Source organism: Heterodontus francisci, chromosome 7 (genome assembly GCF_036365525.1).
Source record: "Heterodontus francisci isolate sHetFra1 chromosome 7, sHetFra1.hap1, whole genome shotgun sequence".
Classification (NCBI taxonomy): domain Eukaryota; kingdom Metazoa; phylum Chordata; class Chondrichthyes; order Heterodontiformes; family Heterodontidae; genus Heterodontus; species Heterodontus francisci.
The window spans coordinates 101622245-101694333 of NC_090377.1; the positions used below are offsets into that span (position 1 = coordinate 101622245).

At 42.2% G+C, this 72089-nt stretch overlaps 2 protein-coding genes across 5 annotated transcripts in view; one reads left to right on the forward strand and one right to left on the reverse strand.

The window, feature by feature from the left end:
* LOC137372397 (gamma-crystallin S-like) overlaps window positions 1-5912 on the forward strand; it is a 6451-nt gene extending 539 nt beyond the window's left edge. Inside the window, exons 2-3 of the mRNA XM_068036285.1 lie at window positions 4082-4324; window positions 5640-5912. Coding sequence (XP_067892386.1) covers window positions 4082-4324; window positions 5640-5912 — 516 coding nt within the window. The remainder of the gene's footprint in view (window positions 1-4081; window positions 4325-5639) is intronic.
* A 2829-nt stretch (window positions 5913-8741) lies between these two features.
* Window positions 8742-52379, reverse strand: lcmt2 (leucine carboxyl methyltransferase 2). 4 transcript variants are annotated; one of them, XM_068035756.1, is made up of 14 exons: window positions 52260-52371; window positions 49885-50009; window positions 44700-44781; window positions 43807-43996; window positions 43192-43354; window positions 42038-42227; window positions 39775-39882; window positions 39174-39261; window positions 38548-38808; window positions 36653-36877; window positions 35569-35666; window positions 22990-23177; window positions 19304-19439; window positions 8742-10446 (listed from the first exon to the last, which is right to left on the reverse strand). In XM_068035756.1, the coding sequence occupies exons 1-14, from the start codon at window positions 52350-52352 to the stop codon at window positions 10288-10290; spliced, it is 2106 nt and encodes a 701-aa protein (XP_067891857.1). In that variant the 5' UTR covers window positions 52353-52371; the 3' UTR covers window positions 8742-10287. The 4 variants fall into 4 exon arrangements, with proteins under 4 accessions (XP_067891857.1, XP_067891860.1, XP_067891859.1 ...); XM_068035758.1 differs by having other exon boundaries at window positions 8743-10446; window positions 52297-52379; XM_068035757.1 differs by having other exon boundaries at window positions 8743-10446; window positions 43192-43348.
* Window positions 52380-72089: the final 19710 nt, after the last annotated feature.

The window sequence follows — 72089 nt, forward strand, 5'->3', positions numbered from 1 at the left end:
GGATTCAATGTCCCAAATACTGCGTAAGGATTGGGTTTGGTAGGTATGATTACAGTATTATTCGTACATCTGTCTCTCACTGTCTCACTCTTAATGATTTATAAGTTTATTGTTTAATTGCCAGGCGGCAGTGCAGTATGCCCTATAATATCAGGCCAGGGCAATCTCACAAGTATCTAAACCAGTTACTCCAAAAATGCCTTTTTTATTTCTAAAACCTGAGATGTATATGGGTAGTTCTTTCTCTCACTTACCGGCGGGAATCAGATTTACAAACTTTGAAATCTCCAACTTGCTCCCATTCACACCCATGCAGCCACATAAGATTGAGCGCCTGCACAGGAAAAGCAAAAATAAAGTTGAAATTTGTAGAAATACAGGCTATGTATTGTTACGACTGATTGCTCAAGTAAAAGCTCCCAATCAAAATATACAATTCTGATTGTGTTGGGAGAAATGCACTGTTGATTCAGTCCGGTCCCTCCACAGATCGCCTAACATATCATTTTAAACTTTCCAAATTAAATTCAGACCCAGCCAAATTGTACCATTAACCCCCAAATGAGGTTAACCAAACCAGGTGTCTTCAGATCAACAAATTAACTGTTTAATGAGAAAAACTAATTTCTTAAACATTACTAAGATATAAACAACATTTAAAATAGAAAAAAATAGTGTCCTTGCATATTTATGCTCCTGCCGAAGTGAAATCTTCCAATGTGGACCAGTCCAAGGTTGCTTGAAGTCCTCACAGCCATCTGATGGGGGAAAAAAGGTTCTTCAACGGTAGAACAGTCCGTAGTCTAATTCAGCAGTTGAATTGATGCTCTTCTTTTCCAGCGATGAATTTCAACAATTACAGTTCAGTAAAAGAATTGGTTATTTTCTTTTAAGAAATTAATCTGGCTTGACGCCAGAATTCTGAGAGTATAATAAATAGGGTTAAATAAACTGAGAGCTCTCATTTCCTTCAGTATATGCTAGTCCAGCTGTTGTCTGTGTCTGTCAATAACCAGTTTTTCAGCTAGTTTCAAAAGTCAATCGGCAACAATGTATCTTGTGTATCAAAAACAAGAAATGCTGGAAATGCTCAGCAGGTCTAGCAGCATCTGTGGTGAGAGAAGCAGAATTAACGTTTCAGGTCAGTGACCCTTCTTCAGACCTGCTGAGTATTTCCAGCATTTCTTGTTTTTATTTCAGATTTCCAGCATCTGCAGTATTTAGCTTTTATTTTAATGTATCTTCTGTCTTTGGTCCTAAGTGTATGTATCCTATGACAATGAAAATGCACTCTTTGACTCAGTCTCGAAATGGCTGTATCCCGGGGCAACAAGAATGCATTCTTTGATTCAGTCTCTGGAGCTTGTTGCCTAAAGCAGCACTGCTCCTTTTCCAGCCTTAAAGACACTCTGCATTCTTCCCAGAAAAGAAAACAAAAACTACAGGATCATAACAGTATATATTTCCTTTGTTGAACATTTTGCTGAATCATGATATGTATTTGACGAATATTGTTTACAGATAGAATTTTGTCTTTCGAATGACACATCTGCCCTTTCAATTGGATGTAAAAGATCCCATGACACTATTTCAGGGAAGTTCTGCCCGATATCCTGGCCAATATTTATCTCTCAACCATAGTAACTAAAACAGGCAATCTAGTCATTAACACATTGCTGTTTGTGGGAGCTTGCTGCGCGTAACTTGTCTGCTGTGTTTCCTATATCATAACAATGACTACACTGCAAGAGTACTTAATTTGGCTGTAAAGTGCTTTTGGGTAGCCTGAGGTTGTGAAAGACGATATATACATGCAAGTCTTCCTTGTTCTAAAAGAAAAAAAGTGACCTACACACAGACACAAATATTTGAAAATCATTGGACAAGTTGATAAAGATGGGAGAGGAGGGGAGGGAGCGAGCGGGCCGGGGAGGGGAGGGAGCGAGTGGGCCGGGGAGGGGAGCCAGCAGCCGTGAGTGTGGCAAGCGGCCAGTGAGCGAGTGGTCGGGTGGGGGGGGGGGGGGCGCGGTGAGCAGGCCGGGTGCTGTGAGCGAGCAGGCGGGGGTCGGGAGCGGACAGTCGGGGTAAGGAGCAGAGCCCACCTGCCACCAGCAAGGTCTTCGGCTGCGCTCTCCCCGCTCCCCAGACCCCCTCTCCCCCCATCCCTGCTCTCTCTGGCCTGGATCCTCCCACCATCTGCCCACATTACGCGATGACCTATCTGCACATGTGCCAACCCCATCTGCCCGCATTACGATGACGTCATCTGCACATACGCCAACCAGTCCTGGCACTGTGGAATGCAGCGCATTCGCAGAGGGCAGGAAACTGTGGGCTGTGTTGTCAGTAATCATTTTGTTTCGGAAATGGTAAAAGAGGGTTGTGTGAATCATGTTGTGTATGTGGAATTACAAAAGGCCTTTGACAAATTACCACGACAGACTTGTTAGAAAATTGAAGCCCATGGGATTAATGGGGCAGCGCCTGAATGGATACAAATTTGCCTGAGGGAAAGGAAGAAGATTGCAGCAGTGAATGAATGTTTTTATGACGGCAAGAAAGTGTGCAGGGATCTGTGTTGGAGCACTGCACTTTCATTTTGTGGACTTGGGTATAGACATAATTTAAAAGTTTGCAGATGGCAGCTAACTCAGAAATGTAGTAAATTGTGAGTATAGTAACAGACTTCAGAAAGACATAGACAGACTGGTGAAATGGGCAGGCACATGGCAGTTGCAGTTTAATGCAGAGAAGTGATTCATTTTGGCAGGAAGAATGAGGTGGAGGCAATATAAAGTAAATGGTACAATTTTCAAGGGGATGCAGAAATGAGAGACCTGGGGATGTGCGTCCACAAGTCTTTTGAAGTGACAGGACAAGTTGAGAAAGCTGTTAAAAAGAAATACGGGACCCATGGCGTTATAAGTAGGGGCAGAGAATACAAAAGCTAGGAAGTTATGTGAAACCTTCCTGAAACACTAGTTTGGCCCCAACTTGAGTATTGTGACCAATTTTGGGCACCACACTTTAGGAAGAATGCCTTAGAGATGGTGCAGAGGAAATTTACTAGAATTGTACCAGGAATGAGGGACTTCAGTTATGTTGTTCTCCTTAAAGCAAAGAAGGTTAAGGGGAAATTTGATAGAAGTGCTCCAAAGTTTTGAAGGGTTATGAAAGAGTAAATAAGGAGAAACTGTTTCTAGTGACAGAAAAGTCAGTAACCAGAAGATGTAGATTTAAGATAATTGGCAAAAGAGCGAGAGGCAACATGAGGAAAAATATTTTTACACTGCAAGTTGTTATGATCTGAAATGCACCCCCTGAAAGGGTGGTGGAAGCAGATTTAACAATAACTTTCAAATGGGAATTGGCTGAGTACCTGAAAAGGAAAAAAAAAAATCGGGCTATGATGAAAGAGCAGGGAGGGGGTACTAATCACAGGTATCATTCTATGATTCGGAATGCTGTGCCTGAAAGGGTGACGGAAGCCTATTCAATAGTAACTTTCAAAAGGGAATTGGATCAATATTTAAAAAGGAAAAATTTGTAGGGCTACAGAGGGTGGGACTAATTAAATAGCTCTTTTAAAGAGCCAGTACAGGCAGGATGGACTGAATGGCCTCCTTCTGTGCTGTATGATTCTATAATCTAACATCCTTGTTGATCTTTCAGTGCTACAACTGCAGTGATATATGAAGCACTTTTGTAGCATTGTCTCAGGTAAAGCAATCAATTTTTAATATACAGCTCAGAATAAAAATTAATAAAGCAAATCTCAAATTCTAAGATTGTAAACAATCTTAGGCCAGCAATTAAATTGAATTTAACAAACTTATTCAGAAACATGAAGACTTTGGCTGCCAAACACCTACATATTTTTATATTTATAAAATTATATGTTGGTAGAAATTATAAAAGGCTAACCAATATTATTTTTTGAGTAACTGTTGCTAAACATGGAAATGAAAGAAAAAGGTATATTTGTTTAATATAATATTAAATACAAATATTAATATTTGTTATCTTAAATTTCCAAAATATATCAAATAACACAAATTTTCCCCTTAATATTCAACTGTAGATCACTTTCTTTGAAGAGAAGAATTTTCTGGGCCGTCACTTTGAATGTGACAGCGATTGCTCAGATTTTCACACCTCCCTATCCCGTTGTAACTCGATCAAAGTTGCGAATGGGGCTTGGGCAGTATACGAACAACCAAACTTTACAGGATACTTGTATGTTCTAACCAAGAATGAATATCCTGATTATAAGAGCTGGATGGGATTCAATGATCGTATTGCTTCATGTCACGAGATCCAACAAGTAAGTTTTTTTTGTATGCAACTTCTAAACATTTGAATTTATGTTTATGGCAGCAGGCTGGTTAAAATTTGTCATAAATGCAAACATTCTAATGACTGTGCTTTAGCTGGTTTAAAAAATGAATGACACTTACAAATATATAATTAAACTGAGTATTACAGTACTGTGATGGCAGTGATATTTGCCTCTTCTCTTATAACACAATTTTAGGATTAACTATTAGTAACACCCAACAGTTTTTAATATTTGTATACATAGATTGCACATATTTACTTGCAAATAGACAAAATACTATTTTAGAAATTTGAATGAACACTACTTATAGTTATATAAAAGCAAAATACTGCGGATGCTGGAAATCTGAAACAAAAACAAGAAATGCTGGATTCACTCAGCAGGTCTGGCAGCATCTGTGGAAAGAGAAGCAGAGTTAACGTTTCGGGTCAGTGACCCTTCTTCGGAATTCAGCAGAGTTAACATTTCGGGTCAGTGACCCTTCTTCGGAACTACTTATAGTTAAATGGTGCAATAGCATATAATCCAATGTAAAATGTTTCCAGATTTAATCAACTATTACGTTGTGTTATGGGTTTGAGAGCTGATCAAAGTACAAGGAAAATTGGTTTGGTTTAATCCAGTTTGGAGTCCCCTATTTTTGCATAAAACATTATAATTAGTAGACAAGCAAAGCACTGTTGGTGCTGGAAATCTGAAATTAAAACAGAAATGCTGGAAATACTCAGCAGGGCTGGCAGCATCTGTGGAAAGAGAAACAGAGTTAATGTTTCAGGTCAGTGACCTTTCATCAGAACCCAGATAGTAGATAATGGTTTTGGAAATGCAGGCTTGCTATCCCAAAAGTATTGCTGGTCCAGGTGGTGAATTGATAGACAACATGGACCAGCAAGGATCAAGGCACAATCCCAATCTGTATTAAGATCACTGATCTGATTTAGCCAGGGCAACATTAGTGGTACTCCTGTTCTCTTCAGTGCTCCTGGATGAGTAAGGATGAAGTCGACAACATTTCTGCCCCTGATTGCTATACAATAATCCCTGCTAGAAATGTGTGGATGCTGGATGAGGACAAGATTAGTTGGTACTATAATGCCCTCTATGTTTAAACAGCCAGTTGATAATCTAGATTTACAAAATAATGGCACTTGGACAAGCACCGAAGGGCTATAATCTGGCAAGGAATCATTGCCTTGGAGAGAAGGGAAGCAAATTAGCAGAACAAGAACAAAAACAAGGAATTTCGGGCTTTTATGAGTCAATTAATGCCATTGTCTTCATGGCACTTTGTGTTTTACAGATAAGCACAGGCAAGTACAAGATCAGAATCTGCAATAAGGGTGATTATGAAAGTCAAACAATAGAGTATACAGACGACTGCCCATCTGTCTTGGAACAATTCCACATTCAAGATATCGACTCCTGCAGTGTCCTGGATGGTGCATGGGTTTTCTATGAACTTCCGAATTATCGTGGAAGGCAGTACCTCCTCGAGAAAGGTGTATACCAGAAAGCTGCAGACTGGGGAGCAACCACCTCAACAGTGCAGTCCTTCCATCGCATCATTGTGTAATTAAGCAAGCATTGTATTTTTTGCAGGTTTCAATTTACTGATTTAATTCTAAAGAACATTTAAATAGCATTAATAAATTACATTACTATGGCTACCTTACAGGAAAATTTGCTGAACATAGATGGGTCGAGTTTCGCTTTGCGCTTGTAATTGCACTGGTTCGGTTACACTTCAAATTTCTGATTTCATTCATTCATATAACCGCAAACGTAAAATCTGCGACGAACCAGCGTAATATGTTTCATTTTTCCCATTAGAAAGTATTCCTTGATGTATTTAAGAGTGATATCCTGGTGTAGTTTTATACAAAATGGGTTTATCACAAAAAATAAGCAATTTTGATAAGGGTGTCCAATCCTCCATCTGAGTAACCTGATTTAAAAATCATTGAAAATGACTTTAAAAAACTATACCGAATTATTTAGGTTTTATTGCTGTACACGTCATCGGTTTATTAGTAAATATTTTTTGATATGAAAAAAACTTTTAAAACATGCCTACTGTCAGCGTGCCTAAGAAAATGAATGCAATGAAGAGCCTTCCGAACCAATGCAGTTGGTCGAATCTCTCAATTTTGACCTGAGGGCGTGCCCAGTTTTGATGGGCGGGCCTGATTCAGGCAAATTAAATCTTGAACCAGCATAAAAGATTGCAGAAAACACGAGTGTTAAGTGGTCTTGAGCGCAATAAATATTTAAAATTGTGATTGTACCAATATTACTAGCGGATACAAACAGGAACTCTACCCATAGGTGTTCATTCCTTGGAGCATAACTGTGCTAAACCAATATATTAACTTATTTTATGACTCTTAAAATACATGCCATGATAGCTGCTAAGTAAGTGCCTATTTAAGCAGTACTAGGATCAACAGGCTGCAGTAGTGATGATGGGGTTTACTGAAATTAAAAGGCAAATTATGGAACTACTATATTGTCTCAAATTAAAAAAGGTTTTCTCTGAATTAAAGTTCCGTGCCTTTTTGTTAAGAATTAAATAAATTATCAGGTAATCCGATTTCGATCATCCCAAAATCTGCACAAAGCTTCATACAACTTTTTTTCTGCCAGTGCCACTACTTCACTTGCAAATAGAAATTGAAATTCTTCTGAAATAAAAGGATGCACTAAACTCTGGCTGTAACTTGCACTCTGTAGAATCTTACTAAGTCTTCCTGTGCTCCCAGTAATGATAACGGCAACTTCACTAGACATTTAACCTTGGTCTACTTATGCCTAGCTGCATGAAATTTTGTTCTCCAATTCATTTCATTTAATCTTCATTTTAAACTTATGATAGCAGGAATAAAACGGCGGCAAAGTTTTAGATTAATTTCTTTTTTGCATGCTTTGAATGACATTTATCCTGACATCCATATCACTAACATTTTGGGAGCACAAAATGACAAGGACACAGCAATTCAAGCAGGCCCGCCCTACCTTTTCTGGAATGCTGGAGTAGGAAGGTAAGATAACCGAGGACTTGCCAGCGTCATGTATAGCCCACGGACAATTAAAAACATATTAAAATGGGGCATTATAAAATGAGAATACGGTGCAGCATGAGCGTACTGTCCCTTTAGAACTTCGTTTTGTTAATTTTACAGTAGGTACATTGATCTCACACTGTACTTAAAGGCGAGAATTCTCCCACTGAGGCACAGCTGACACTGCTACTCAAGCAACTAGCGTCTGGCTAGTTTGCAGATACTCTCCAATTATGAAACTTTCTCCCCGTCCCAATTATAACCTGGAAGACCCATTATCACCAGGTCCAGGCAAATGGGACTATAGTTAATTACACCCAGTCTTACACTGCTGCATCAATCCGATGCAAAAATAATTGATCAGGAGTGAATAGCAATCCTTCTCTTTCTTTCATGTGTGCCCCTTCAAATATCAGTAGATCCCTCTGATTTACATTATCCTTGCAGAACTCTCAACATGCTGTAGCAGCCTTTACAAGAAACAGGCAGCCTCTTGTTCTCTTAGTAATGTTGACAATTAAGATTTTCCACACTTATAATCCAAGCTATATAAAAAAAAAGCCAAATAAAAACATGGTTGTTGGAGTTGGGTGGAAACACAGACACCAGCCATGGCAGTACAACCCATGAAAATGACATTCCTATTGTTTGGATCTGTAGGAAAGGGAATCTCCAATAGATCAATTGGGCATTTCACATATTTGAGCACTCTAGTTGGAAAGGAAACAGGACTGACTGGATGGCTTTACAGACAGCCGGCATGGACTTGATGGCTGAATGGCCTCCTTCTGTGCCATAAGGACTCTGACTTTAAATGCCAATCTATCCTCTCCAAACTCAATTGGTATGAATCCTGGGAGTCAGGTGGATCTCCTTAACAAAACTGCTCTCCCTTTTGGAAAAACATGGTGATTAGTGTCTGAGCAGGACAAAATGAAACAGTAATTTCAGGTGCTTCTGGAAAAAAAAACTCAGTATTTCACATTGATACCCCTCAGAAATTAAAATATATACATCACTGCAGTAACTCTGATTGGTCTGATTTTTTTTTTTAAAGATAACACTCCTACTATAGGAGGAATTGAATTGATTCAACCAGCTGGCGAGCTGATCATCGAACAGGATCATCAGCTCCAATGTAGTTTTATTAACTTCCTGAGCAAATTCAACTTCAACATATCCACTCTTATGGAGATATTTTCAAGTCAATTGATATACAGAAGTTGTTTTTAAGAGCTTTGTAAATCTCATTAAACATATCAAAACTTACCTTTTAAAATGTGGGTTTGCTTGTAATATGGTACATTATCAGAATTCATGTAATTATTAATCAGATATCCAAGAAAATGTTGATGACTATGAATCTAATATTTTACTGTGATGTAAGATAGCCTCAATTATACTTGCACCTAGATATTTACAAATTGGACACAATTTTTACATAAAGTAGGAATCAACAATTATCTGTACAAATATTACGGTAGAGTACAAGTTAATATAATTTCCAAGGATAAGGACGTATTTGGCTTTTAAAAGGTGCCCCTTCCAGAAATCAGTGTGCTCTAGTCAGGTTTTTTTTTTCAGCTGTAGGCATTTGGCTTGAAGAGCACCATAGTTCATTTATTAAATTCTATAGCTCATTTCCACCAGCTCAATCTGCTACATATTCTGCCTGTGCATGTGACCAAGCCTTGAGACCATCAAGTAAGGATGCAAAATGCTCACTTTAGCTTAGAAAATACTTAAAATATCATAAAACACCATCAATGTGAAAGCAGTTCAAAGACTAACTTGTCACTTAAATGGCTATACAAACATACATTTCTGTCATGCAATTAATCAAGCCTTGGTATCAAGCCTGCTGGAACTTGATAACTATACTGTACTGTTGGTGTATAAAGTTATGAAGAAAACTTACACTGCATGCTAACTTTCAATTAAAGAGGGCACTTAAAATAGAAGGGATGTCTGAAATGTAAGATTAGCAAGACACCATAGCTTATTGAGGGCAAATCTCCATAAATCTCAAATATCAAAGTGCGGTTGAATTTCCCAAAATTTTTCAAGTTCATGTATTTGTAAATTAACCAGTGAGCTCCACCTCACTTTGAAGTACAGGATAGAAAGATAAAATATATAGTGTGATTATTTTCCAAAACTATACTTATCATTTTGTGAAGCAGGGCAAAGTATTAGTAATCCTGTTTTCAGCTGTATGGTCTCCAAAACCAAAACTGTTTTCGAAAGTAACACTGATTTCTTTAACATATGAAATTGAGCGATATCTTGGTTCACCTTGGCCAATTGTGCAACGAGATACAAAATGTGTTGGGTGCATTGGAGTCATTCATCTATTATACTAAGATGAAACAGAAATCTCCATCTCCATTACAATACAAAATGGTTCCAATTTTTATCTCCTGCCTTTTCATCGCTCCTAGGTTCAAAGTTGGTAGGCAAACTACCTGGAAACTTACCTAATGATAGATTAATTTATTCTTTAATAATCCTTGCGGGTATAGGGTGAGTGTTCAGAATACAGTTCTCTTGGTAGCAATTTTGAAATTATTACGAGGAAATTAATTTCCTAATACTCAGTGCAACTCCAAATTGTATTTTCATTGAGCTAACCCAAAAATAGCTTTTACATTTGAAATCTACATTGATCCCTAAAATTGAATAAATATATAAAAACAATGATAGAAGTGTAACAATGTACATTCTGATGGTAATGATCACTGACACTTAAGTTCACAATATTTCTCTTGAAGCTTTCATCAAATTCAACAGAACAGATGTTGGGTTCATGACGTCAAAGATTGCCAAGACAGGTAATATTTCACTAATGAAGCTTCTGATTGTACTCTGGTTGCCTCTAGGTGTGCTTGTTTATCCGATCTCAGGTAGCTGCAGCAGAACTGGTTGATGATTCAGGTGCGTTCCAAATGAGAAGCAGTTCCCTCCTCCTCCGATAACCAGCAGTTGGCGCTCCTTCACTAACAACACACTACTGTGATTGTGCAACATTAGAGGCCACTTCACAAGATTCTGCAAGCAAGGCGGAAATAATTAACAGTCCATCTGAACATCTATATTATATTGAAAGTCTTGCAAATGATGCAGTTTCTCTCCACTTTACTCTAACATCTTGTGTCATAAGTAATATCTTATGTCAAATCTGTGGTCAACATTTATAATGGAAAATCCAATGTCAACATTTGGCTGTCAAAGTGTGGCTGCAAGCCTGTGGCAAGAATTGCCGACGTGTGACTGCCATTTTGCTAAATTTCATTTGATTAAAAAGCAATCTTTTGGACATTCTGGACTCCTGTACTGACTCAGCTCTTTTCAGACACTAGATTCCAGGCCTTGGACTTGGACCTATCTACCCACTAGTGGTTGAGCCGATCACCTGTCTTACGCTCCCACATTAGCTTTAACCCCTGACCTCTTCCCCATTTCCTGACTCCCTAACCCACTCCCCAACTTTTATATAGATACTCTCACCATTCCTTTCCCCCGGGGCTTCCAATCTTCTTACTGGACAAACCAACACTCAAGTATTAAAAGCACTCAAAGTGATTATACTTTCCAAATATATATTACCTTGTTAAATGTCTTATCAAATGAACTGCCTCTTTTAACCTCTAATTTTAAAGAGATTTGAATTGTTTATTCACTTACCTTTCATGCCACTGCAAGGGCACAGCAACTTCTGTTTATGTAGTCACGGGAATGACAAAACAGTGTACATCTAACTTACCATAAGCAATAACACAGAAGATTGGTTAGCATTTAATAGTAAGTCAAAATGCTATTATGCTATTCATAGTCCTCAAAATCATTTTGAAGATCATGTTAATCATAATTAGTACTTATTTTTTTAAAAAATCCGTTGATCTGTATTATGCTTATTGAAAAACACATCAAACTTTTAGACAAATCTCAATGCATAATTCTTGCTTTTTTCTACTGATAATATATTTTGAAGTGGCCATATATTCAAAAGTGATACATCCTAGAGAATATAGCCAGTCCTCTTTGCTTACAATTGTTAACTAGTATCACTGATGCAAAGTGTGATAGGCCTTTGGTAACATACTGCTTTCCCATCTTACTTTGCCAAACCTCTTCAATCTCTTAAAGAAAAGTTCTCTTCTGACCTTGATGAAGTCCTCACTGCCATCCCAAAAGAAGAAAAGATTATAATTCTGGGGGACTTTAATGCCAGGTTTGGCCATGATTCAGATTCTGGAGAGGAACCAGTGGGAAAAATGGGGTGGGAAAAGCCAATGGAAATGGAGTCCTCCTGCTGACAAAGTGTACTCAGCATGGCCTCATAATGACAAACACCCTCTTCCACCAGAAGGACATATACAAAACCACATGGAGGCACCCTAGATCAATGCACTGGCACCTCCTGAATTGTCATTGTTCGAGTCAAAGATCTAAGTGATGTCTGCATCATTCGATCCATGCAGGGGACTGCTGCCTGCTGGACAGATCATTGACTTGCTTGATCGGTGATGAACATCCACCTAGCTCCATGACATCACAAGATCCAAAAGTCCAAGAGGAAGAAGATCAATGTCTCAGCCCTAAAGCAGCCTGACTGAAGAAAGGAATTCCAAGTGCAGCTCACAACCAATCTGGAAAAGCATCACACATCCAACTCAATTTCAGAACAGTGGGAACAAATAAAGTCAGCTGTACTAGACTCCTGTGTCCAGACTATTGAGTTCGAGCATCGCCGTCATCGGGACTGGCTTGACGAAAACAATGCTGAAATATGTGACCTCCTGGAACAAAAACGAGTAGCCTCCATTGCCTGGCAGAACAACCCAAGGTCGCAAGTCAAGAAGCCAGCATACCAACAGCTCAAGGCTGGCACCCAAAGACAAATCCAGAAGACAAAGGACAAGTGGTGCGAAGAGAAAGCCCGAGAGATCCAACAATATGCCGTCCATCATGACATGCAAAGCTTTTTTGAAGCCACCAGAGCCATCGTAGACCAAGGTCAAACGGACAAAATCCCCTTTGCTCACAGGATGGTGTCTTTCTTAAGGATGACAATGCCATCGTCAATGCTGGAAAGAACATTTTCAACAACCCCTTAACCATGAATCCACAGTGGCAGCTGATACTCTCCAGGCTATCCCCCAGTAACCTGTAGTAGAATCCATGGGTGAACCACCATCGATGGGAGAACTGCAACAAACAATCAAATGGATGAAAAATAACAAAGCCTGCAGCGCCCATGCTATTCCAACTGAGGTCTTCAAAGCTGGTGGGCTTTTTCTTACATCAAGACTCCATGAAAATCCTATAGATTTGGGAGGACAAAGAACTTCCCCTGCACCCCCATCTCCCACTTGTAATTGTAATTACAATTGTAATTATCTTCAAGAAAGGAGATAGATCATGCTGTGGAAACCATTGATGTATTTCACTCTTGTCCATAGCAGGGAAAAATCCTGACACGCATTCTCCTGAATCGTTTACTTCCTGTGGCTGAGGAAATCCTTCCTGAGATATAGTGTGGCTTTAGACCTTCCAGAGGAACCTTTGACATGATCTTTGATGCCAGACAAATCCAAGAAAAATGTCGAGAACACCACCAGGAACTCTTCATTGCATTCATTGACCTGACCAAAGCATTTGACTCAGTAAATTGCGAGGCTCTGTGGCTTGTGCTCCAAAGATTTGGATGTCCAAGAATCTTCATCACAATCCTGCAATTGCTCCATGATATGACTGCAACTATCTGCAGTGGGAGATCTGAAAGAGATGCCTTCAAAATCCAGACTGGGGTCAAGCAAGGCTGTGTGATAGCCTCCATACTATTTACAATCTACCTGACAGTGGCTATTCACCTCATCAAAGATCAACTGCCCTATGTTGCAAGTATTAAATACCGTCTAGATGGAAAATTCTTTAACCTCAGTCGGCTCTATGCCAAAACTAAACTGACCACCATAGACATACATGATCGACAGTTTGTGGATGACTGCAGTATCGTTGTGCACATTGCATCAGATTTGCACACTGTATCAGATTTGCACACCACTCTAAGTCTCTTCAATTCTGCATACAACAGACTTGGCTTGTCCTTGAATGTTGCCACAACAAAACTCATATCAACCCACACCCAGTTCCCATACCTTGGCAGCCAACTCTCTCAAAAGGCCACCATTGATGAGGAGATCCAACACCGGATCATCTGCGGTGGCTCAGCCTTTTACAAACTACGGCAGCGAATGTTTGACAACCGAGACCTCTGCAAGTCACCAAAAGTCCTAGTGTACAGAGCAGTTGTAGTCACCACACTCCTGTACTATGGTGAGATCTAGACTGTGTATCAGCGACACATAAGAGCACCAGAGAAATTCCATCAGCAATATCTCCGCCGCTTTCTCCAGATTCAATGGGAGGACACCTGAAAAATCGCTAGCTCCACGAGCTTTCAGGCAAAATTCCTGCAAAATCAACTTCGATGGACTGGACACTGTCCGGAAGGCAAAAAAACCGTCTCCTCTGTTTTCTCAACTCTCAAATGGCCAGCGTTCCAGGGGAAAACAAAGAAAACACTTCAACGACACTCTGAAGCTCTCTGAAGCACGGCAGCATTGACATTGATGACTGGGAGGAGCTTTCTACCAATCTTTCAAAATGGAGACAACTTGTCCACTAAGCTGCATCATACTTTGAGTCCAAACGCCTTAATGATGAGGCAGAGCAGCGGCAGAGAAGGAAAGAAAAGGAAGCAATTCCTATCTTCCAGATCCCGCTATCTTGTGGGACGTCCTGCCCCCATGTGCCCAAAGATCTGCGGGTCAAGGATCAGCCTGTTCAGTTACATGAAGACCGATGGCAGAAACTCATGACCCTGAGCAGACGTCATAGGAACATAGGAAATAGGAGGAGTAGGCCATTCGGCCCTTGAGCCTGCTCTGCCATTCAATTAAATCATGGCTGATCTTCTACCTCACTGCTGTTTACCTGCACTATTCCCAAATTCCTTGATATCTTTAATATCTAGAAATCTATTGATCTCTGTCTTGAATATACTCAATGACTGAGCCTCCACAGCTCTCTGGGGTAGAGAATTCCAAAGATTCACCACCCTCTGTGTAAAGAAATTCCTCCTCATTTCAGTACTAATTGGCCTACCTCTTATTCTGAGACTGTGCATCCTGGTTCTAGACTCCCCAGCCAGGGGAAATATCCTCTTGCATCCACCCTGTCGAGCCCTGTAAGAATTACTACTTAAGAAACACTACTTGTGCCACTAGTTTATCGATCTTGTCACAAATGCTTTGTACATTCAGATAATGAGCCTGTAATTTAATTTTTTTACTTTTATTACCTGCTTTTACCTTATTCGCTGATGCACTATTACTGTTAAACTCTTTTCATGGCACACTTTGCTTATCTTTACCCAAATAGCTACACTATTACCTTGATTTTTCTGTTTAGATTTCTAACACCTGACCCCTCCCTCACTTTTTAATTTAAAAGCCCCATCTATAACTCTAATTATTTGATTTGCCAGGACACTGATGCCACCCCGGTTTAAGTGGAGCATGGCCCAACGCAACAACTCTCTCTTTCCCCACTATTGGTGCCAGTGCCTCATGATCAAAATCCCTTCCTCCCACACCATTCTTTGAGCCGTACATTCAACTCTCTGATCTGTTTGGCCCTATAGTAATTTGCGTGTGGTTCAGGGAGTAATCCAGAGATTATTACCCTTCAGTTAACCTTGAAATCGAGGAACAGACGACGACTCTTCAATGCTAATCTCAGGAAAAGAAATGTGGTTCTTTGCCTCAATTTCCACTTTTTTGATTTCTGAGCTTCTAAATAAGAAGAATATCTAAACTAAGTACCAAATTAAAAACTTATGGACTCAGATATAGCAGTTGTAATGATGGCAAAACTGTCAGCGTTCACCATCATTACTCTGCAAAACTGACCGTAACTTCTGGCATCCGCATATGATCTATTAAATGTGGAAATCCAGAAGTTGCTGTAATGATTCCCTCTCCTCTACAGGGTGCCATGTTGAACTCCTCACAGATGGAAATCATCTAGAAGTCACCTGCCATGAATTTTTAACACAACTATTCTTCTTGTAAAACCCTTGAAAAAGTTACGCCTTGTTGAATGAGGTGCAATCGGACTTTTTGACCCCGAGATGAGCTTGTGACGAAAATTTTAAAATCAATATGTTGCTTGAACGGGAGCCAATGTAGGTCACTGAGCACAGAGGGTGACAGGTGAACAGGACTTAGTACGAGTTAAGATATGGGCAGCAGAGTTTTGGATGACAAGTTTATGGAGGGTAGAACATGGGAGACCAGCCAGGAATGCATTGGAATAGTCAACTCTAGATGTAATAAAGGCACAAATGAGGGTTTCAGCAGATGAGCAGAGACAGGGGTGAAGTCAGGCGTTGTTACGGAGTTGGAAATAAGCGATCTTAGTGATGGCACGAATATGAGGTCACAAGCTCATCTCGGGGTCAAATGTGACACCAAGGTTGTGAACAAATAGGCTTAATCTCAGACTATTGCCAGGGAGAGGGATGGAGTCAGTAGCTAGGGAATGGATTTTGGAATGGGAACTGAAAATGAAGGTCTCAGTCTTTCCAACATTTAATTGGAAGAAATTTCTGTTCATCCAGTACTGGATGGCGGATAAGCAGTCTGATAATTTAGCAACAATGGAGGACTGGAGAGAAGAGAATTGGTGGTGAGGTAGAGTTGGGCCATTAGCATACATATGAAAAATAATGCTGCGCTTTCAGATGGCAGCATGTAGACAAGAAATAGGAAGGAGCCGCGGTGCATGCGCAGGAAGAGAAGCCATTGCAAGTGACTAGCTAGCTATGATTAGATAGTTAAGAATGGAAAAAGGTGCGAACAGTCTCACCTAAAGGCCTGCTACCCGACCCGAATCCGATGGGACCTGATGACATGTGTTGGGTTGGGTTCGGGTTGGGTCGGGCCCCTCTACCGGGTCCGGCTTTCAGGCTCGGGTCGGGCCGGACACACACTGTAAGTACTCTGCTGGTAAGTATCGAAATTAAAAAACTTACCTCAGCTGGGAATCCGGGACGAAACTGTGTCTGCGCAGTGAGTGAGTGTCGTCACTATGACATCATCAGGCGTGCGCTGCAGCTTCCTGTAGGTCCCGACTCCGAAGATAAGTAAAGGGATGGTCGGGTCGGGTCGAGTCGGGGTCGGGGTCGGGTCGGGTCGGGCTCGGGTCCGCTGTGGTTCGTTCGGGTTCGGATCGGGTTCTTTTTCCCGACCTCAGCAGGCCTTTAGTCTCACCCAGCTCAATGACAGTGGAGAGGGGGAGGAGGATGGTGCAGTCAACTGTATCAAAAGCTGCAGACAGGTCGAGAAGGATGAGGATGGAAATTTTACCTTTGTCACAGTTACATAGGATGTCATTTGTGACTTTGATAAGAGCTGTTTCAGTACAGAGGCAGAAACTTGAATGGAGGGATTCAAACATATAGTTCCTGGAAGATAGGAACAGATTTGGGAGGCAACAGGTTCAGGGACTTTGGAGAGGAAAGGGAGGTTGGAGACGGGGTGGTAGTTTGCAAGGATAGTGGGGGTCTAGGGTTGGTTTTTTGAGGAGAGGGGGATAACATCTGAAGAGCGGCGACAACCGTTAACAATATCGGCTAATATCTGGACCAGGAGGGGAAGTTGAGTGGTCAGTAGTTTATTGGGAATAGAATCGAGGGACCAGGTGGTGGGCCTCATGGACAGGATGAGCTCAGAGAAGGCATGAGGGGAATTATAGGAGAGAAAGTAGAGAAAGATGCGAGCTCACAGCTAGGCTGGGGTTGGGGGTGGGGGGGGGCGGGGGAGGGAGCATTCGAGGACGTTTGGCCAGGTGGGCTAGTGGAAGGGAGAGACGCGGCAGAGGCAGCTGATTGGATGGTCCCGATCTCCATGAGTTCCTCACACATTGCACACATTGTTGGAAGTGAGGGTGGAGGGAACAGGGGAGAGGGGTTTAAGACCACTGCAGGATAGAAAATAATCCAAGAGCTATCTTTGCTTTGCATTCAAGATGATCCTGAATAGCGAGCAGTTTTAGCAGTCGAGAGCAAGACTTGATAGTGTTTTACGTGGCGGTGGATGGCTAAACCAGTTGTCTGCCACATCGTTTCAAGTCTGCATCCTTGGACTTAAGGCAGCAGAGATGAGGGCTGAATCAGGGGGAACGATGAGGCTGAGAGAGAGTAATGATTTTATTGGGGACTAGACATTAAAGGCAGATGAGTGGATGCAGCTGAGCAAGTCAGTATCTACAGAAAGTTTGTGGCAAATGGAGGGCCAAAGGCTAAATAGTTGGGATTTTGAAGTGCAACTGTATGTGAATTGGCACATAGTCTTTTTCACAGACAGATACAGGAGGAGGTACAGTTGGGGTGTGGAAGGTGGATGTGGGTGGTGAAGTGATGCATGGAGGGGATCAGAGATGGCCTTGTCTGTAATTGATACGATAGGACTAGCAAGACCACGTGAGATGGCAAGGTCAAGGCGGCGACTGTGAATATTGGTTGGGAATTTACATGGAGGAAGAGATTTAGGGAGGATGAGAGGGCAATGAACTCAGAGCAGTCAGAACAAGATGAACTGAGATGGAGGTTGAAGTGACTGGGGATGAGAAGTTGTTCAATGAAGAGGTTGAGGGAGGAAAGCAGTGAAGATATCTCAATGAGAAAATTTTTACTGTACTTTGGAGGATGGTAGAGAACAATGACTTTGAAAGAGAGGTGAGGGGGTGAAACAAGGCAAGATCCTCAAAGGAGGAGATAGCGCCAGAATAGTAGAGAATCAGGCCAAGGTATGACCTGGTAATAAGTGCCACAACGCCACTGTGACAGTCTTGGCAGGGCAAGTGGTGGAAGATGTAGTCAGGCAGGGAGGCTTCATTAAGTGACCAGGTGTCCTCACCCCTCAGCCGTATTTCCATTGATGCAATCATCCACAATAACATTCATGAATGGCAAGAGCCTTGTCCACAACTGAACAGACATTCTGGAGGGAGCTGCCGAGAGTGGGTGGTGAAAGCTGATCTTCTGGCAGAGTCCACAGGGTCAACAGTGGGAGGGGCAGGAAGAAGCTTGGCAAGATTCGCCCCCAGCAGGTGCACTGGGTGGAAGGCTGATGAGAGAGTGGGATGGGGCAGTTGGGGTTGCTGCTCATAAGAAGCCAGCGCCGAGTGCCTCGATGAGCTCGTCCGAGGATGCCAAGGTAGACACAGAGGGAAGCTGTAGGCTTATCTAAAACGGAGTCAAGCCTGGAACGGCTGCAAGAGAGCAGGAAGGTCGAGGAATACTGAAGGGTTTGGGTAGGAATTGGGAGGGCAGAGTAAGTAAGTGGAGAACTGAAAGGAGGGGGGGGATGTGAGGAGGAACCTTTTTTACACAGTGAGTGATAATGACCTGGACCTCGCTGCCCATGAGGGTGGTGGAAGCACAGACAATGATTTCAAAAGGAAACTGGATGGGTACATAAGGGAAATAAACTTGCAGGGTTTCGGGGGATAGAGTGAGGATATAGGACTGACTGGATTGCTCTACAGAGAACCAGCATGGATTTGATGGGCTGAATGGCCTCCTTCTGTGCTGTCATCACTATGTTTTCAGTTTTTTGGGATCAATGACTTGTTAGTAGACTTTATGGAAGTAGTTTCTTTGAAGTGGAAACATAACTAGGCAGCTGTGCAGTAAAATTTTCTTACAAGCTATGTCACTGATTGTTACCAAAAGAACTAAAATAAGAAACAATGCTGCAGAAATACAATATTGAATCAAATGCAACAAATTTATTTTGTTCCCATCTGATATATTGCTTGAATAATTATTACTTACTGTGTCAATGCAGTAGACAAAACTTTGTCCTGTTTTTAGGTCAATAAGAGTTACTTCAGGGATTGAATCAGAGTGGATTGTCACTCCTCCCAGTAAAAGAAGTTTATCATCAAGAATATGGGCTGTGTGTGAGTATCTGTAAAGTAATTGTAAATGATCAAACTTCAACAAACTCCTTGGAGGCAATTTTAACTTCAACACCTTTGAGCCTCCTGGATCCTGTTGCTCATCCAAAGCCTGCGGGGCACTTAACTAAATATGCAGATTGGGTTCAACATTATCATCAGGCCCAGACTGCAATTTTACCTCAGTCCTGAATGTGGAAGCCACTTTTCCTGCCATACAGGAGTCGGGACCGGCTGGAAAAATGAAGAGGCTTGAACAGGCAAATCTCTTACATCCCTTTGTGGGGCCAGCAGAAGCAGGACTCTTCCTTCCTTTTCTGCCCAAACTACTCAGCCATCCTTCATCATGAGACCCCTAGAAGTCCCTTCCCCACACTTACCCGAGTACCAATGGGTGCCCAGGATTCCAGGCGCCAGCAGTCTCTTCAGGCCAATTCCTACACGTTCTGGGAACATAGGAAATAGGAGCAGGAGTAGGTCATTTGACCCCTTAAGCTTGCTCCGCCATTCAACTAGACCATGGCCGATCTATCTCAACACCATTTTCCTGCACTATCCATATATCCATTGATACCTAGAAATCTTTCGATCTCTGTCTTGAATATACTTAATGACTGAGCCTCCACAGCCCTCTAGGGTAGAGAATTCCAAAGATTCACAACCCTGACCGAAGAAATTCCTCCTCATCTCAGTCCTAAATGGCTTACCTCTTATTCTGAGACTGTGTCCCCTGGTTCTAGACCCCGAGCCAGGGGGAATATCCTTCCTGCATCTACCCTGTCAAGCTCTGTAAGAATTTTGTATGCTTCAATGAGATCACCTCTCATTCTTCTTAACTCTATAGAATATAGGCCCAGTCTCCTAATCTCTCCTCATAGGACAATCTCACCATCCCAGGTATCAGTCTGGTGAACCTTTGTTGCACTCCCTCTATGGCAAGTATATCCTTCCTTAGGCAAGGAACCCAAAACTGTACACAATACTCCAGGTGCAGTCTCACCAAGGCTCTATACAATTGCAGGAAGACTTCTTTACTCAAATCCTCTTGCAATAAAGGCCAACATACCATTTGCCTTCCTAATTGCTTGTTGCACCTGCATGTTAGCTTTCAGTGACTTAAGAACAAAGACATCCAGGTCCCTTTGGAGAACAACACTTCCCAATCTCTCACCATTTAAGAAATACAATGCGATTCTGTTTTTCCTACCAAAGTGGATAACCTCACATTTTTCCACATTATATTCCATCTGCCTTCTCCTTTCCCACTCACTTAGCCAGTCCCCTTGAAGCCTCTTTGCATCCTCCTCACAACTCACATTCCCACCTAGTTTTGTGTCATCAGCAAACTTGGAAATATTACATTTGGTCCCCACATTCAAATCATTGATATAGATTATGAATAGCTGGGGCCCAAGCACTGATCCTTGCGGTATACCACTAGTCACAGCCTGCCAATCCGAAAATGACCCATTTATTCCTACTCTCTGTTTTCTGTCCATTAACTAATTCTCAATCCATGCCAATATATTACCCTCAATCCCATGTGCTCTAATTTTGCTTACTAATCTCTTGTGTGGGACCTTATCGAAAGCCTTCTGAAAATCCAAATACATCACATCCACTGGTTCCCCCTTATCTAGTCTGCTGGTTACATCCTCAAAAAACACCAATAGGTTTATCAAACATGATTTCCCTTTTATAAATCCATGTTGACTCTGCCAATCCTACCATTCTTTTCTAAGTGTCAAATTATCACATGCTTTATAATAGATTCTATTATTTTTCCTACTACTGATGTCAGGCTAACTATCTCTACAGCCACTTATTTTAATACTCTGGGATGTAGATCATCAGGTCTAGGGGATTTATCAACTTTCAGTACCATTAATTTCTCCAATGCTACTTTTTTACAAATACTAATTTCTTTCAGTTCCTCATTCTTGCTAGTCCCTTGGTTCTCTACTATTCCTGGGAGGTTTTTTTGTATCTTCCTCCATGAAGACAGACAAAAGTATTTGTTACTTATTCTCCTGCTTCTGCCTGTAGTGGGCCCACACTTGTCTTTGCTAATCTTTTCCTTTTTACAAACCTATAGAAGCTTTTACAGTCAGTTTTTATGTTTCTTGCTCGTTTACTCTAGATAGGAAGTGGATTGGGGAAATGTTAATGAAGCGGGTGTTAAAATAGCCCAATGCACCTCTCCACCCACCCACCAAAAACCCACTTGAGTTATGTTTAGTTTAGAGATACAGCACTGAAACAGGCCCTTCGGCCCACCGAGTCTGTGCCGACCATCAACCACCCATTTATACTAATCCTACACTAATCCCATATTCCTACCACATCCCCACCTGTCCCTATATTTCCCTACCACCACCCTATACTAGGGGAAATTTATAATGGCCAATTTACCTACCAACCTGCAAGTCTTTTGGCTTGTGGGAGGAAACCGGAGCACCCGGAGAAAACCCACGCAGACACAGGGAGAACTTGCAAACTCCACACAGGCAGTACCCAGAATTGAACCCAGGCCGCTGGAGCTGTGAGACTGCGGTGCTAACCACTGCGCCGCCCTTATGTTTTCCCAAGCTACACTACATTATTTAATAGGAAGGCTTATTGTACAATTTGCTTAGTTTTTACAGGATATAGCTGTGAATAATTATGACTGCTGTTGAAAGTGTAAAAATTCACACTATTTCACAGTAGAGGCAACTTTACTCTGTATTTAACCATTCTGTGCCTGATGCTGAGAACAGGTGACAAAAATGAAGAAAAGTTTTCTATTTATCATTCACTTTGATGAGCATAAAAATTCATCAAATATGTGTGCTTAAATAAAATTGAAAGATAGAAGGTTAAGAGTAAAATATTGATCATAAATTGAATGCACATAACAAGCAATGATATAAACCTGTATTTACATCTGTCAGAAATCTCTCTAGGTGCAACACAGCCAATGAATGGAGTATAATCACCACTGTAATCTTTACATTATTTTTGACTAAACAGATTGTCAGAAATTAAAAAGCTTAGGACTAAACTGTTTAGCAGTGAGCAGACAAACTAAACATTTTAGCACCTTTTTGTATCACCTAAACAGCCGCACAGCTCCAGCGACCCGGGTTCAATTCTGGGTACTGCCTGTGTGGAGTTTGCAAGTTCTCCCTGTGTCTGCGTGGGTTTCCTCCGGGTGCTCCGGTTTCCTCCCACATGCTAAAGACTTGCAGGTTGATAGGTAAATTGACCATTATAAATTGCCTCTAGTATAGGTAGGTGGTAGGGAAATATAGGGACAGGTGGGGATGTGGTAGGAATATGGAATTAGTGTAGGATTAGTATAAATGGGTGGTTAATGGTCAGCACAGACTCGGTGGGCCGAAGGGCCTGTTTCAGTGCTGTATCTCTAAATAAATAAAAAAATATCACATGACAGGTGACTGAAGGAATTGTAGTGATAACACTTGGTTGGATCAACTGATAGTATTGGATACAGGCAAAAAAGAGAGGAAAATAGCGATCAATTTTGGCTTTTACTATTAAAGAGATTTATATTTTTACCGTGGAATGAAAGAAGAAACCAATTCTATCCTTTCCCAAATAAATCCAGACCAGCTTGGTCTAAGATGGAAAATGGATCCCAAAGGGACGTATGCTGTTCCTAATCCTCCAGCAATCACCACACCACCCTTCCACATACAGGCACTGTGGGAATGACGGCTTTCAGGAGTGGGCCCATTAACTGGAATCTGCAAAGGGAGAAAAAAGCATGTGCATCATGAAATTAAATTAGGGGTTGTAAGATTTGATTTTAGGATTTTGAACAGTAACTTCTTCTCAGTGAATTTTTAATGTTCTAAATGAGGATGCCTGTGGTACATTTCGCATACTATCTCTATCTAGATATTTCATTATCCCCCTTTCAGGATGCCATAACTTTACCCAGAATAGCTATTAGGCGAAGTAGCCTGTTGTGTCCTGGTTGTCCTTATGCCTCCTTTTAATGATATTTTACAGAAACTACTTTCCAATCCTTGAGCACTATTCCCACTTCTAATGATTCCCTAAAGAAATAGTATTGGTAGGAGTGACCACCGCACAATCCATGCGAAGACGAGGACCCGACTTCACAGTGAGGATATGATTCATCGTATTGTGTAGCACTACTACCATGCTAAATGGGATAGATTCAGAACAGATCTAGCAGCTCAAAACTGGGCATCCATGAGGCGCTGTGGATCATCAGAAACAGCAGAATTGTATTCAGCCACAACCTGTAACCTCATGACCTGGCTTATCTCTTACTCTGCCATTACCATCAAACCAGATCAACCCTGGTTCACTGAGGAGTGCAGGAAAGCATGCCAGGAGCAGCACCTGGCATACTTAAAAATGGGGTGCCAACCAGGTGAAGCTACAACACAGGGCTACATGCATGCTAAACAGCAGAAGCAGCATGTGAGAAACACAGCTACGTGATCGCACAACCAATGGATCAGATCAAGGCTCTGCAGGCCTGCCACATCCAGTCATGAATGGTGGTGGACAATTGAACGACTATCTGGTGGAAAAGGCTCCACAAATATCACAGTGCAAAAGACAAGGCTGAAATATTTGCAACCATCTTCAGCCAGAAGTGCCAAGTGGATGATCCATTTCGGCCTCCCCCTGAGGTTCACATCTGCCAGTCTTCAGTCAATTCGATTCACTCCACATGATATCAAGAAATGGCTGCAGGTGCTGGATACACTGACAACATCCCGTCAGTATTACTGAAGACTTGTGCTCCAGAACTAGCCGCACCCCTAGCCAAGTTGTTCCAGTACAGCTACAACACTGACATCTACCCTACAATGTGAAAAATTGTTCAGCAAAGTCCTGTCCACAAAATGCAGGACAAATCCAATCTGGCCAATTACTGTCCCATCAGTCTGCTCACGATCATCAGCAAAGTGATGGAGGGTGTCGTCGACAGTGCTATCAAATGGCACTTGCACAGCATAACCGGCTCACCGATGCTCAGTTTGAGTTCCGCCAGGGCCACTCGGTTCCAGACCTCATTATAGCCTTGGTCCAAAAGTGGACAAAAGAGCTGAATTCAAGAGGTGATATGAGAGTAACGGCCCTTGACATCAAGGCAGCATTTGACCAAGTGTGGCATCAAGGAGCCCAAGCAAAACTGAAGTCAATGGGATTCAGGGGATAACACTCTATTGGTTGGAGTCATACCTAGTGCACAAAGGAAGATGGTTATAGCTGTTGGAAGTCAATGATCGAAGTCCCAGGACATCACTGCAGGAGTTCCTCAGGGCAGCGTCCTAGGCCCAACCATCTTCAGCTGCATTATCAACGACCTTCCCTCTAGAAGTGGGGACGTCTGCTGACGATTGAGCAATGTTCAGTATCTTTCGGGACTCCTCAGATACTGAAGCAGTCTGGGTCCACATGCAGCAAGACCTGGACAACATTCAGGCTTGGGCTGATAAATGGCAAGTAACATTTGCACCACATCAGTGCCAGGCAATGACCATCTTCAACAAGAGAGAATCTAACCATCTCCCCTTGACATTCAATGGCATTATCAACACTGAATCCCTCACCATCAACATCCTGGGGGTTACCATTGATCAGAAACTAAACTGGACCAGCCATATAAGTACTGTGGCTACAAGAGCAGGTCAGAGACTTGGAATTCTGCAGCGAATAACTCACCTCCTGACTTTCCAAAGTCTGTCCATCTACAAGGCACAAGTCAGGCGTGTGATGGAATACTTGCCTGAATATCCAACAACACTCAAGAAGCTTGACACTATTTAGGACAAAACGGTCCGCTTGATTGGCACCCCATCCACCACCTTAAACATTCACTCCCTCCACCACCGGCACACATTGGCCAGAATTTTATGCCACCCGCCCCCCCCCCAAGAGTGGGAAAGTGGCGGGGGTGGCATAAAATGGAGCGGGAGGCTCGGGGGGCCCTTCCTGACCCACTCCCGCCTCCACTTTAAGCAGGACGGTGGCAGCGAGAAACCGCCTGCCCGCCCCAGGCCAATCAAGGCCCTTAAGTGATCACTTAATGGCCACTTAAGGACCTCCGCTCGCCATCATGGAGATCTTACCCATGGCTGGTTGGACGGCCCAGGCGCCAGAGAAGCCGCCTGATGAAAGCAGACGGCTCTCTGGCGGCCTCGGGGAGGGGGGGGACCCTCAACATCAGGCATCCTGTGCCCGACGGAGGGCCGCCCCTGCTGTCCCAACCAACCCCAACATGCCTCCCCGTCCCATCGACCACCCTTGCCTCGCCGGGGCCCAACAAATCACCCAGCGAGGCACCAAAAACTTACCTTCGTTCTCCGGGGTCTCCGACATCTTCCTTGTGAAGCTGGTCTGCAGTCCCAGCAGTGGCCACTGCTCCTAGTGGCGCTGCTGGGACTAAGAGCTGCCGGCCCGCTGATTGGCCGGAGGCAGGACCTCCTGCCTCAAGCAGGTGGAAGTCCCACCTCAGAACAATTAAAGGCCAGGAAACCGCAAAATGCACATCGGATCCCCAGGCCAGGCGGAGGCAGGTTCGTCACTGACTTTTCAGTTGGTGGACGGCTCCTGTCCGCCGAGGGAAAATTCCTGGCCATTGGCAGTAATGTACAAAATGCAGTGCAGTGACTCACCAAGCCTCCTTCGACAGCACCTTCCAAACCAGTTACCCCTACCAGGTAGAAGGGCAAGGGTAGAAGACGCATGGGAACATCATCTTCAATTTCCCCTCCAAGTCACACATCATCCTGACTTGGACCTATCTCGTTGTTCCTTCACTGTCGCTGAGTCAAAATCCTGGAACTCCTTTCCTAAAAGCACTGTGGGTGTACCTACACCAGATGGACTGCAGCGGTTCAAGAAGGCAGCTCACCACCATCTTCTCAAGGGAAATTTGGGATGGCAACAAATGCTGGCCTTGCCAGCAGCCCTCACAGCCATGATAGTATTAAAAAAACTGTCAAATATATGACTAATTTAATTGGCTACTTCATAAGTACTTTTTTTATAAAGTCTATTAGGACCCAGTGCCCTGTTGCACTTTGACTTTGCCAGCCACAATTAAATGCCTTATCTTCCATTTGTATTTCTTTCACTACTTCCTTTACTTCACCCAAAATTCAATTTCTATGCTAAAGAATCTAGTCAGTCTCCTCCGTGAACACAGAGTTAATTTTGTTAATGTGTGCCATGCCTTGGTCACTTGACATTATGTCACCTCTGGGATCTTTCAATGGACCGTACATTTCTGTTTTTACTTGTTTGATGCAAATCTATTTATAGAAATGCGTGATATATCTTTTAACATTTTCCCACTATACGTACCTCATTTTCCTTTAGCTTTCCTGACTAGTTTCTTAACCTTTGATACCTTGTTTTCTATTTGCCTTGATCCAATGTGCTACCCCTTGCTTTATACTTTAGGCACAATTTCCTTTTTGTTCCTAGTCACCACATCACTTTCATTGTTGCACAAATTAGTCTTTTCCCTCCGTTACCTGAGTGATAAAAATATGTCCTGCCCATGTATAATATTTCTAAACAAGATCAATAAAAAGCAATGGAACTGTAGACGCTGGATATCTAAAAGAAAAAGAGATGCTGGAAAGACTCAGGCTTAGGCGCCATCAGAACTGGATAAAATTACATGGCTAGCATTTAAAAAGTAACATGAAGAAGGGGAGGAAACAGCATACCCACGAAGAAGTAGGATTGCTAATTATGTTTAAATGGAAAACAGGAGATGGACCTAGTCCTTCTTAAATGCTGTTCATGCCATTTTTTCCAAAGTTCTGGTGAAAGGTTCATTCCTGACACAGTAACAAGTCTGTTCTCGCCACAGAAGCTTACTGCCATGTTGAGTACTTGTAGCATTTTCTGTGTTTGTTTCTAAGCATGGTCCACTTTTCTTCCAACCTTTTTCCTCTAGTAGTGCTGTCCAGTTCCTCTCGCTCATCCCCGCATAACCTTAAAATCTGCCTTTCTAAAGTTGCATATTCTTAGTGTACTCTCACTATTCCATCTTAAGCCTAACCTTATACTTCACCATATCATGGTTAGTAATTGCTCTGTCTGACTCTGACCTGCTCTACCATCTCTTCAATGTTACTTAATATCAGGTCCAATAGCATCTTTGCTCTTGTAGGTTTCCTAGACTAATTGTTTCATGTAACATAATCCAATATTGTGTCTTGCATCATGATTACTTTCTTCCTCCTCATGCAACTCATGCATATCCATGGTGTTTCCACCTTATCCATCCTCAAAACAGACAGAATTACAGAATCATAAAATGGTTACAGCACAGGAGGCAGCCATTTGGCCCGTCGTGTCTGTGCTGGCTCTCTGAAGGAGCAATTCACCTAGTGCCACTCCCTGCCCTCTCCGCGCAGCCCTGCACATTTTTCCTTTTCAGATAATAATCCAATTCCCTCTTGAATGCCTCAATTGAACTTGCCTCCATCACACTCTCAGGCAGTGCATTCCAGATTCTAACCACTCACTGCATGAAAAAGTTTTTCCTCATGTCACCATTGCTTCTTTTGCCAATTACCTTAAATCTGTGGCCTCTGGTTCTTGATCCATTCACCAATATGAACAGTTTCTCCCTATCTACTCTGTCTAGACTCATCATGATATTGAATATCTCTATCAAATCTCCTCTTAACCTTCTCTTCTCCAAGGAAAACAGTCCCAACTTCTCCAATCTATCTATGTAACTGAAGTTCCTCATCCCTGGAATCATTCTCGTGAACCTTTTCTGTACCCTCTCTAATGCCTTCACATCCTTCCTAAAGTGTAGCACCCAGAACTTGATGCAATACTCCAGTTCAGGCCGAACCAGTATTTTATACAAGTTTAACAGAACTTCCTTGCTTTTGTACTCTATGCCCCCATTGATAAAGCCTAGGATGCTGTATGCTTTATTACCTGCTCTCTCAACTTGTCTTTCCACCTTCAAATGATTTATGCAAATATACACCCAGGTCCCTCTGTTCCTGCACTCCTTTTAGAATTGTACCTTTTATTTTATATAGTCTCTTATATAGTGTTCTTTCTACCAGTGAATCACTTCACACTTCTCTGCATTAAATTTCATCTGCCACTTGTCCGCCCATTCCACCAACCTGTCTATGTCCTTTTGAAGTTCTACACTAGCCTCCTCATAGTTCACAATACTTCCAAGTTTCATATTGTCTGCAAATTTTGAAATTGTGCCCAGTACACCAAGGTCTACGTCATTAATATATTAATCAGGAAGAACAGGGGTCCTAACACTGACCCCTGGGGAACTCCACTATGAACCTTCCACCAGTCCGCAGAACAACCATTAACCACTACTGTCACTCAGCCAACTTTCTATCTGTGTTGCTACTGTCCCTTTTATTCCATGGGCTCTAACTTTGCTGACAAGCCTGTTACGGGGCACTTTATCAAATGCCTTTTGGAAGTCCATGTACACCACATCAACAACATTATCCTCATCTGTTACCTCATCAAAAAACTCAAGCAAGTTAGTTAAACACTATTTGCCTTTAATAAATCTGTGCTGGCTTTCTTTAATTAACGTGCATTTGTCCAAGTGACTATTAATATTGTCCTGAATTGTCATTTCTAGAAGCTTCCCCACCACCAAAGTTAAACTGAATGGCCTGTAGTTGCTGGGCTTATCTTTATACACTAAAATAAAAGCAAAATACTGCGGATGCTGGAAATCTGAAACAAAAACAAGAAATGCTGGAATCACTCAGCAGGTCTGGCAGCATCTGCGGAAAGAGAAGCAGAGTTAACGTTTCGGGTCAGTGACCCTTCTTCGGAACTTATCTTTATACACCCTTTTTTGAACAAGCGTGTTACGTTGGCAATTCTCCAGCCTTCTGGCATCACCCGAGTTGAAGGAAGATTGGAAAATTATGGCCACTGCTTCTGTAATTTCCACTCTCACTTCCCTCAGTATCCTTGGATGCATCTCATCCAGTCCTGGTGTCTTATCAACTTTAAGAATAGACAGCCTATCCAATATCTCCTCCTTATCAATTTTAAACCTATCAAGTGTTTGAACTACCTGCTCTTTCACCATAACCTGCTCAGCACCTTCTTCCTTGGTAAAGACAGATGCAAAGTATTCATTTAATACCTCAGCCATGCTCCATGCCTCCATGAGTAAATCCCCTTTTTCATCCCTAATTGGCTCCATTCCTCCTTTTACCACCGTTTTACTATTTATTTATTTAGAAAACGTTTGGATTCCCTTTTTTGTTAGCTGCCAGTCTCTTTTCATACGCTCTCTTTGCGTATCTTATTTGCTTTTTCAATTCCCCTCTGAACCTTCTCTAGTCAGCCTGGTTCTCGGTTGTATTATCTACCTGACATCTGCCATAAGCACACTTTTTCATCTTCATCTTAATCTCTCTTTTGTCATTCAGGGAGCCCTGGACTGGTTTGCCCTACCTTACCTCTTCATGGGAATATACCTTGACTGTGCCTGAATTAACTCTTCTTTAAAGGCAGCCCATTGTTCAGTTATAGTTTTGCCTGCCAACCTTTGATTCAATTTATCTGGGTCAGATCTATTCTTACCCCATTGAAGTTGGCTTTCTCCCAGTTAATTATTCTTTCTTTGGATTGTTCCTTGTCCTTTTCCATAGCCAACCTAAACCTAATGATACAATGATCACTGTCCACTAAACGTTCCCCTACTGACACTTGATCCATTTGGCCCACCTCATTCCCAAGAACCAGGTCCAGCAATGCCTTCTTTCTCGTTGGACTGGAAACATACTGTAGAAAATTCTCCTGAACACACTCTCGGAACTTTTGCCGCTCTCTGCAATTTACACTACGATCCCTGTTTATTTAAATTTTAATTTTATTCATTCATGGGATGTGGGCACACTGGCTATGCCAGCATTTATTGCCCATCCCTAATTGCCCTTGAGAAGGTGGTGGTGAGCTGCCTTCTTGAACCGCTGCAGTCCATGTGAGGTAGGTACACCCACAGTGCTGTTAGGAAGGGAGTTCCAGGATTTTGACCCAGTGACAGTGAAGGAACGGCGATATAGTTCCAAGTCAGAACGGTGTGTGACTTGGATGGGAACTTGCAGATGGTGATGTTCCCATGCATCTGCTGTTGTCCTTCGAGGTGGTAGAGGTCGCAGGTTTGGAAGGTGCTGTCTAAGGAGTCTTGGTGCGTTGCTGCAGTGCATCTTGTAGATGGTACACACTGCTGCCACTGTGCGTCGGTGGTGGAGGGAGTGAATGTTTGTGGATGGTGTGCCAATCAAGCCGGCTGCTTTGTTCTGGATGGTGTCGAGCTTTGAGTGTTGTTGGAGCTGCACCCATCCAGGCAAGTGTAGAGTATTCCATCACACTCCTGACTTGTGCCTTGTAGATGGTGGACAGGCTTTGGGGAGTCAGGAGGCGAGTTACCCGCTGCAGGATACCTAGCCTCTGACCTGCTCTTGTAGCCACGGTATTTATATGGCTACTCCAGTTCAGTTTCAGATCAATGGTAGCCCCTAGGATGTTGATAGTGGGGGATTCAGCGATGGTAATGCCATTGAACGTCAAGGGGAGATGGTTAGATTCTCTCTTGTTGGAGACGGTCATAGCCTGGCACTTGTGTGGCGCGAATGTTACTTGCCACTTATCAGCCCAAGTCTGGATATTGTCCAGGTCTTGCTGCATTTCTACACAGACTGCTTCAGTATCTGAGGAGTCGCGAATGGTGAACATTGTGCAATCATCAGCGAACATCCCGACTTCTGACCTTATGATTGAAGGAAGATCAATGATGAAGCAGCTGAAGATGGTTGGGCCTACGACACTACCCTGAGGAACTCCTGCAGTGATGTCATGGAGCTCAGATGATTGACCTCCAATAACCACAGCCATCTTCCTTTGCGCTAAGTATGACTCCAACCAGCAAAGCATTTTCCCCCGATTCCCATTGACTCCAGTTTTGCTAGGGCTCCTTGATGCCATACTCAGTCAAATGCTGCCTTGATGTCAAGGGCAGTCACTCACCTCACCTCTTGAGTTCAGCTCTTTTGTCCATGTTTGAACCAAGGCTGTAATGAGGTCAGGAGCTGAGCGGCCCTGGCGGAACCCAAACTGAGCAGTTTCTTGCTAAGCAAGTGCTGCTTGATGGCAGTTATTGACACCTTCCATCACTTTACTGATGATTGAGAGTAGACTGATGGGGCGGTAATTGGCTGGGTTGGACTTGTCCTGCTTTTTGTGTACAGGACATACCTGGACAATTTTCCACATTGCCGGGTAGATGCCAGTGTTGTAGCTATACTGGAACAGCTTGGTTCGGGGTGCAGCAAGTTCTGGAGCACAGGTCTTCAGTACTATTGCCGGAATACTGTCAGAACCCATAGCCTTTGCAGTATCCAGTGTCTTCAGTCGTTTCTTGATATCACAAGGAGTGAATCGAATTGGCTGAAGTCTGGCATCTGTAATGCTGGGGACTTCAGGAGGGAGCCGACATGGATCATCAACTTGGCACTTCTGGCTGAAGATTGTTGCAAATGTTTCGGCCTTATCTTTCGCACTGATGTGCTGGGCTCCCCCATCATTGAGGATGGGATATTTATATTCAGATAGTTAAAGTCTCCGATTACAACTACTCATAATTCTTGCATTTCTTTATGTTAGCTTTCAGCACATCCTTGAAGCACTACTTTCGTCCTCCTCTGGTGCATCTGCCCTGACTGAGCTGGGAGAAGTTTTGGAGCTTGGTATCTGACATCTGAACTATATGACCAACCCAACAAAGCTGATGGCAGATAATCATAGCCTTGATGCTTGCGGTGCCTACTGGTGAGTGGACACTGATGTTGGTGCGCCTGTCCTCCCACTTGTTATGTAGGATCTTCCGCAGGCAGCGTTGATGAAATGACTTCAGTGCTTTGAGGTGCCTCCTATATGTTGTCCATGTTTCAGCCCCATACTGTAAGGTAGGGATCATGACAGAAGCGCTTCAAGGATGTGCTGAAAGCCAACATGATGACATTAACTGCTGGGAGACCATCACACTGGACAGAATGGGAGGCAGATTCTATGGGAAGGATCACAACATTTTGAGACCCAACTACAACAAAAAGAGGAAAAGCGAAAGCAGTGAAAAGAACAAGCCATGACCCAAACTAATAATACACGAGCAGACATCCCACATGACAGCAAATGCCCCACGTGCCATAAAGTTTGTAGATCCTGAATTGGCCTCATCAGCCATCTTCAGACTCACAGAAGACAATCATCCTCGCCTGCGAGTGATAGCCAATAATAATTCTTGTAATTTCCTTGCAAATTTGTTCCTTTACGTCTTTCCCAGTGATTGGTGTCCTATAGACTACACTGAGCAATGTAATTGCACTTTTTTACTCCTTAGCTCCAGCCAATTAGGTTTTGTCCTCGACCTCTCTGGGTCATCCTCTCGCTCCAGCACTGCAATGCTTTCCTTAATCAATACTGCCACCCTTCCTTCTTTCCTGAACATCTTGTATCCAGGGATATTTAATACCCAGTCCTGCCCTTCTGAGAGCCAGGTCTCTGTTATAACTACAACATCATTTCCACATGGCTATCTATACCTGCAATTCACCAATCTTATTAACCACACTCTGTACATTCACATACATGCACAGTAAGCCTAATTTAGACTTTATTACTTTCCTCCTTACTCTGAACTCACCTGATAATTTACTATTTCCTGTTCTAATGCTATCTGTCTTTCCCAGTATTCTGTGCACCTTGGTATTCCTGTCTAGTATTAACTCCTGTTTCCCACACCCCTGCCAAGTTAATTTAAACCCTGCCCAATAGCACTAGCAAATCGCCCCACAAGGAAATCGGTGCCGGCTCTGTTTAGATGCAATCCGTCCGGCCTGTACAGGTCCCATCTCCCCCAGAGCTGGTCCCAATGTCCCAGGAATCTAAAGCCTTCCCTCCTGCACCATCTTTCCTGCCACACATTCATTTGCTTTATCTTCCCATTTCTATACTCACTTGTGTGAGGTACTGGGAGTAATCCAGAGATTACTACTTTTGAGGTCCTGCTTGCTAATTTCCTACCTAGCTCCCTAAATTCTGAGTGCAGAACCATATCCCTCTTTCTACCTATGTTGTTGGTGCTGATGTGGACCATGACTGCTGGCTGGTCACCATCCCCCCTCAAGGTTCTCTGCAGCCATTCAGTGACATCATTGGCCCTGGCATCAGGGAGGCAACATAATATCCTGAATTTATGTCTGCGGCCGCAGAAACACTTGTCTGTTCCCCTAACTATCGAATCTCCTACCACTATTGCTTTCCCAGTCTTCTTTATGCCCCCATGTATAGCTGAACCAACTGTGGTGCTATGGACTATGCACTCCCCAGAGGAACCATAACTAGCGACAGTATTCAAAACTGAATATTGGCTAGAGAGTGCGATGCATTCAGGGGACTCCTGCACGACCTGTCTGTTTCTTCTTGACTGCCTGGTGGTCACCCATTTCCCCCCTCTCTGTATACTCATTAAGCAGCAGGGTGACCACATACATAAACATGCTATCCACGTAGCTCTCAACTTCACGGATGCGCTGCAGTGACACCAGCTACTGCTCAAGTTCCGAAACCTGGAGCTCGAGCTGCTGCAACTAATGACACTTCCTGCAAATACGGTTACCCTGGACAAGTGAAGTGAACTGGAGTTCCCACATAACACAGGATGTGCTCTCGAGAGGTTGGAGCTGCCCTGCTATTCCTCTATCTATTAGATAATAAACCGTACTACAACTAATAAACCTTACTACTTAAAAACGATTCACCAGCTACTCACTTCCCTTCTGTTAACATCACTTAAATATAGGGAAATTAACTGAATATTTTACTTCACCCTTTTTTTTTTTTAAATTGAAATTTTTAATTTCCCAGCTCCATAGACTAACTCCCTAACTTTGCAGAAAGCGAAACAAAGCTGCAATACTCACCAGCCAATCAACACACAAGCTTCCTGTGATGTCACAGTTTGAGTTTTTTCTCTCACTTTTTCAAACTCAAGCCCACCCTGTTCCACTCCAGCTGCGGAGTGTCTCCTCAGGTAAAGTGATAGACTCTGAGCCTAAACCTCAATATATCCTCTCCCCAGTGCTCCCGATTCCTTCCTGTTCCGTTCCAGTTGCCAAGTCAATCCTCAGGTAAGTCAGGTAGGCCCAACTCTGCTATAATCAAGTTCTTTTTCACATAAATGGCTACACCCGCAATACCTTTCTCTATATCTACTAAGTAATGTGTATCCCTGTATATTTACCTCACCCATGTCATTGTTAAACCAGGTCCCTGTAATGTTCATGAATTCAGTTTCCCTCCCTAACAAAGATCTCAAAAGTTCCCAGTTTGTTCCTAAGATTTCTAGCATTTACATACAGAAGCTTGAAGCATCCACTTCCCCTCATTCTTAGCCTGATGTGTTTATTTATTTTGTCATTATTTCTTTGCATGGTTAAATCCTTATACTGACAGCAAAGCCATATACAACATAAAGCTTAAGATTTACTAGGATGACAACAAGGAGGGAACCTATGGTCATGAGACTTGAGAGACTGGGATTATTTCTACTGGAGCACAGAAGGTGGAAAGGAGCTTTAATAAAGCTTTTGAAAATTACAAAGAACTTTGATAGAATGAATAGGGAAAAACTATTCCTTTAGTTGGGGTGTCAGTGATGAGTGCCATCAATTTAAAATCAACACTAGAGTTAGGAATAAAAGCAAAATACTGCAGATGCTGGAAATCTGAAATAAAAACAAGAAATGCTGGAAATACTCAGCAGGTCTGGCAGCATCTGTGGAGAGAAAAGCAGAGTTAAGTTTCAGGTCAGTGACCCTTCTTCAGAACTTACTCCAGAGTAAGGAAGTTAGGAGAACTTCATTTACACAGAAGGTTGCTGGAACATGTAATCCTTATCACAGGGAGTGGTTGATGCACAGACTGCTATCATTTAAGGAACAGTGGAAAAATATCTGAAACAGAGGGAAATTCCCTCCTGAAAGAGAGAATACAGAAAACCTAGATAGGTATAGCATGCTAAGAAAGTTTTAAACAATGAATTTCACTTACGTCAGCCCAGCTGTAGTCTTCCAGGTTAAGGAAATGCCAGTCATTTAGTACCAACTCACTGGGAGAGCGACCACCATAGATGAATAGATACCTCTGACCTTTAAAAAAAGTAATGATCTCCAATTAGACATAAAACACAGCAGTTCTAAACAATGTCCTTATCTATCTTTCTTTCACGTTGTTTCCAAAATACTATCATAGAATCATAGATTAGTACAGCACAGAAAGAGGCCATTCAACCCAGAGTCTATGCCAGTTCTTTCGACGAGCAATCCAGTTAGTCCCACACCCCCGATCTTTCTTATAGCCTTACAATTTTTCCTCCTTGAAATATTTATCCAATTCCCTTTTGAAGGCTACCATTCTTAAATTAAAAATAAAAGCAGAATCTAGAGGCTATTTGGTAACAGCAGTAGTAAACTAATGAACCCTCAAACAGACTGAAACCTAACCCCAATTGACACAAACTAAATGATCTCCACTGGAGGTAACTGGGTTAATTTGTGGTGGGTTGCAAAAAAGAGGACTTTTGGGTCCATATTTTGGACGGGGTAAGGTGGATTAGCAGGACTTGTGGAAGAGAAGCACACCATTAACAGAACAGGAAATGGCACTGACAGCACCTTGGCTGAAAGGATTTTTTTGAAGAGAACAAAATGGTAATGAAATACAAATATTCATCCAGTTTGTAGCATTTTCTGAGAAACTGAAAACAAATCTGGAGGTTTTTTTGGTGCTGCATTGTTTCTGAGAATTGGTTAAGTCTACTTTTGTAGCTCTGTAACTCTCATTAAACTTAAAGCTCCAACACAGAATCTGGGGCAAGAATACATTTTGCATAACATTAAGATTTTGTCCATGCAGATAGATGCCAAATAACCACTATGAAGTTGCAACTACATTTCCAAAGTCAGCAATTTCTTTCCATTTATGTTTTGCCATTTGTCAGCTGGCTTTTATAGTACTACAAATTGACAAAAAAAAACAGAAAATAATTTTAAATCCTTTCTTACCATTTGGTTTTGTTTTGTAATTAATGTGAACTTATATTTAATGTAATTTTGTTCTGGTCTATTATTTTTACCTTTGTAAGTCACTTCTGTTGCTGTGTGTCGCCAGCGTGGTGATGGCGCAGTGCCACTGCATTCTATTTCCTTTACTGACAAGCTGATAGTGGAGATGGCACCATCGCCCATGTCACATTTCAAACAAAGAAGACTTGTGACTGGCTTCAGTGGAGACGTGCGGCCACCAAAGATTACACAGCAACCATCACAGAGTGCAGTCATGCTGTGAAACATTCGCTCAGCTAAAACAGGAACAAAAAAAATACAAGTTTAATGGATCAAGTACAACAGATCACATGAATATTTAGTAAACCTATCCAGAGCCAGATCTTTACGTGAACCCAAAAATCATAAGCAGATTTCAATGCAAATCACTGAATTTCATAGATTCTAAATATGTTTCTGTAGGAATTATTTTTATATCTTTTGATTTTTGTCAATGGTATTCTTTTAAAAAGTGCAGCAAGTCAAATTATTTTTGAAAACTGATGGACTGCTCATCCCTGGGTGCAGTAAAATACCTGGGATTAAACAGATCTGATGAGCAAGAACAAGGATTTTTTTCTCTTTATTTTTCTTCTATCCCATCCTCTAACAATATTGACTGCTTGGCTAGGTATGGTTCTTTGCCCAAATGGCTATTATTTATGCTTCAACGATGTCACCAATCTCTCAACAGCAGGTGGGGGGGGGGGGGGCCATCACAACTAAGCCAATCAAGTTCTCAAGCAACATCCACACACATGCAATTCCAGCAGGGATCAATGGATAGCAATCAGGATTGACGTGCTGATGTCAATTCTTGCACTCCTGTCACTGTTCCACTGAAATCAAGTAACGGAGCATAGACTAGGGACTGAAACTGGGACCTATCTGGTCTATATGGCTCAGTCATTCACTGAATAAACTTGCCAATCCATGGAGGAGAAAAAAAATGGCTTTAAAAACAAAATATATACCTACACAAACACACACATGCACATATGGGCATCAGAAACCTTAGCATAAAAATATTGTGATTTTAAAAAAATTCATCATGTACCTTGCATGAGGGCATGTATCCTCTGGTTCCGCAACCCCTCCCCAAATCTCATCATCCCATGCAGTTCAAGACGGCGGCTCACCACCGCCTTTTTACGGGCAATTAGGGATGGGCAACAAATGCTGGCCTTGCCAGTGACGCTCACAACCCACAAAAGAATATTTTTTTAAAATGCCCTGCCATACAGTGTCTATGAATGAAAGGATGGGATAGGCAGCCTGCTCTCACTCCTTGTCACATGCCAAAGGCTTCGAGAAACTGCTCCTTTTCCTAATTTATACTATAATTATAGAATATATGTATTATTTTAAAATTATCTTAAGTTCATTGTGATACTGAATTGGTACTCAGGATCCTAAAAATTGAATACACACTGGTGAAAAAAGATCAGTGACGGCTTCTTCTCTTGATCACTGTTCAATATTCCCGGCTGGGTGGGCACGTGTTTAAGCATCAGACTAGATCATGATGGAACTCAGCTGTAATGCATCCATAGTTAAATATCTGTTGACACTCACTGTTTGAGTTCACACATGAAGGATAAGCACGAGGACAAGGTACAATTGTGTTGTCAGCATCTGTGAAACTGTACCCCAACATTAATTACCTTCAGAAGAAAAGGGGAACAAATGGACAAAATACAGATCGGTGATGCTTCTTACTGCTTCTCTGATAATGGACCAACCAACCTGTAATATTTAGCAGAGTGCAGGGAGGGCAGAAGGAAGATGACAGGTGTTACTGCTTCATGCAGCTTAAGCTTTCATTGTGGCAATACAGAATGTGCCTCATTATCCAGGGCAGCAGAAATTCAAAAGTTAGTTAAATTATTAAGGTCATGAATACTACCACTACTATTTTTAAACTTACTCAAAAAATGGATTGATCCCTGATCTCTAACAGAGCTGCATTTCCAAACTGGCCCACTTTTAACCATTAGTGATACATCCCTGAGACGTCCATGCTGGCCAACTCTGTTGCCAAATCCTCCACTGATGAGAACTATATGCGGGGCAATAAGTGAAGAACAATGGGCAAACCTCCTCAGAAAAGGATTCTCTGTTTCTGTCTCACACAGAGATACAGAGATCTGCAGTGGTTCAAGAATATCTAATTTGTTGATATGGAAGTCTGTAGGGAGAAAATATATATTTAGACTTGAAAAAAGCAGAGTGTTTTACCAGCATTTCCACTGTACATAGTAGTCTGAGATAGGCAGCAAAGAACACATTTGTAAGCTCTCAAGTCTTTTCCAGTTTGTTACCAACCAAACGTAATAGCAAATACTCCAACTACCCAGTCGCGATGGTGGTGTTTAAAATTGCCTGAGGTTTGCCTTATGGGCCAATGCAATTTAGAAGTGACCAGCCAAATTTTCAGTAGCTCCCTGCCTTCAGAACACTTTGGCACATCTAAGTATTACTGACCAACAGAATGTTAAAAAATTAATTCCCAAAATCCAACTGCTGAGTCTAGTTTACTTTTTCTGACCTTACCTGAAGGAGGAGCAAGCAACACACAGTTTTTCAGGTCTCCTTTTGATGCACTCAGAATTAAATAGTGAGAGCACTTCAGATGCCATTCCTTGATTAAAAATGAATAAATAATCGGTAGTGGGGTGGTGGGGAAAAGGGAAGAAACATTTTTCAAGTAAATTTAAGTTAAAACATCCTATGAAATATTATGAAATGAGAACATATCTGCTTTAATTATTAATAGTTAGTATTCAGTAGAGTAATTTGTACCCTTAACAATAACAAATCTATCTACTTTAGCAGGTTAATTGATGAGGACCTGTAATTGATTTGAAGTTAGGGCAAATTAAAGTGAACTTAAACAGGATCTCATTAATAGCGTGGACTTATGGTTATCTGCCGTATTTGCCCACAGTAGGTGAAAACTTTCTGTTAAGCCGACATTTTTTTAAAGGTAGGAAGAAATGTTGCTTTCAAAACTGGTTTATGCATTCTGAACATTTCTCGAATTTTATTTTGGAGTATTTTTCTCAGAAAGTATGGGACAGAGTGAATATATTTTGAAAATCTGTTCTACACAAACTGTTAAACAACACATTTATTTGTAACAAGTTACATTTACCTCATACTCATCAAAAGGTTCCAACATTTCAATCCTTTGTTTCTCCTGTTCCGGAATAAATCCGACATAAAACTCGTTCATGTCAATACAATGACATTCTTCCCAGCCCTAAAAGGGTAAGGAACTACAGATAAATAAATCTGTCACCTGGACAATAAATTGTTTCTGAATATTAGCCCAGTCATAAATGCTGATTACTTTAAAACTCATTGCACTGAACAAAGCGAAAGCATGTAACACAGCAAAAGATCACAGTATGTTACACTGGCTCAGGTTTTTAACAGTATACTAACTTTATAATTACTGCCAAACACCCTCATTGGCCCTGAAATGCTAATTTTATATTTGTGGAATGCAAACTTTCTCCATTATGCGAAAAAAATTCCAAATATTTTTAAAATTTTCTTTTAAAAGTTTATCTTTATTCTAGCTTCCATTCAATCATAATCTTTCCCTTCCATTTTTGCAGCCTGCATCTGAGGAAACATCTGAGATTGGTAGCTTGTCACATTGGGATCTAGTCACACACCAAATACCATCTGATTTAATCGCAGGTCACAACAGCAATGTAACCTTTTACAAACGTAGATTGATACAGCACAGAAGGAAGCCATCAAGCCCACCATGCCTGTGCTGGCTCTTTGGTACAATTATCCAATTGGTCCCACTCCCTTACTCTTTTCCCATAGCCCTGTAAATCTTTTCCTTTCAAGACACTTAAAAACCATGTGGCCAAAGCCCTCTGGGATAGAGAATTCCAAACAATCACAACATTTTGAGTGAAGAGATTGCTCCCTATTTCAGACTTAAATGGCTGACACCTTATCTTGAAACTGTGCCCCTTTGTTCTAGACTCTCCAAGCAGGGGAAACAACCTCTTAGCATCTACTCTGCCAAACCCTTCATAATTAAGGAAAAAAAGAGTTTCCTCCTTTTTTCTCTCTGGCCCATATAACAACTGCAATTAAACAGGTGGGCAGATTTGCTCTCAGGAATCTAGCAATTTGGAGCTGGCTTTTAGAAAGAGTGCAAGATGGCTTTCAAATTTTCCTTTCGTTAATGTGTGGGATTAGCATTTCTCCCATTAGTGCAGCAATATCAAAAATTCACTAGTGAACAGGAAAATGAGACACCTAAAATCCACCACTACATAGCATTATGCATTACAATCTAAGTTAACATGCTCCTTTTAATATTCATTTTAATATTTTAATAATTTTAATGATATCTTAAAAGACCAGAAGATAGTGTGAATTAGCATACATCAATTTACTTCCAAGACCCAAGCTTTAACCCAGTTTGGAGTGACAGGAAGAAAGCCTATGAGGGCGCTTAGTGGAAATGAGCCTGGGCAATCAACTTTCATTGTAGTGGATACTGGTTCCACAGCACAGAACTGCCTAAAACAAATTGGTAAAAGCACATCATCAACAACTCACTCAGAGTTGGCACTGATGTTACATTTTGATGTTACGTGAAAGGTAGAAATTTAGTGGTGCATTAGGTTGCTCTTCTAAGGTTAGAACTAAGCAATACTGATATTTCATCTATGCAATTTAATTTTGTAATTGTGCGGTGCTATAGCTGACTAGAAAGTGTTTGATGCTGATACTCCCTCAGCATTAAAATCTTTCACTCATCAAGTGTTTCATTTCTTGAAATATTAGTCAAGGTTCTTATTGATGACGTTAAGATCCTTACAGATTTATCAAGTTCAAGGTTCTTGCTTTAGAATTTAATGGGAGGATAAATGGTTACTTAGGCTACGTTTTTCTATATTCAATATAAAATGTACAATCAATGCCAAATTATAAAATACATGCAGGTATTCATTAAATTATCTTCATTTTTGGAATATCAAATTGCTTACTAAACATTAAACCATCTGTTTGATGACTCAATCTTGTTTTGATTTTGTATTTTAACATCTTTTACCTACTTTAAAAAGCATCTCTGTTAATATACGTTTCAATGAAACCTTGCAACAGAATCATTATGGAAACCAATTTCTGTAGCAAATTGTGCTCTTTCCTACATAAAGCCAGCCGCTTGACACAAATAAATGGACAAATACACATCAAATATACATCAAATACACATCTCCTTCTATTAGCAGTGCTGTTGTTGGTGGAAAAACCTATACTTGAGCTGATGGGAAGTGAATCAAAGAAATTAAAAAATTCATGCTGTAACAAATTTGCTGTGTGGAGAACTTACAGCATTATAATTGTAATAGATGGAATATCTGCGATGCTCAACTGACCTCATTTAAAAAACGTTTCTGTTGAGCTTCCTTTCCAGGAAACTGAGTAAGTGCATGCAGGGTGGAGTTCAACTGTGTGAAATGTCGCTGCATGACCTGACCAAAGGGATCATCTGGACGTATCTGCTCATAGACAACAAACACTGCTGACGAAAATCGGTCTGCTGCCCAATGGATTACTGCTGAAGAACTACACAAAGTTTAACTTTGTCAGAAATCGATCAAAAAACTTAAGACTCATTACTTAAAATACCAATCTCAGTTACTCTGAAAATATCCCAACTTCAAACAAAAATAAATAATCAGGAAGGATTTCCAGTCCCTTCACAATTAACGGATTCCTCTCTGAGCTAGGATTCTGAATTATTAGGAATACACCACAGATGGATAGTCAGGGACATGTCACAGGCCTGTATCAAATATACCTCATAGTGCTCATACAACTCTAGTAACAACCTATTAGTGATGGGCACAGCAATTTTCTGTCCCTGGTAGAATAATACATGGTCTTTACGACCCACCTCCTAGATGTTTAAAGATCTTTCAGAGTTTGTGACAGTGTACTCCAATTTGAAACTTCCTTCCAACACTCACTTTAAAAATTAAACTTTTGCAGGGCGTTAGATGCAAAATATCTTCAAAATATTATCTCCTTGTGTCTTATGAACAAGACAATTTTTAAATGTTTTACAATGGTTTCTTCTCCCTAGCATCCACTTAATCACCTTCAGTCGATAGAGTGGAAGCGGTAGACTGTGAGTATCTCATGCAGTGTCAAAGCTGTTCTTTTGTTATCCATTAGTAACCACAAATTAGAATGAATTCCATCTATTCCCACACCAAGCTCTCTCGACTCGCCCAATTAGCAAAAACATCAGCTATGGCTTGAATTTGAACTTTGACAATCTCCTAGCTGACAATCCCAATTGCAATACTTAAATATTACAACTATGAAACCGCCAATAATTAGTTCTACTCTTACTTTGAATTTTGTAGTGGATTGTTCTCAATTTAGATATACTAGACCATTAGTATAGAAGTTGGAACAGTTCCATAAGGACAAACACTCTCACTGCTTGTCCCCTTGAAAATAGCTACGCATCCAATAGATTAACAAAGACCATCAATCAATCCTACAAATCCATTGTCATTACCTTTTACCTTTCATATATGTCAGTACAACTTCTGATAGCAGTAGTGTTGGGCAAGCAGGGTTTAGGCCAGTCTCCATCAGTAGATTATCTAACTCCACTATTTCAGTAAGGTCAATGCCAAGCAATTTGTAATCCACACCACTAAGACACAGACGACCTGCAACTCCAAAAATGAAATATCACCACTATTAGAAAGGGACCGTCAAACCAGAATTAGATATTTAAACAAATGTAAGAAAAAGGATCACTTTTTGTAATGTATTGCATGGTGTATAATTGTTCTATTTTTAAGGTTGATAGTTTTGTTTGCACCACTGTACAAGTCACTAGCCATTATTTTTACAAATATAAAAGAAATAAAAACATTCATGGTACTCACAGACATTGTATTTTTGATGTCATTTCAAATGTATGTTTAAGCATTTTCTGCAACCTTAAATTTGGCCATATGAAATTATGAGACAAACATACTGAGCAGCCCTTCCTTGTTTTATGCAAATTATAATCCTATTCAGCAAGAATGCCTGATATCATTTGCCCATTGTATCACTGTCAAAGTCTTGCTAAAATCAGCAAGCATTTTCAATGAAGCATGTACTTGAAAAACAATCATACCCATTTGGGCTGGTCTAATTTCATCAATGCAGCCTATGAGCTCCACGAATTCTTGCTTGTTTTTAATCAGAGTGGCTTTGCGCTGAACAACATCTGGAAAGTCGACCTCATACACAATCACATTTTTCAGATCCCCACTTGCCTTTAGCCGAAAGTACAAGGAATCAAACCCAGCTCCAAGTGACAGGATCTGTAGAAACAGGAATACATACTAAGCTCCAGTATTAAGCTTTAATGTACTATGCTCAGTCACTGTCAGAACACAAATGTTCAGACTAAGCATGATCCTAATATAAGCATACAAGTACTCTCAATTCAGTTGCAATTGTAGGTTTAAACAGAATAAATTTGCTCTAGTTATATATGAGAACATGTCCAGATCACAGAATATTTAGATTATTTCTTGAAACGCTATTTAGACTCAGTGAAAAAACTGACAGATAAAACGTCCGTATGCATAGGCAGACTTTCTTCTCTAAGGTGATAAAGCACTGAGTAGTGTACCAAGATGCAGATTTATGTTTATGGTTCCTGCACACAGTTCCCAACCTTGATTGGTTGCTCTGATTGATCTGTTGAGCAGATGACTAGTTGATTCTTCATAGGAAAAGTGGGAAAAATCACACCCTATCAGTATCTTGCACAGTGTGAAGATAGCCATATGACATTAACAAAGGACAGTGATCAAATGTCACATGCTTCCCTTCATAGGGTATATATATATATATATGTGTGTGTGTGGGTGTGTGTGTGTGTGTGCGCGCGCGTGCATACATGGTAGGGGATGGCCCCACAGGGCAAAACAAAGGTAGGAAGATAAATATGTTTAATAATGATTTTCATGGAGAAAATGCATTAGAAACAGAACTAGGCAAAATCCCCAACAGACTCACCTGTCTCTGAGAGTAACTCGCTGTCTGTTGCAAGAAGCATCGCAGGCTATAATCCACTGCCTTTGCCCTCACATAATAACCACTTTAGAAGGAAAAAAAAAATTAGATTCCCATTGATTTTAGTGCAACATCTCAGCCTATTCCAATATACAACACCTCTATTAAAGTACAATTTAGTGATTAAACAGCTCTTACGCATCAAGGCTTTGGATGGAATCTTTAGGTTACATTCAAACTCAAATACCCTAAACTGGTAAATAGGTAACCATAATTTATTGAACAAAGTGCATAAAATATTTCTCATTTTGGTTCGCAACTCACAAAAATCTGCATGACGCTGTAATGTATGCAACGGATTGCCCTCATGATTTTGAAAACCTATCAAATGTCTTCTCATTCTTACCATCTCTAAGGAGAACAACGCCAGCTTCTCCAGTCTATCCACATAACTAAAGTCCCTCATCTCTAGAACCATTCTCGTAAATCTTTCCTTCACCCTCTCTAAAGCCTCACTTTCTTCCTTAAGTGTGGTGCCCAAAATTGGACATGATATGCCAGTTGAGGCCGAACCAAAGGTTTATAATGGGTTATTATAACCTCCTTTCTTTTGTACTCTATGCTTCTATTTATAAAGCCCAGGATCCCATATGCCTTTTTAACCACTTCCTCAACCTGCCCTGCCACCTCCAACGATTTGTGCACATATACCCACAGTCTCTCTGTTACTGCACCCACTTTAGAGTTGTATCCTTTATTTTATATTACCTCTCTTTGTTCTTCCTATCAAAATGTATCACGTCACACTTCCCTTCATTAAATTTAATCTGCCATGTGTCCACCCATTCCACCAGCCTATGTCTTCTCAAAATCTATAACTATCCTTATCACAGTTCACTATATTTCCAAGTTTTGTCTCATCTGCAAATTTTGAAATTGTGCCCTGTACACCCAAGTCTTGGTCATTATCACATAATAAGAAAAGCAGTGGTCCTATTACCGACCCTTGGAGAACCCAACTGTATACCTTCCTCCAGGCCAAAAGACTGTTCACCACTACTCTCTCTTTCCTCTCACTCAGCCAACTTTGTATCTATGCTGCCATTGTCCATTTTATTCCATGGGGTTCAACGTTGCTGGCAAGACTATTATGTGGCAATTTATCAAATCCCTTTTGAAAGTCCACGTACACCACATCAAATGCATTACCCTCACCATCTCTGTTACCTTACCAAAAAACCTCAAATCAAGTTAGTAAAACATGATTTGCCTTAAACAAATTCGTGCTGGTTTTTCTTAATTAATCCACACTTGCCCAAGTGACTATTAATTCTGTCCCTGATTATCGTTTCTAAAAGCTTTCCCACTACCGAGGTTAAACTGACTGGCCTGCAATTGCTGGGTTTATCATTGCATCCTTTTTTGAACAAAGTGTAACATCTGGAATTCTCCAGTCCTCTAGCACCACCCCCATATCCAAGGAAGATTGGAAGATTATGGCCAGTGTCTCCACAATTTCCACCCTTACTTCCCTCAATATTCTCAGATGCATTCCACCCAGTCCTGGTGACTTATTAACTTTAAGTACAGCCAGCCTTTTTAATACCTCCTCTTTATCAATTTTTAACCCATCCAGTATCTTAACTAACTCCTCTTTCACTATGGCTTTTTCCTTGGTAAAGATGGATGAAAAGTACTCATTCAGTACCTCAGCCATGTCCTTTGCTCCTTTTTAATTCCTAATCGTTCCCCACACCTCTCTTCGTACTTTTTTACTATTTATATTCCTGTAGAAGACTTTTGGTTTCCTGTTTATGTTAGCTGCCAGTCTCTTCTCATATGCTCTCCTTGTCTCTCTTATTTCCTTTTTCACTTCCCCTCTGAACTTTCAATATTCAGCCTGGTTTTCACTTGTATTAAGAACCTGAATCTGTCATATACACCCCTTTCCTGCTTCATCTTACTCTCTCTCTCTTTTGTCATCCAGCGAGCCCTACCTTTTGCCCTCATGTACCTTAACTGTACCCAAGCCATCTCCTCTGTAAAGGCAGCCCGTTGTTCCATTGCAGTTATGCTGCAAATATTTGATTCCAATTTACCTGGAACAGATCCATTCTCACCTCACTGAAAATGGCCCTCCTCAAATTAAGTATTTTTACTTTGGATTGCTCCTTCTCCTTTTCCATAACTAACCTAAACCCTAGGATATCATGATCACTATTCCCTAAATGATCCCTGACTGACACTTGACCCACCTCACTCCCCAGAACCAGATCCATCAATGCCTCCTTCCTTGTTCGGCCGGAAACATACTGATCAAGAAAATTCTCTTGAATACATTTCAGAAACTCTTCACCCTCTCTGTCCTTTACACTATTACTATCCCAGTCTATATTAGGATACTTAAAATGGTGAAAAGCTAGAAACAGTAGAGGTTCAAAGAGATTTAGGGGTCCATGCACATAGATTGCTAAAATGCAGTGGTTAGGTATAAAAAATAATTTAAAAAGCTAATAGAATATTAGCCTTTAAAACTAGAGGGCCACAGCTATACAAAGCCCTGATTAGATCACATCTGGAATACTGTGCACAATTCTGGAGACCATACTTTGCAAAGGATATAGTGACCTTGAAAGGACTTCAGTACAGATTCACCAGAATGTTACCAGGACTACATGCTTTTGATGAGGAGAGATTACATTAAATTGGGCTTGTATTCCCTGGAACTTAGAAGGCTTTGGGTTATTTGGAGAGAGGAGTTTAGAAGTCATATAGAGTCATTTACTGCACAGAAGGAGGCCATTCGGCCCATCAAGTCCATGCCAGCTTTTTCTAAATGTTCCCCTAATGCCACTTGATCCACTTGGCCCACCTTATTCCCCAGAACCAGGTCCAGCAGTGCCTCCTTTCTCGTTGGACTGGAAATATACTGCAGTAGAAAATTCTCCTGAATGCACTCCAGGAACTCTTGCCCCTCACACTAGAGGATTTTGAAAAAGAATTGATAGAGTAGATAGAAATAAACTTTTTCCACTGGTGTGGGAGTTTAGGACAAGAGGAGAAGGACTGTGCTACCTACTGTCATTACACTAGTACGTTTTAATAACTGGTCTGGCATACATTTGAGTTATTAGCCATCTGATATATTTGAATCCTTGTCAAATACTTTACTGGGTCAGATTTTCTGTTCAGAAAGATACAATGAAGCCTAAGAATGTATTACATGATATTGTTTCATTCATTCACTTTACCAATAAACTATAGTTCAAAAAAGGACAAAAGTGGAAATGATTTTTTTGACATTTATATTTACAAAAGTAAAAGTGATAGCAGATTGCAGTATTATTAGATTCACAAAATGACAGTCATGAGTTCATATAAAAACACCAGATCAATAAAAGGGGGGGAAAAAAAATCAGCCAGAGTTTCCACCATCAATTCTTGATGGGTCAAAATCCTGGAACTCCCTAAGAGCACTGTGGGCGTACGTATACCACATGGACTGCAGTGGGTCAAGGCAGCAGTTCACCACCACCTTCTCAAAGGTAATTAGGGATGGGGAATAAATGCTGGCCTTGCCAGCAACACACTCATCCCATGAACAAATAAAGTCTTCCACACACCTAAATATTTCATACTTCCAACATGATATTTTAGTATGAAGTGTGAGGTAATGCATTTGGGGAGGCAAACAAAGCAAGGGAATATACAATAAACAGGAGGATATTGAGAGAAATAGAGGAAGTGAGAGACCTAGGAGTGCATGTCCACTGGTCCCTGAAGGTGGTGGGACAGGTAGATAAAATGGTGAAGAAGGCATATGGAATGCTTTCCCTTATTGGCCTAGGTACAGGATACAAAAGCAGGGATGTAATGCCAGAACTGTATAAAACACTGGTTAGGCCACAGCTGGAGTATTGTGTACAGTTTTGGTCAACACATTACAGGAAGGACATAATTGCTCTGGAGAGAGTACAGAGGCAATTTACAAGAATGTTGCTAGGGCTTGAAAGTTGCAGCGTTGAAGAAAGATTGGAACGGCTAGGGTTGTTCTCCTTAGAACAGAGGAGACTGAGAGGTGACTTAATTGAGGTGTACAAAATTATGAGGGGCCTAAATAGAATAGACAGGAAGGACTTGTTCCCCTAGCGGTGAGGTCAATTACCAAAGGGCATAAATTTAAGGTGACTGGTAGAAGGATTAGAGGGGACATGAGGAAAAACTCTTTCACCCAGAGGGTGGTGGGTGTCTGGAATTCACTGCCCACTTTGCTGGTGGAGACAGAAAACCTCAACTCATGTAAAAGGTATCAGGACCTGCACCTGAAGTGCTGCAACCTGCAAGGCTATGGACCAGGTGCTGGAAGGTGGGATTAGATTGGGCGGCTAGTTTTTTCAGCCGGCGCAAACACGATGGGCTGAATGGCCTCTTTCTGTGCCGTAACTTTTCTAAGGCTATGAACGTAGAACCAATCACCTTGACTAAAATCTCCTCTCGTCTAAAATTGTCCATCATCAGCACTAACAAAAATATTCAAACAGAAATCGACCAAAAAACCCCCAAAAGGATCTTAGCTATTTACAGTTTCTTGTTACTGGTTTCCCCAAGATATTCTGAAACTCCCACTTTAAAAGGGATATACGTTTCTTCATGCAGATGTGGTCAACAAACATATGAAAAGCATGTCAAACACATGGTAATTTTTACTGAATTATCACAATCTGAGTACTGATCACGACTGAGCTTGTACACAGAACTCTACAACTGAATACTGGATTCAGCGTTCCTACCTACGGGAAAAGTAGGTGGGAGGGGGGAGCAAAATCATCCACAGTTTGAATTCCACTGATTCTTGCTGGGATTAGCTGTGGACAGCATGGGGTACAACTCCGAGCCTGAACCCCTATCCCCACCTTTGTCTGCCTGGAGCATAGCCCACTAACGCTCTCATCATCTGGGCTCACAGCTGAATACTAGCCACTTGAGTGAGGTATGTTTCTCAAGGGACTGTGACCAACATAAGTGAATGCCTTTAGAGGAGGAGGAGATAAAACAACAAAATGTACCATTATGTTAGTAAGGTGACAATGCTGAAACAATATGATTCCAAAGTCATCTCCCTTTAATGTGCAAAATGCAAAAATAATTTTCACAACATAACCAAATAATTGGACCCACAACATCATACCGATTTATAAGTGGAGCTCTTCTGGTGGTTTTATTTACAAATCCTTTCAGGAAATCATCACTGAAGTAGCCTAAACTGACCATTGAACACTTGCTAACGATACTGCTGTCATTTGTACTCTGGACCTGTAAACAGATTCAATAAAACAATGACAGTATAAATGGGCAACATATAGGATAACAATATTTATACACATAAAGAGACATCTTTCACTTTTTTTTGCTCATATCTTTATTAAATGTGAATGATAGGACAGTAACAATCTGTAGTATTTCTGCTAGGGAATTTCTACTTTTCCAAGACAGCAAAAAAGGCTCAAGGAGGCATCAATTGTCTTTTTAACTTGACATGCATTGTATAAAAGCAGAAGTAACTACAACATTACTTATATCAGATGCAAACCAGACCATTAAGAAACAACAAAGAGAACGCAGAATCGAAACCAACAAAATGATTTGCTATTTAGAAGGATTCCTTTGGTACAGTAAAGCTTACCTAAACCACTTTCAGATAACAGATTAGCATTAGAATGTTATTTCTATATAGTTTGGCCTCCTTTATGTTGTATTAAAATTCAATTTACTTTTAAATATACCTAGGTTAAAGTGCCTATAATAGCAAGTAACATAGCTGAACTTCACTTAACCCTTTCACTAGAAGATCTGTGAATGCAATCCAACATTTGACCCCATTGCAGTTTTTTAAACCTCTTGATACTCTTATCAGACATACTTTATTCAAGCATTCTACCTGTCTTTCCATTTTGCTTGGTTCCTTTTTAGGAAAAAGTAATATAATTTCTACTTTTCTATCTACCTCTTGCTTATATAAAGCTGCTATCCAATAGAATTGGGTAATGGAAGATTGGGTGTGATGCAGAGGATTTCAGTTGTGTCCAAATTCATAAATAGAAGTTTTTAAACTCAGCTGGATCACTGAGCAAAAGTGTGCAGGATAGAAAGAAAAACATAGGGCTAGTGTCAATTACCTACTGCAATTACAGACCATCAATGGCAGAGATCTAAGAATAGCACCAGGAGATCCAAAAAGATAAAGCAGAAAAAAAAAACTGGGGGATGAGGGGAAAAAGACAAACCATACTATGTTATCAGTTTTCTATGGGCTCTCCTGAGGTGAACTGAAAATGAAGAAATGCTCAGATATTAGTACTAACATATATACATGATAGATGTTGATAAACTTTATTGGATCTAGGGAGATTACATGAATGTTTGATTGTACCAGACATCTGTAAATATCACACAGCAAGTACTGTAACAGAATTGTTCTAAATGCAGGCAGCCAGCAAGTACATAGTTTTAAAATCAGATTTATTAGTCCATTCCAACCCACACAGGCTCACTAGTCTAATGCATGACCAGAGACTTCAGCACACAAACGAAGTTGACACTTCACTACAGTGTTATACCATCAGAAGTGCTGTCTTTCAGATGAGATCCACTCAGGTGGAGATAAAAGATCCCATGACGTGCAAAGAGCAGGAAGCTCTCCTAGTGTCCTGGCCAACATTTATACTTTGGACAGCACAGTGGCTAGCACCGCAGCCTCACAGCTCCAGCGACCCGGGTTCAATTCCAGGTACTGCCTGTGTGGAGTTTGCAAGTTCTCCCTGTGTCTGCGTGGGTTTCCTCCGGGTGCTCCGGTTTCCTCCCACATGCCAAAGACTTGCAGGTTGATAGGTAAATTGGCCATTATAAATAGGTGGTAGGGAAATATAGGGACTGGTGGGGATGTGGTAGGAATATGGGATTAGTATAAATGGGTGGTTGATGGTCAGCACAGACTCGGTGGGCCAAAGGGCCTGTTTCAGTGCTGTATCTCTAAAAAAAAACTTCAACCAACATAGATTACCCAGTCATTTATCACATTAGTGCTTACTAGGCAATAATTGCTGCATTCTTCTACACTATCGTGACTACACTTCAACAGTACTCCAATGGCTAAAGTGCTTTGGGATTGTCCTGAGGTTATGAAAGGTGGCATACAAGTGAAAATTCCTCCTTAACTTTACAGCTCATATTCTTGGTTTAGCCTCCACTGCATTCACTCCACTCCAATATTAGGAACAGTACCTTCAGCCATCCTCCCTGGCTTGCTAACTATCTCTCACAGTCAACTATGCTACATCTCTCCTAACGCTCCCAATACTGCTTGGTGTCCATCCCGGATATCTTGCAGTTTAGAGGCACTATCTAAGTGCAGGGTGCTGTTGCCAGACCCGCAGTGATCCGGACACCAGCTCAATGGCGGCCTCCGCCATTCTCCGTGCAGCTCCGCTTTAGTCTCGAATGAGGACCCGCTTCCGCCAGTCGAGCCCATAATCCCGCCCCTATCCCAGAGGAACTATCACTCACAGCAACATCCTTCCCAGGCTGTCTCTTGATCCTACACCTTTTATTTCTGCCGCTGACGGTAACAGCCACTCCGCTCGCGTTCTCCCTGCTCATTGCAACGGTTGCCGGCAGACTCGACGCCTGCGCATTACCAGCGAGGCCGGCGCTCTACATCTGCGCATGCGCCTGATATTGCCAGGGTGGCAGTGCACTGCGATTCAAGCTCCAGTTGGCAGTGTAGGGAGTTTCCATTTGTGGACACTAATTGGAAGGTGTTCAGGATTTATTTTACTTAATCACATGCAAACCTTTCAAACTGAGTGGTAATGCTAGCTGATGTCAGAGGACTGCTAACGTTGTTTAAAATGGGAGCAAAGGATCGGCTGAGTAATTTACAGAGCAGTCAGCCTAACCTGGATGGTTGGCAAATTATTGGGAAAAATTCTGAGAGACGGTAGAAAACGTCACTTAGCGAGGCACTGATTAATGAAGGGCACTCAGCATGGATTTGCTAAGGGAAGGTCGTTTCTGACTAACCTGATTGAATTTTTTGAGAAGGTACAAGGATGGTTGATGAGAGTAGCATGTCTACATGGCTTTTTAGCAAGGCTTTTGACAAGCTCCCCCTGGGCCAGAAAATTAAAAGCTCATGCAATCCAAGGGAAAATGGACAAGTTGGATCCAAAATTGGCTCAGTGGCAGGAAGCAAAGGTTGACGGGTGCATTCGTGACGGGAAAAATGTTTCCAGTGGGATTGTGCAGGGCATTGTACTATTGTAAATGTGTGGGCATGATTCAGACGTTTGCAGGAAAATATCAATGGACTGGTTAAGTGGGCAGAAAAGTAGCAAATGGAATTCAGCCCAGAGACATGTGAGGCAATGCATTGGGAGGACAAGCAAGGCAAGGAAATGTACAATAAATGGTAAGATTCTGAGAGACCTTGGAGTGTTTGCCCCCAGATCCCTGACTAGGTGGTCAAGAAGGCATACAGGATACTTTCCTTTATTGTCCGAGGCCTGGGGTGTAACAGCAGGGAGGTTATGTTACAACTGTATAAAACACTAGTTAGAGCCCAGCTGGAATATTGTGTACAGTTCTGGTCACTGCATTACAGGAAAGATGTGATCGCACTGGAGAGGGTACAGAGGAGATTTATGAGGATGTTGCCAGGAATGAAGTATTTTAGCTATGGGGAAAGATTGGATAGACTTTCTTTTCTTTGTACAGAGGAGGCGGAGGGGAGATTTAATTGAAATGTATAAAATTATGAGGGGCTTCAATAGAGTCGATAGGAAGGATCTGTTTCTGTTAGCAGAGAGGTCAACAACCAAAGGGCATAGATTTAAAATAATTGGTAGAAAGATTAAAGGTGAGTTGAGGAGTAATTTTTTCACCCAGAGGGTTGTGGGCATCTGGACTTCATTGCCTGAAAAGTGACAGAGGCAGAAACCCTCATCACATTTAAAAAAACACTTGGTTATGCTCTTGAGGTGCTACAACTTACAGGGCTACAGACCAAGTGCTGGTGGGTAGGATTAGACTGGATAGATTTTTTTTGGCCGGCACAGACACAATGGGCCGAATGGCCTCATTCTGTGCCCTAAATCCTTCTATGTTTCTGTACATGATCGATATGTATTTTACCGTTTGGAATAAAGATCATCAAATACACTTTTGTGAAAAGAAAACAAGTAGCTTTTCTTGCATTGCTTCATAACTGTGAGGTGAAAGAAAGCCACAAGTAATAATGGGACGAAGTTAAAACTTCAGTAGACCATTTACTACAATGAAGACTCTTTAATGTCTACCCCAACATGCCAGAGAGTGTTTGTGCACTCAGCTCCCTAGATGTTTCAGAAAGTGTATCTGCCTCAAAAGCACAATGTTTAACTGAATGTTAGCACCATACTGGAACAAACTGCTAGCAGAGATAACAAGAACAATTAGGAGTGACTATCCCTGCAATTTTCTTTAAATCCATATGGAAAAGTGACCTCTGATTAGCTGCTCCCAACACAACTTTGATTTATATTGTATGTTTAATGTAGAAAATTCCTCATGGCACTTCATAAATACTGAGCCATAGTAGTGGCATTAGGAGAGGAGAAATGACCAAATGCTTGGTGAAACGATAGGTTTGAGGAGACCCCTAAAGGTGGGGAGAGAATTAGCAAGGTATGAAAATTAGGGTCAAGGGACTGAAAGTTGACATTAATGGTTATAGGGGACAAGAGGCCAGAATTGGGAGGGCTGAAGAAGATAGGCTGAGATGTAGAGCTGGAAAAGGTTGAAGAGACAAGGTCGGGTGAGAGCACGGGGTGATTGCTAAATGGGACAGAGATTTTGAGTTGAACATGTTGAGGGACGGGATGGGCTGAATTTTATCAGCCCATTGTGGTTCACGGCGGTGGCACAGGCCAATTAACATAACCAGGACATGGGCTCCTCCTATTGCAGGAGAAGGAGCCATATGGGATCCCCATCAGGGATGCTAGCATAAGTGTCCTGATGTTCTTTATGCGAGGTCTAACTGTGTCCCTCTTTCTGCTTGCAAGAGGAAAGGGCCCATAACATCAGGAGGCATCTAGGGCTGACGATGGGATCCCTGCCGTGCGTCCTCTGATGCCGGCAGAGGAGGAGGCTATGGAGATAGTGGGGGGCCAGAGGCGGCTGAGCAATTGTGGACAGTGAGACGGGAGTGTCCACACAAAAGAGTGAAATGACATTTGGCTGAATTTTTGGGCCCACCTGAGATGAATTTGGAGGTGGTGGGGTGGGGGGGGGGAGGTGGTGGGGGACGCCCATAGAATTGCGATGGAAGCAGGCAATAGCTTCCTGCTGTCTATGGAATTTAACAAGTGGCAGGGGGTGGGGGGGCCTCTGCTACTCGGGGAGGTTGCCCAGTAAAATGAGGGGTCCTCTCTGCAGGCTTGGGGGGCAGGGCCCTCCTCGGTGGGCAATCTGTAGCCTATGGAAGGCCCCCGTTGGGAAAACCTGCACCTTCTTGAACCACTCTCCTCCTGCACTGAACGCCCACCTTCCCCCCATCCCTCGCCGAGGCCTGCTGGACTGTGCAGGTACCCCTCAGCCAGCTGGGGCTCTCCAGGCCTCATGCAGCCAGAGTCATCCCAGGACAAGAGGTAGCCCTATCAGCAGCTTGCCTCCACCTCAGCTGCCAGCACAGGGGTCGCACTGCGTAGAAGCTCACAAAAGTGTATAAAGAAGAGAAACTAGACGCACTTGGGATTTCACAGGTGTATGAATTGTGGTCCTGTCATTGGTTGCTCCAATTGTGTGAATCAATAGAGATCAAAATCATTGCTGTAAATGGCTCATGCTACCTTGTTGAGATGCAAGTTTCACCCTTGCTCCCTCAATGGGCTGCAAGTGTAGGCACAGGCCACGTTTGATCAGTGCCTCAATGTGTCAGAGTATATGGTGAACCTGGGCGCTAGGCACTGGAGGAAACAGGCAGAATACAGTGAGGTGAGTCTTTGTTGAGTCCACTTTGAGAGGCCATCATGGTGGCAAAAACAGGGTATATATGAGATTATCCTGTTCCTCCTTTGCTTATCTCTCAATGAACCCTGGCCACCAGTGCAAGGGAATAAAAATCCAGTGCTGCCTGCTCAGTAGCCTCCTCCACGTCCTCCTTGTTGGAAGAGGACTGGTGATCAATCATGTCCTCTTCCCCCTGAGCACAGAAGACCACCACAATACCTGAGACCTTCACTGGGCATACTACAGGGCTCCACTGGATCGATCGAAGCACCGGAATTACATCTTCAGCAGCCCAATGGCACGTTCAATGGTTGCTTGGGTGGACCCGTGGCAGGTGTTGCATCTCTCCTCTGCTGCATTGTGAGGGTTCCTCACAGGAGTGAGTAGCCATGTCTTCAGTGAGTAGTCTTTATCTCCGAGAATCCATCCCTGAAGTCGAGCGGGTGGCCTGAAAAGCTGTGGCACCTGGGACTACCGAAGTATGTAGGCATGGTGGCTGCTTCCCCGGACGTGGCCACACACCTGCAGGATGCACTTCCGGTGGTCGCAGACCAGTTGTAGGTGGAGTGAATGGAAGCCCTTCCTGTTCATGAAGGTCACTGGCTGCTCCATAGGAGTCTTGATGGCCACATGCAAGCAGTCAATAACATCTTGCACCTGGGGGAATCCAGCGATGATACCGAAGCCAATGGCCCTCTCCACCTGACTGCCAGGGTCGGTTTGATAACGCATATAGTCGCAAGCCCTCTTGAACAGGACATTGGTCACCTCCTTGATGCAGCTATGAGCTGCTGCCTGGGTGACCCCGTACATGTCCCCAGTGGATGCCTAGAAAGAGCCAGACGTGTAGAAGTTGAGTGCCACAGTGATCTTTAGGGCCACAGACATTGGGTGTCCACCAAAGCCCATGGCTTGCAGCTTGTCATGCAGAATGGCGCATAAGTCAGTGTTGGCCTCCCTGGAGAGCTGTACTCCTTTCTAATGCTGACACTAGGACATTTTCAGGTAGTTCAGGCATGTCTGGTATACGTGCTGCTGTGGATAGACCCTCCTTAGCATGGCCGGCTGCTGCCACTCTCTTATTGGAGCTTCAAGGGCGGGCCCAGCTGGATCCTGGCCCTCCCTCTCTCTGAGATGCTGCTGCACAGCAAGGGGATCCCAAAGACTGGGTGTATGGGATCCATGCAAGCTGATCTCTGTCCTTCCGGTGAGCTGTTCTTGGAGAGATGATCTTGCCTTTGGACCTTCCCATGACTACTCCCCTCTGAAAACACACTAATGCTGCTCAGCACCCACCCTTGCAGAGAGCTCAGCGCCGGAGACTGCCCACTTTTGCACCCGAAAGTGTGACAACCTTTGTACCTGAGACTGCGCCCGCTCTTGCAGAGAGGCCAGCACCGCAGGCTGACAATGGCATGCACTCCCCCCTCTTCCCCTATCTACTGTTCACCATGGCTGTCTTCCTGAGGTGGAACAGAGACCCTGGCTTGGTGCCGTCACCTTTAAATGACCGGGAATCTGCAGGCACGTATGCCATTGACTAAATTTGAACTACACCCCACCCCCCCCACCCATTGAATTGGCTTCAGTTCAATTTTAGCTAGCTATTCACCAATTCAAATTGCAGTCCCGCCACTTTCCCACTGCTGAAAAAATCCAGAACCAATGTCACGAAGTTGGGTATCCAGGTAAGTGGGTCCACCTTGATTTTTCAGTCCCTCATGCCTCCACTCCTGCTGCTGCTGGCTAGGTAAAATTCAGCACAGTGAAAGGGATTTACTGCAGAATGGGATGTGGGCAGCAGAGATTTCAATGGGTTTTCATTTGTGTAAATAAATAATGTAAGTTATTTGGTTATTTATTTCTATCAGGAATTTTTCAAGTAGTGAATTATTATTTATATAAAGCAATTATTTACTTATTCTGTTTAGCCAGGGATTTGATTATTTATGCATTCATTTATTTCCTCAAAGGTTGACATTTGTTTTAAACCTTCATGAAATAAAGTCAATATTTATTTATCTAACTATTACATTATATTCTTTATTTAGTTATTACTGATTATTAAATAAACATCGCTGCATTTTGTTGTATGTTTGGTTAGTCTGGCTAGGAGAAGAGCAGTGGCGGGCATTCAAAAAGGAAATGGGGAGGGTACAGGCCCAACATGCTCCCTCTAGGGTAATAGGTAGGAGCAACAAGCCCGGAGAACCATGGATGACCAGAAACATTCAGGGTACGATGAGAAGGAAAAGAGAGGCTTTTAGCAAATACAAGGAGAGCAAATCAACGGAAGCATTAGTGGAGTTCAGAAGTGTAGGATGGAGCTTAATAAAGCAATTAGGAGAGCAAAGAGGGGATATGAGAAAGCTCTGGCTGGTAAAAGTAGGGAAAATCCCAAGATATTCTATAAGTATATCAATGGGAAGAGGATAACCAGGGAAAGAGTAGGATCCATTAGGGACCAAGGGGGAAATCTGTGGGTGGAGCCAGAGGACATTGGTAGGGTGTTGAATGAATACTTCACATCTGTCTTCACCCAAGAGAAAGAGGATGTAGATATGGAACTCAGAGAGAGAGACTGTGAGGTTCTTGAGCAAATTGTCACAGGGAGTGACAAGGTATTGGAGGTTTCGGCAGGCTTAAAAGTGGACAAATCTCCAGGTCCGCACTATTTGTGTCCCAGGATGCTATGGGAGGCGAGGGTGGAGATTGCAGGGGCTCTGACCCTAATTTTTAATTCCTCTCTGGCCACGGGGGAGGTGCCAGAGGACTGGAGAACAGCTCATGTGGTCCCAATATTTAAGAAAGGTTGTAGAGATAAGCCAGGGAACGACAGACCAGTGAGTCTCACGTCAATGGTAGGGAAACTATTGGAGAAAATTCTGAAGGAGAGAATCTATCTCCACTTGGAGAGGCAAAATTTGATTAGGAATAGTCAGCATGGCTTTGTCAGAGGGAGGTCATGTCTAACAAATTTGATTGAATTTTTTGAGCATGTGACCAGGTGTGTAGATGAGGGTAGTGCAGTTGATGTAGTTTACATGGATTTCAGCAAAGCCTTTGACAAGGAACCACATGGGAGACTTATCAAGAAAGCAAATGCACATGGGATACAGGGTAACTTGATAAGGTGGATTCAAAATTGACTTAGCTGTGGGAGACAAAGGGTGATGACAGACAGCTGTTTTAGTGACTGGAAGCCAGTGTCCAGTGGCGTACCACAGAGATCTGTGCTGGGTCCCCTATTGTTTGTCATTTATATAAATGACAAAGATGACAAAGTGGGGGGTAGGATCAGTAAGTTCGCGGATGACACAAAGATTGGCTGAGTGGTTAACAGTGAGGTTGAGTGTCTTGGGTTACAGGAAGATATAGACAGGATGGTCAAATGGGCTGAAAAGTGGCAGATGGAATTTAACCCTGAAAAGTGTGAGGTGATACACTTTGGAAGGAGTAATGTGACATGGAAGTATTCAATGAATGGCCTGACACTGGGAAGTTCCAAGGAACAAAGGGACCTTGGCGTGTTTATCCATCGATCTCTGAAGGCAGAAGGGCAGGTTAATAGGGTGGTGTAAAAGGCATATTGGACACCTGCCTTTATCAATCGAGGCATAGATTACAAAAACAGGGAGGATATGTTGGAGTTGTATCGAACTTTGGTAAGGCCACAGCTGGAGTACTGTGTGCAATTCTGGTCGCCACATTATAGGAAGGATGTGATTGCATTGGAGGGGGTGCAGAGGTGATTCACCAGGATGTTGCCTGGGATGGAATATTTAAGCTATGAAGAGAGGTTGGATAGGCTTGGGTTGTTTTCACTGGAGCAGAGAAGACTGAGGGGTGACCCGATCGAGGTGTACAAGATTATGAGGGGCATGGACAGGATGGATAGGGAGCAGCTGTTCCCCTTAGTTGAAGGGTCAGTTACGAGGGGACACAAGTTTAAGGTGAGGGGCAGGAGGTTTAAGGGGGACTTGAGGAAGAACTTTTTTACCCAGAGGGTGGTGACGACCTGGAATGCACTGCCTGGGAGGGCGGTAGAGGCGGGTTGCCTCACATCCTTTAAAAAGTACCTGGATGAGCATTTGGCACGTCATAACATTCAAGGCTATGGGCCAAGTGCTGGCAAATGGGATTAGGTAGACAGGTCAGGTGTCTTTAATGCATCGGTACAGACTCGATGGGCCGAAGGGCCTCTTCTGCACTGTATTATTCTGTGATTCTCAGAGATTAATGAGTCTTCAGTAAGTTTTAACAATAACTAGTTTATTACATATTAAAGAACTATATACAGCTTTACTTAAGTATGTCTAACTCCACTGATACCATGCTGCTTCTCTTCTTCAAGTCTCTCTCTCACGTGATCATCATAGTGGGAGGTGTTACTCACACACTTACCTTTACATATTATCCCATCTCCCCCCAAGTCTCTGACTTCACAGATTCAATCTGTCAGGAGGCTTCACAACTCTCCCTGACCGTGTTGTCAGACTCGGAAGATCAGTAATCTTTCTCTGAACTTTTGTTTCTTGACTTGGACGGCCTTCATTGAGGTTTGTAGTATCCACTGCTTTCTGACTTTCAGGTTTAACATCTGGTTCATCCAAATATATGACTGATTGACGTCTTTGATGAATAGAAATAAGATTTCTGCTATTTCTTCTTATAGTACCTTCTGAAGTATGTACTAAATAAGATCCCTGCTGATTATCACCTCTCTGGATGATTACTCCTTCTCTGCCTTGGTCTCGTACCCAGACCTTTTATCCTTCCATCAACTTGGGTGGGTTCCTGGTATGATATCTTCTGTTATATTTTATTTTTTTTAAATTTTATTTAGAGATACAGCACTGAAACAGGCCCATCGGCCCACCGAGTCTGTGCCGACCATCAACCACCCATTTATACTAATCCTTCATTCCTACCACATCCCCACCATCTACCTATACTAAGGGCAATTTATAATGGTCAATTTACCTATCAACCTGCAAGTCTTTGGCTGTGGGAGGAAACCGGAGCTCCCGGCGAAAACCCACGCGGTCACAGGGAGAACTTGCAAACTCTGCACAGGCAGTACCCAGAATTGAACCCGCTCGCTGGAGCTGTGAGGCTGTGGTGCTAACCACTGCGCCACTGTGCCGCCCTATTATAACTATTATAGTTATAATAGTTTTCAATAAGACTTTTCTGTCTTGAACTCTGATAATCCTGGACTTCTAGTCCAGAAGTAATTTTTTGGGTCGGATAGGAAGTTGTGTTTTGAGCTTCCTTCCCATCAACAATTCTGATGGTGCTAGTCTACATAGCAATGGAGTAGATCTGTAGTTCTTTACCAGTGCTTTGTTAGTTCTAACACCCCTTTCAGCTTCACCATTGGATTGAGGATAGCTAGGGGAACATGTAAGATGTACAAACCCACAGTTTTCTACAATGTGCATGAAGTAGTCATTTGCAAATTGTGGACCATTATCGGAAACAACCTGGTTAGGTATGTCATTTGTTGAAAAGATCTCCTTTAAAGTTCGAATGACTGTCTTTAGTATTCATTGTGCACAAATGCTTGACTTTGATCCACCTGGAAAAATAATCAATGATCATCAGGTAGGATTTTTTTAATTCTTTCACGGGATGTGGGTGTTGCTGGCTAAGACAGCATTTATTGCCCATCCCTAATTGCCCTTGAGAAGGTGGTGGTGAGCTGCCTTCTTGAACCACTGCAGTACGTGGGATATAGGTTCACCAACAGTACTTTTAGGTAGGGAGTTCCAGGATTTTGACCCAATGACAATGAAGGAATGGCGATATAGTTCCAAGTCAGGATGGTGTATGGCTTGGAGGGCAACTTATAGGGCTGTTCCCATGTATCTGCTGCCCTTGTCCTTCTAGGTGGTAGAGGTAGTGGATTTGGAAGGTAAAAAAAAAGTACTGCGGATGCTGGAAATCTGAAATAAAAATAGAAAATGGTGGAAATACTCAGTAGGTCTGGCAGCATCTGTGGAGAGAGAAGCAGAGTTAACATTTCAGGTCTATGACCTTTCATCTATAACCTGTAACCTGGGGTCTGTAACCCCAGCTGTTCACAATATATATCAATGATTTGGATGTGGGGACCAAATGTAATATTTCCAAGTTCGCGGATGACACAAAGCTAGGTGGGAAAGTGTGTTGTGAGGAAGATGCAAAGCGGCTTCAAGGGGATTTGGACAGACTTAGTGAGTGGACAAGAACATGGCAGATGGAATATAATGTGGAAAAATGTGAGGTTATCCACTTTGGTAGGAGGAATAGATGTGCAGAGTATTTCTTAAATGAAAAGAGATTAGAAAGTCTAGATGTACAAAGGGACCTGGGTGTCCTTGTCATTATGTCACTGAAAACTAGAATGCAGGTGCAGCAATCAATTAGGAAGGCTAATGGTATGTTAGCCGTTATCACAAGAGGATTTGAGTACAGGAGTAGTGAAGTCTTGCTTCAATTGCGTAGAACCTTGATTAGACCACACCTGGAGTACTGTGTGCAGCTTTGGTCCCCTTAGCTTAGGAAGGATATTATTGCCATAGAGGGAGCGTAACGAAGGTTCACCAGACTTGTTCCTGGGATGGCGGCACTGTCCTATGGAGACAGATTGGGGAAACTGGGCCTGTATTCTCTAGAGTTTCGAAGAATGAGAAGTGATCCCATTGAAATCTACAAAATACTTAAAAGGATAGGCAGGGTAGATGCAGATAAGATGTTTCCCCTAGTTGGGGAGTCTAGAACCAGGGGAAACAATTTCAAAATAAGGGGGAAGCCACTTGGGACCGAGATGAGGAGAAATTTCTTTACTCAGAGGGTGGTGAATCTTTGGAATTCTGTACCCCAGAGGGCTGTGGAAGCTCAGTCATTGAGTATGTTTAAAGCAGAGATTGACAGATTTCTAAATAGCAATGACATAAAGGGATATGGGGATAGTGTGGGAAAACGGCATTGAAATCATTGACCAGCCATGATCATATTGAATGGCGGAGCAGGCTCGATTGGCTGAATGGCTTACTCCTGCTCCTATGTTCCTAAAAGCCACTATTCGCTTGCAGCTTTGTGAACATGGTACTTTTGGATAACTTTGCCAAGCTTTTGTCTACTGAGGACATCAGATGAATTTCTGTTGCAACAGCCTTATTAAGTTGGGTTAACTCTACAAAAATGTGAAGTGTACCATTAGGTTTAAGAACTGGAACCATTCCAGAGCACTACTCTGTACATTTAAAAGCAGGAGGAATGACTCCCATCCTGGACATCTCTTCTAGTTGAAGTTGGACTTGCTTCATTAGTTGGTGTGGTATCTTCCTAGGCAGGAAAAAACATACAGGTTTAGCAACTTTTCATAAAGTAATATTATATTCGGTCTTAAGTCTCCCTAAACCAGTAAATAATTTTGGAAAGTCTTTTTGGAAGTGATTCCTGGATTCTTGCTGCTTAACCTCTTCCACTTTCCTGCTAAGATGAAGGTCTATACAAATTCTTCTACTGAAAAGAGAAAATTCTTGATTCTGTAGAACATACAGTGTTTCCAATATCAGCTTTCCCTTGTACTGGAGTGTTGCCTGTAGCTTTTCCATGACTTTCAGTTCAATCCCTCCTGGACCGTGTAACTGAGTTTCTGTTGCTTGCAGTCAATGCGTTGATAACCACAGTTTGTTGTCTGATAAAACTATTACACTTGCTCCAGTGTCTACTTTAAAGTTGGTGATAGGTCCTTTGACATATATATCTGCAGTCCAGAATTCAGGATTAGGGTCATTGATCTCACCAAGGAAATTTTCTAATTTGTCTCCTGATGGAGATTGTTCTACTTCATTAATAGCTCTATGCGTTGTTATGACTGACCGCTCCAGTCAAAGCACCCAATCAAAATATATGATTCTGATTGTGGTGGGAGAAACATACTGATAATTCAATCTCGTCACTCCACAGATTGCCTAACGTATCATTTAAAACTTTCCAAATTAAAGAAAGACCCAGCCAAATTGAACCATCTATTAACCCCCAAATGAGGCTAACCAAACCAGGTGTCTTTAAATCAACAGATAACTCTTTAATTAGAAGAACTAAATTCTTAAACACTATGAAGATATAAACACCATTTAAAATAGGAAAAATTAGAGTCCTTACAAATTTACAGTCCAATGTTGCTGGAAGTCCTCACAGAATGTTGCTTGAAGTCCTTACAGAATGTTGCTTGAAGTCCTCACAGCCGTCCGATGGGGAAAAAGGTTCTTCCACGTAGAAAAGTCCGTAGTCTCACTTAAGCAGTAGGTGATGTTTCCTTCCTCAGCGATGAATTTCAACAATTAACAACTTGCGACCACTTTCGATAGAATCAATCTGACTTTAGAGTTTTTAAGGGATAAAAAATTGTCACAGTCTAACCTCCCTTCCTTCAGTTTAAATTACCAGAGATCTCTGTTTTGGCTTGACTTTTTTTAGAATTTTGAGATAATAGTAAACAGACTAAAATCCTATTCCTTCAGTTTAAATGGTTGAGAGCTCTTTTTTCACTACTAAACACCACAGCTGTCTGTGCCTGTGTTCTGTTAGAACAAACTGTCTTCAACTAAAAGCCAGTTCAAAATTGAATTGATACAAATGTATCGCTTGCTACTCACTCCCAGTGGCTGAATCTATGCTAACGAGAATGCACCCTTTGAATCGCAGTCTCCAAATGGCCGTTTCTAACGGCAACCAAAAATGTACCTTTCTATAACTCCTGAGGCTTGCCGGTTCATAAAGCAATACTGATCCTCTGCAAACCTTAAAGTCAAACCGCATATTCCTGGAAAAAAAAACTACAGGACCATGACAGCGTGAAGACTTTTCCTTTAGAACCTGTGAAAGTCGAGGTTTCACTTTGGCACATCTTCACAAAATGGCCAACTTTCTTGAAGTGAAAGAATTCTGAAGCATTCTGCTTTGTTTGCAGGACACTGTACGTGCCTGTGGGTCTTTTATGGCATCTTGCACTTTCTCTCTCAAGTGTACCTTTTTCTGGTGCTTCTTTTACAGTCCTGTGCTTAAGGAACTGTATGGTCATTGGGGGTTTCCTGACCCAAGGCTTTTCTTCACCTCCCAGGATTGCTCTGTTCTACTTACGGACCTCTACTTGTCTCACCAGCTGTATTGCTTTTTCTCAACTGAGGTCTTCCTTAGACTGCAATAAATCAGATAGGGATTCATCAGTAATACCAAGTATACCAGAATACCAGCAATGCAGTGTCATATTAATTCTGTTTTTAGGTCTCCATATTTGCATCCTTCCACTAGCCTGTGAAGGTCGTTAATAAAAGCATTCACCGGTTCACCTGGTTTCTGGACCCTTTTGTTGAATTTGGCCCTTTCTAGACTCTTGTTGCACCTCAGGTTGAAATAATTATCAAAGGCTTTTAAGACTTCTTCAAATTTATCTGAAGTTTCATTAATGCCTTGTCTTGCAATAACATCATCTGCTATTGGTCCTATGGATGTGTTGGCTTGTTCTGCTTCAGAATTGCTGTCTAATTTTGAAGCAATTCTGTACCTGAAAAATCTTTTTCTCCGAAGTGGCCTATTTTCAGTTTGATTTGGTCCTCCCATGTGTCCAAACCTCTCTGGTAGTATAAATTAAAGATCCATGGCTTTTGTAAGCTTTCTAGGTAGTTTACTTGCTGTCTTAAATTTGCCTTCCAGTATTGGAAGTTTTCCTGCACTTCCCCATCTAGCACTGACTCCTGCTGCGGTCACTATCTTTCCCTGGGAAATCTGTCTGCTAGACTAGGTATTTATTTCTTGAACGCAGCTTTGCAGCATTATTTCAATAATCTCTTCACTCTCTTCCCCTGGAGTATCCAGTATTTACTGCTGTTTTTTTTTGTGCTGCCTCTCAGTCGCAACTTGTAATGGTGCTGACCTGAGATCCGCCCTTGCTAGGGATTTGGTTTTCCTGGTGCTGCCTGCCCAGTGCACCATTAAAAACAATTTTCCACCCTTTTTAAGGGTTGCTCACCATATCCCTGACCGTTGCTTTGTTTTCCAACTCAAGCCTGTGCTCGCTGGACTGGGACTTTTTTTTCCCACAAACCACCACATCTCTGTGGTGCAGCCTGAATGTCTCTGCAAACAAACTCCCTGACTCTCCATGTTTCCACTTCATCCATGGAGCAGCTCTGGAGCTCCTCACAGCCTCTTCTTGAGTTCTGCAGTTTTGGCACCACATTTTGCAGGTCTGACTTTCTAACCTTCTTCAAAGTTGTTTTCAGAGTTTTCTGGGTGTCGTGTGGCAAGAACCACCGCTATTCACCATGTTGTATGTTTGGTTAGTCTAGCTAGGAGAGATTACTGAGTGTTTGTTTTAGCAATAACTAATTTCTTGCATATTAAAGAATTATATACAGCTTTAATTAAATATGTCTAACTCCACCGATGCCATGCTGCTACTTCGTCTTCAAGTCTCTCTCCCATGTGATCTCTTATATCATCATAGTCCCAGACATTAACTCTTTTCAAACCCTTCTACTACACATTTGGCAACATTGAACAAATGCGAATAGAAATGGAAGTTTTGAGATGTAGTGTGGATATAAGGCAAAGCTATTGTATTAAGGTAATCACAGCACGGACAGTGGTCCTGAGGCAATGTGTTAGAGATGAGAGCATCCACTTAGTAAAGACTGAATTCCTGAGATAAAGGGCTAAAATCGAAGCATCAAGTCAAATAACAATTAATATCTTTAGCATATTTGCCAGTTGCTTGCTTCTCATTTAGTCATCAGCTTTACAAGCCCCCAGTCAAGCTACTGGTGAAGGGGCCTGGAAAACAGCTGATTTTCAAAACGTTGTGCATAGTTAGCAACTCTCTGCCAGAAATCTCTTGCTCTCCTAGGACCAACATGGGTCTAGTTGTTTGCCCATTCGGTCTACTTTTTGGTAGCCCCATATGTAGTGGTGACTGTTGAAATCACTGATGTAGATGGCTGGGTGGCTGGTCATGTCCCTGACTGTGGCTTGCAAACATTCACAACAGTCAGCTTCCCATGCAATCATCAGCTTTACAAGCCCCCAGCCAAGCAATCGGTGAAGGGGCCTGGAAAACAGTTGATTTCCAAAACCTTGTGCACAGTTGGAAACTCCCTGCCAGCAATCGCTTGCTCTCCTGGGACCAACATGTCACATATTCTGTAATGGAGAATGGTACTGGTCGATTTCTTCAGCTTTGGTAATCAGGTTGGCTCGGGCATATGTGGCCTTACCGTATTTTGCGTGCATCTGCATCCAGTGTGTGTGGATTGGGTTCAGGTAGATGGGTTTCTTGGAGGGCAAGAATGTCGTTCATTTGCATTCGAAGTTCCCTTGATGAGATCTCACACTTTGCTCTAGTTAGACCTTCAATGTTAAGTTGATAAATGTGGAATGCTGGACCAATTATCTTGGTCGGTTAGCCCAGAAAGGGACCTTTAGTTGACATGTTCGATGCTTTCATGCTTTTCAGACTGTAAGGTCACAATTGGGCATTTGGATGTCTTCTTGATGACATTAGTTGGTAAGTTCTCAATGAGCTAGCACTCACAGGGAGACCACATGTAGGTTGTCATCAACTCCCCTTCTGTCTATGGTCTACAAGATGGTCGAACTGCTTGTCCTTAACTAGATATATCCAGTTTTAGAAGCCACGCTCCCAAACAAGCAGATGGGCTTCAGAGAAGGAAGAAGCTGCTCTGACCAGGTCTTTGCTCTCACTACCAACTTTGAGGCAGGATTCGAAAAGCAGCTGAAGACTGGAGCTGTCTTCATAGACTTATCATCAGCATACGACCCTGTCTGGAGCAAAGGCCTGCAAATAAAGCATTCAACAATCATTCAATGCTGCAAAACTATTAGGCTTATCAATGCCTTAACAAGCAATCATTAGTTCCACATTTATCTTGGTGACAAGACCAGCCAAACACAGGCTGTCAACAATGCTCTGCCACAGTGGTCAGTACTCACATTGGCCTATTTTCAACATCTATATGGTGGACATGCCTTGTACCAAATCCTGGAAAGTCGTCTATGCCAATGACATAGCACTGCTGATATTAGCATCACTGCTAGAGGAAGCAAGTAGGACATTCACCAGTGACTTGGCCCTACTGGAAGCTACTTCTGGGCCTGACGCCTCTGGCCCAAACCAGAGATGCCAGTTATGCTGGCAATGAAACCCGTGGAAAGAACTTAACATTCCTTTCTGTGCAAGTCGAAATACCCATGATCCTCAGCCAAAATACTTGGGTGTCACCCTGGACAAGGCTCTCCCTTTTTAGCCCTAGCTCAGCAATACCAGCCAAAAGGTAAAAATCAGGGTGAACCTGGTCTGGAAACATTTTGAAACTTGTTGGGGGTCACAGCCAGAACACTTTACACAGCCAGAACATTTTGCACAACCAGAACAGATGCAGAGCAAGAACACTTTGCACAGCAACAGTGGTCCAAGTCTGCTGCAGAATACTACTCTGCCTCATGGTTCCGCAGCAGCCACACAAAGATCATGGACGTGCAGCTAAATGCCACCATGAGGACGGTGTCAGGCATGCTTAAGTCCACTCAAACTGACTCACAGTGCTGACTCACATTGACCCATCTGCCATGCATCCCGTGATGGACCCACTCCCTCCACACCCACACTCACCCACCCCTCCCCCCCTCACCCACCACCCCAGCTGCAACAGTCATGGCAGCTGGGCTACAGCTGTATCCCATGGGTGTACCCATACCACATGAACTGCAGCAGTTCAAGAAGGTGGCTCACTATCAATTAGGGATGGGCAGCAAATGCTGACCTTTCCAGCAACACTCACATCCCATGAACAAATAAAAGAACAGCTTTTTTGGTGCTGCTTGTTTGCTTATTGTATTACTGTAGGCTTGCATATACACAGTGGTATGATTTGAACTATAGCGCCATGTGTTTTTTCAGTACAGTGAGCCATTCCTTAGCATCTGATTCATTATGTTCCCAGTAAGTTCTTAAATTCTTGGACGCATCTGAGTTGACCCTCTTTCTGGCTCATTAACAAGATGTTACATTATGCCTATTTTTAAAACATTTTCTTTCAACATTTTTTTCCACTGATATTCTTCCTTCCTCTTGGAAGATACTGATTTCCTTAGCAGGGTACAGTATAACAGATAGTGTTTACCCCCTCCCCCCATTGCCTCAGCCAAGTGCCCATTATTTATATTTGACTCTTGACAGGGAATTCTGGCTCTTGGATTGCAGAGGATATCTCAGCTAATCCTGTTTCCTAACCTCACCTGGTGTTATAAAATCATAAGATAATTATGATGAATAGAGCCATTCATGGATCCAGACTGTAAGAATATCAATATGTTTTTACATTACTTTTGTTTCTAACAAAGACAAACAGTAATGTAGACAGAATGAGTTTAAATAATGTTTGCAAAAAGCCTGTCCTTTCCCCTCAATGATGCTGATAACATTGGAGAAGGATGAATTTCAGGACCAAGGGCATTGTGCTGTAATGATAGGCACATATAAATGAAGAAGCTAGTTGGATAAATTTTGAGCTTAAAGAATTATTAAGATTGAAACAGATCAGCTTTTAAAACACAGGCTTCTCATCACAGCAGTGGGTAGTGTAAGAGCAGGAGATTGCTGTAATATAAAAGGAAATATGTTGCTATAGAGCATGCATCAAAGGTTGTTTACAACAAAGCTGTAGCTCAGGGAAAAGCAACGATATGAAATAACAGTATGGTGTGAAAAGGTATGGGGTCTTTCATCTGTTTGGCAAGCGGTTCAACAACTGGGTGGCCATAAAACATCAAATAGTGCTGCATCCAGCAGTAAATAGATCATAAAGAAGATGGTATAATAAGAGAGGCCATGGGCTGAATTTTAATCTGTAGGAGCACATGGGTTTGAGTGTAGGTGGTAGCAGGTTAAAATTGGAAAAAACTGAGAGTGCGGTGGAAGGCCGGCTCCAACTTGCTGACTTCCGCATTCCACTGACGTGCATTTGACTGCGTGTGAGCAATCACCTTGGGAGAGGTGGGTTGTCAATTTCTATTTGCTAATTGCTCAGTTAGAGGGACATTAACATGCTGTTTTCAGTTTAACGTCGGGTCCATGGGTTTCCTGAGCTTCCTGAAACTCGCCAGTGAAACCAAAGCGAGTACACAGCAGCAATTCAGGGGGCTGAAAGCAATCTCAGTCAAAGATGCCAATAAATACTCCGTACTCACAGCTGCTTTCTTACCTGCTTAGTGAGAAAGGGTTGTTCACAGTACTTTTGCTGAGAGTTTACTTTCTCACTTTAGAAGTGTAGGATGGGTGCTATTTATGCTGCCTCAGCTTGCACCTCAAATGAGAAGATTGCCAGCAAAGTTGAAGCCCATGGAATAAAAGGGACAGTAGCAGCATGGATACAGAGGTGGCTGAGTGGCAGGAAACAGAGAGTACTGGTAAACTGTTGCCTTTTGACCTGGAGGAAGCATAGAATAATTACAACACAGATGGAGGCCATTTGGCCCATCGTTTCCATGCTGGCTCTCTGCAAGAGCAACTCAGCTAGTCCCACTCCCCTGCCTATTCCCCATAGCCCTGCAAGTTTTTCCTCTTCCAATTCCCTTCTCAGATAGTGCATTCCACATCCTAATCACTCGCTGTGTAATAAAGCTTTTCCTCATGTTGTCATCGGTTCTTTCGCCAATCGCCTTAAATTGGTGTCCTCCGGTTCTTGACCCTTCAGCCAATGGGAACAGTTTCTCTCTATCTACTCTGTCCAGACCCCTCATGATTTTGAAAACTTCCATCAAATCTCCTCTCAACCTTCTCTAAGGAGAACAACCCAGCTTTTCCAATCTATCCATATAACTGAAGTCCCTCATCCCTGGAATCATTCTTGTAAATCATTTCTAAACTCTCTCTAAAGCCTTCGCATCCTTCCTAAAGTGTAGTGTTCAGAATTGGACACAATACTCCACTTGAGGTCGAACCAGTGTTTTGTAAAGCTTCCTCATAACTTCCTTGCTTTTGTACTCTATGCTTCGATTTATAAAGTCCAGGATCCCATATGCCTTTTTAACCACTTCCTCAACCTGCCCTGCCACCTTCAATGATTTGTGCACATGTAACCCCAGGTCTTTCTGTTCCTGCACCCACTTCAGAATTGTGTCTTTTATTTTATATTGCCTCTCCTCATTCTTACTACCAAAATAGAGCACTTCATACTTCTCTGTGTTAAATTTCATCTGCTATGTGTCCCTCCATTCCACAAGCCTGCCTATGTCCTCTTGAAGTTGATCACTATCCTCCCCACAGTTCACTATACTTCCAAGTTTTTGTCATCTGCAAATTTTTAAGTTGTGCATGTTCACCTAAGTATGTGTCATTAGCATCTGAAGAGAAAATAATTGCAGGGCTACAGGGAAAGGGCAGGGCTGAATTGCACCTGCAGAGAGCTGGCCTGGACATGATAGGCTGAATGGCCTTCTTCTATTCTGTAACCATTCTACGATTCTATGAGGACTAGGATGATCAACAACAGCACCCAAAACAGCACCAGCACTGTGCTGATCACAGATCTGTCGCTGCACAGCGGAGAGGTGACCATCAGAGAGGTGCAGCTCGAAAGAGACACTAGCCCTGAAGCAGGGTTTACAGGCAGAGACTTAGTTTCCTTGACATGTCTAAACACCAGTGTCTCAGGAGGCACAGGATGTCACATCAGGTGGTGACAGATATCTGCAGGCTCCAAGAAGAAGACCCACTGCCTCCTGGAATTGGTGGTCGCGCATTACTAGTGGTTGTCAAAGGCAACACCACCCTCAACATTTTTGTGTCGACTCCTTCTGGGTTCCTGACATAGACATATTCAGGATCTCCCAGTCGACCATCACAAAAATGCATAAGTCAGGTTTCTGGTGGGTTGTTTGCCAAGGCTGGCAATTATGTTAACTTTGCCTGCAATGTTGCCAGTCAGAATGAGAGGGTATGCAGTTTTGCAACTCCAGCTGGCTTTCTACAGTTGCAGGGTGCCATCGAGTGCACCCCTGAAACAACCAGGAGTATTCATCAACTGTAAGGGCTTCCATTCCATCAATATGCAGCTGGTGTGCAACCACAAAAAGACTTTTATGGAGGTGTGTGCAAGATTCCCAGGCAGTCGCCATGATGCTTTCATCAGGTTGCAGTCTAAGCTCCTGATCTCTTCGCACCTGCAAGCAGACTTAAGAGGTGGCTGCAACAAGGGATACCCACTACAAACTTGGCTCATGATACCCATCAGAAACCTCAACATTGAAGTCCAATAGCGCTGCAATGAATGCCAT

Excerpts from the sequence above, each read along its gene's own strand:
- lcmt2 (XM_068035756.1), bottom strand. The coding sequence starts at position 52,352 with ATGAGCAGGGAGAACGCGAGCGGAGTGGCTGTTACCGTCAGCGGCAGA. Across the intron at positions 44,782-49,884 it reads AGAGCTCCACTTATAAATCG|TGGTTATTATGTGAGGGCAA; the intron begins GTATGATGTTGT and ends TTCCTTCTAAAG. Across the intron at positions 36,878-38,547 it reads GGGATCAATCCATTTTTTGA|CTGAGCGAATGTTTCACAGC; the intron begins GTAAGTTTAAAA and ends TTCCTGTTTTAG.